Genomic DNA, 72,089 nt, shown 5'->3' on the forward strand with positions numbered 1-72,089 from the left:
TAATTAATTCTAAATAAAATAATCTTTGAAAAAGCGGGAGGATCAAAGAATCAAAATGATCATAATAAAGATACAATGTGCTCTTGGAGATCTTACAACATAGCACTTTATAAAATCTCATGAGAGGGGTAGCTACCTAAAAATAATGAAGTGATGAGATCTTAATAAATTATGTCGTATTGTGAATCAATACTAAATGATGTCGTTGACGATATCTTTGATACCATAGCGCACAATATCATAAAAAGATTATGAGGATATGAAATCTACATCTATTAAACCATGCTTGTGTGCAAATAATTATCAAGTGAAAAGTGAAATGATGCATCTTAGTAAGCGTAAAGCTTATTTGACCTGCAATCTAGTTACTAGAAGATGTCATACATCTAATATTGAATGTTGTCACTTGACAAAATTGATATAAAAATATACAATGGGTTCAAAATCTGAAACATATACAAATTTTTAAAAAACTTGTCTATCATCCTCATAAGGATTAAATAGATTCAAAATGCATAGAGCATATAGAAGTATTATTATGCAAGTTGATAACTATAATTGAAACTCTTGAAGAGTTTTCAAAAGGCAATAGATTATTTGCTTAAAGAAGTTAAAGTAAGGAACTTGGAGAAATCTTTGACCCTGAAGGAAAGATTCATAAAAGCAGATAGAAGAAAGCATATTTCATCAAGTTTTTTCTACACTCATGAGCTCCAAAGAATGGTGATATCAACATGCAACACGTTTGTTCAAGTAATACTACAATTGATTTATCCACCAATTCTTTACCAACTACAACTTTCAAGAATATGATGCTCAAGCTTGGAAAATGAAGATTTTAGTCTCTGAATTGATGTTGTCATTAGGGGGAGTTAATATGCGACGTACTTTTTTTTCCTCACAAGGTTTTGTCCCACTGGATTTTCCTTGTAAGGTTTTTAATGAGGCATCCATAATGCGTATTATTAGATATGTGTACCTTTTTTCCTTTACTAGATTTTTTTCCTACTGGATTTTATCTAGTAAGGTTTTAACGAGGCACATAATCTACCGACATTCAAGGGGGAGTGTTATAAACAATTTGTATTATAGTGAATTTCTAATTATGTGGAGTCCTTGTATGATATGGTTAGGAATCCTACTTGGGGACCAAGTAAAGTTTTCCCTATAAATAAAGGGTTTTCCTTCGTTGTAAATAAGATTTGTGAAAGATCAATGAATTATGAATATACTTCAAGATAAATAAGAAATATTTCTCTTTTCCCTACTTTATTTGTCTTCTAACTTCATATAGTTTCATAACAATAAATTATTTTTATTTTGTTTTTTCAAATAACATTTTTTAGTGTTTACTGTTTTTATTTTTATTTTCATATGTTATATTCATGACTTCTACGTATTAATTTACTAGAAAAATATATGGCCCGTGTCACGGGCCCAACATGAAAATTATTTAAGTTAGATTGATGTGATTCACAATAACAAAAAAAATATATATTAATTATTTGATAATATTTATCAACGGAAGCCAAGTTTAGAAACATAGCTTTGCACTTATTACAGAAGTCTACAAAATAATTTTAGGAACTTGTAATTTGAATTCATCAGATATGACTTAATTGATCTTCTCCTTGTTTTTATGAAGATTATATTTGTGTACATATATATTGTATCTATTTTTATAGGCTTTCGATTGACTTGTTTCTACATTACAATGACGATAGTTATTAAAAAAAATTAGTACAAGAAGAACATGAATAAAAAGAGATTGAGTTTGAGTGATTGTCAAATTTATATATAGTATAATAATTATATTCATAGATACTTATATTCGAAAATTAACACAAGATGAAATGTTGATTTCTAAATACAGTATATTTGGATACATAAGTAATCTATCGAATTCGAAAGGTTAATTAGGCAATACAAGTATAATTGGATATATTAATACTATTTTTTATAAACAAATACACGAGTCAACACCAAGGCTCAAGTATTATAAGAAAAACTTGACCAAAAAGAGATTGACGTTTGTTGATTTTTTTAATTTTTTTTACAACCGAATACTTGCACACTTTTGTTACCTGCACATTCTATTATTATTTTTATTTTTATTTTTATCACAATAACTCATAAAAAATTAAGAAATAACAAAAATAAGGTAATACTAATTAAAGATGTTTCTAGAACTATTGAATTTTCTTGTTATCATTCTTTCTAGATTTTTGTTTGCGTGAATTAACATTTTTACCTTTGATCATCATTCACTTTATATATAGAAAAATGTTTCTAGAATTATTCATTCTTGATAGATTTTTATTAGAATGAAATTACATTTTTATTCATGGTCGTCTTTAATACAAATCTATCATCCTATTCATTTTTATTTGCAAAGTTACTTTTTAGCATTTTTTTCTTTAATTTCAATCTAATATATATTATTAGTTTTATTACATTTATTTATTTTCAAATATATTAAGTAGAACCAAAATAAAGATGTAAATAATTAATTCATGATAAACTTTTACATAAAAAGTAAACATTTTTATGAGCATAATGAATTAAAATAATATTTAAAATTAATTATAGTAATAGTTAAATAGAGTAATAATAAAATAGGTATCACAATAACTCACAAAAGAAAAGAAAGTGAAGTAATAACAATATAAGTTAATGGTTATAATACTAACTTGCGATGTTTGTAGAACTATTTAATTTTCTTGTTATCATTCTTGATAGATTTTTGTTAGTGTGAAATTATATTTTTGTCCTTGATCATTATTCACTTCATATATAAAAAGATGTCTCTAGAATTATTTATTATTTTTTAATAAATTTTTGTTAGCGTGAAATTACATTCATGCCCTTAAACGTCCTCTACTTCACTTTTCTATATAATAGATTAGATATTAGGTGTCCGCGTCAGTACGGGCTTAACAGATGTTAATTATTTGACACAAATGAAAATTGAAAAATGAACTAAATTTGTTATATGTGCTTTTGTTTAAAAAATATTTTAAATTATTAATTTATGTACCTTTTATGTCATTTTCAAATAATATATGTTACTTCATCTGTTTCATTTTATATGATATAAGTGATTTTAGGAAAGTCAACAGAATTTCTTATATGATTTTCACATATTTTTAGTTGTTATTTTACTGTGATTCATATAATTTTTTAGTTCTTATGTCATTTTCAAACATAATATGCAATTTTCTTTGGGAAAAATGACAAATATACCCGCGAACTACCGTAAATATATGCAGATACCTTTTGTCATTCTTTTGGGACATTGGTGTTTCTGTCGTCCATAAATTAGAGCATGTATGCCCTTCACTCTAACGAAGGGGCAGGGGCACCATTGTACCCAAAGTATGACGGCAGGGGCATAAATGTCCCAAAATATGACGACAAGGGCACCAATATCCCAAAAATATGACGACAAGGGCACTAATGTTCCAAAAGTATGACGACAGGGGAACCAATGTCTCAAAAGTATGACGAAGGGTATTTGCATACCATTTACAATAATTCGGGGTATAAATTTAGGGTTTAGCGTTTTAAATATGCAAATTATTTTATTTTAATAAAAAATTGCGAATGTGTGGGAGATTCTTTTTTTTTCTGCGAATTGTGGGAGATTTTTTTTTCTTTCTTTGTAACATTTTTTCTAAAAAATTTCTTCCTATGTATTATTATATAATGCAAAGATAAAATAAAACGTGATAGTAATTCTTGCTTTTAAAAATCTTTTTGTTTTTAATTTTTATTTTTTAAATATAATAATTAAGTACTTTAATAAGTATAAAATTAATTTTTAAAATTGTAAATAGTTTAGAAAATTATAATTAGCTTCAAAATTATTCGCGAGCTTATAATTTTATTTTATATTTGTTAATTTTTGATTTTTTAACTACAATAAATTAAATTATGGAGTTTTTAAGAGGAAGAAGAAAATGCTTAATGAGTTTTTTAAAAAATCAACCGTTTTTGATTTTTTTTTCCATGTATAATTTATAATTTATCATTTTTTTCAAAAAATTCGTTATTTAAATATTTAACTTTTTTTTTTCCTACCGTCTATCATGTATCAATATGGGAGTTATTTTTCTAAAATTTTGTTATTTAAAATATAGAAAAGATTTCTTTTGTTGCTACACAACATTTTTTGATTTTTTTTTCATTTATAATTTTTTAAAATTTTATTATTTAAATATGTAAAAGTTTTATTTGTGTTGCTACACAACTGTTTTTGATTTTCTTTTTCATTTATTATTTATAATTTATTAATTTTCTAATATTTTGTTATGTAAATGTTTTTTAAAAAAATATTGTGTTGCAACCACTTGCCATGGGTTATTTATTTAATATTATTTTATCAATTAAATAACAATTTATTATTTAATCATATTACATATAATTAATTTTAATTATTTAGAAATTTCGTTTTTTGTGTTACTGACACGTGTCTTCTTTATATATATATATATATATATATATATAAACCCGTTTACCCTTGTAATGGGTTAGACCCGATTCTCATAATCTCTGACATTTCAAAATTTCTCTTTCAAATCATTTTTTAGATCATTTGGCATCGTAAACCCCACGAATCGGTATTTATTTTTCTATTCGAATGTTAGTTTCTTATACCTTTTGTTAATATTGTAATTTTTGGAGCAGCTGTATAGAAATTATGTTCATTTGCTTTGTATGTAAGAATAATTTTGCAACTTTATTCTAAGCAATCATTTTAGAGAACATTTTTTTCTGTATTTTGTGATTGTGTAGAAGCTGAAACAAGTTTGAATTGTTGAACCAATTTTAATCAACTTCGGCAATCCCTAGAATGTTTTTTCTTGATTGAAAATGGGATAAATAAATTGTAAGCATTTTGATTCTCTGTATCCATTCTGCATTATTCGAGGTGTAGAAACTTGCTTGTTTTTTTTTTCAGTTACCTTGCGGCAGAGAACTATTTGGTGCGGGAGTAACCATGAGTTGAATGTTTGGTTGAGTATTCTATTGCGCCTAGTAAAATAGGCATCCTATACCTATGTATGCTTATTAGTGCCATTGAGGGGCAGCCGAAGGTTAGGTGTTAGTTTTTTGGTTGGTATTTGGGAAATAAGCGTTAAAATATGCATATACATTAGCCATCATTGTTTCTAGGCACTAGTGTATGTTGTTGTTGAGAAGCAGGAAGAATTTGAACTACAACCAGATACGTGGCCGTTATATTGAGGGAACATTTTCATTAATCAAGAAATGGGGAAAATGGAGTGTGTGCATTTCAATCCATATTTTTTAGTATACAGGTATTATGGCATTAGTTGGAACTGAGTCTCCCAAATCGACAATCCATTAACCTCTTCTAGTTCTTATGCACATACTGTTATCCTTTTCTGTTTTTGCTATATTGTTGTTCATATCTGATCAATGTGAGTATAAGGAGTTAGAGTCGGGTGGATAATTAATTTCTCATATGGTGCTTAATATGGCTATGGCTTGTGAGACCATTATTTTTTATCCTGTCCAGATAAACTAAGTTGGATGCACTGTTTTTTCTTCTCTGGGCACTAATTTGTGTGTTTTTAGAATGTCTACAAGTAGTGGTGAGCACTCTTTTGATGTAAAGGAGCTATTGGAGATTAGGGCAAGATGTAAAGAGGTAATATGTGCTCTTCAATCATATTTAATATTTGTTATAGCATATCCATGGAAGTAATAACCCCACTTGTTTTGATTCATGAACAAGTTAAGTGCGGATTATAATTCATGTGTCATAATTAGGTGAATGACATTCACTGATGTATTTGCATTTTGTTGGATGATTGGTTAATTACGTTAGAATGTAAAATATTTAAAATCTAATACTAAAAATATTTTTGGATTTAGTTAAGTAATAACTAGTAAAAGACGGTTGAACTAACAAGTAATAAAACAACATTCTTTCCTTTCCACGTGCTTTGATCCATGCATTAGTACTACATGTACTGTTAATCTACCTTAAATTCAGCATAATATTATACCAGAATTACGTGCAACTAATGCATGTGTTATGGAGTAACATGGAAACTAAGAGTGACAACCAAATGTTTGTCTAATGATTCGGAATTTAACACTGGAAATAAATGGTTGAAGTGAGAAATCTTATGTGCAGTAATTTTAACTGTACTGGCTTTGCTTGATTCAAAAATTTGGGAGTCATTTTTTTTGTGGACTAGTAGGAATGTTTTTCTAGTAAACCAAGTTGGAGTCGATTTGGGTATCTGACTTCTTATTTTAGTTTGGCCTGCTTTTATGTTCATAGCTGCTGTACAAATTATTTTCTGATAATGACTTGATTTGTGGTAACTTTCTTGCTAGTTAGCTTTCTATACTTCCTTTAACTTCATTCTCTTTTTGGCAGCTTAGGAAAGAAAAGGATACACTGAGGGGTTCACAAGGTCAGAGCGTTGAACTGATCAGAGTAATTTCAAATATCTTTATCTTTGTTTGTGAATCTTTTGGTTTCTATCTTTTGGCCGTTATCAAGTCATCTTCAAATGTTGTAGACTAATAAAGTTGTGTCATGCCCCAAATCCATGTGACTGGTATCTGGAACTCTACCCAACCCATGTAACCATCCTTAAATATGCACTCAAACAATGAATGCAAAACTATTGAAACACTCCAATCCAATCCTTTAACTATTGAAAATCATGCATGAATACAACCGTTAAATCAACAACATTTTTCTTTTAAATGAAATATTCATCAAAATATAAAAGTCTCATGCATGCATTCCATGTGAATAATAGTAAATACAACCCAAAAGAACTGCTATCTTCTATGGAGCCTCTATGACAAGAATTAAGCTTGGAAACCAGAGGCGGAGCCAGAATTTTCAATAAGGGGGCTCAAAATCTGTAGAAATAGATAGCTGAAGGGGGTTCGACATCTACTATATATACATATAAACTTATTTTAACCATGCATAAATAATATAATTTTTTGCCGAAGGGGGTAATGAACCCCCTTGTATGAAGGTAGCTCCGCCCCTGTTGGAAACCGAGACAGGTCTCAGAATATAACAATCTAAGTTTCAAATGCCTAATTTGTATCATACAACCGTTCCCCAAGATGTGACACAAGATTTAAAGAAATCAATTGACATGCATAGACATTGATATAATCAAGAGGCATTTATATAACAATTATCAATTTAGACATTGAAATGAAATATCAAAATAAACACATTTCAAAGTACTCATTTTAGCATTAAAGCCTAATCAAAATCATGTGAGATTTTATCATTTATCATGAGTACTATACCTTCACCATCAAAATATGTAAAGTCAACTAGCTTATGTACCTAACAGTATTGTCAAAGGCGTGCTTAAGCCGTGAGGCAAGTCTCAAAATGGATTGAGTGCTTTCATGTCATCATCATGGTTCTAAGGCATATATATTTTCCTCTCCTGGCGTCTTCTTTTTTTATATTAAAGCTCACTTTTTTTTTTGTGTAGCAATTGAAGTCCCAACGGACTTTAGAGTTTTTTTTTGCACTTTTTGCTTTTGATAAAACTGGTTCGTAGCAGCAAGTATATATATCCTACTTGCTCAGGTTGTGTCATCAAAGTTTTGTATGAATCGACTTAGCCATGGTACTAAAGTAGCACAATAGTACCCACTCATGGGACACTACCATAATCCTAACCATAAGGTAGGTCCTACGCCTACATCGGCATGTTTAGTCTCATGTCATTACGAGGAACATGTTCGAAGCCAATCTCGGTGGATCTTGTAAGTCCCAAATTCTCAACCTTGACCTTCATAGTGAATCCAACCGTTTGAGCAAAAATCAAATAAAATCCCTTCACAATTCATGCTAGAATATTCAACAAATAAGTGCTATTTTTTTTTGGTGAAACAAAATGTTTATTGATACCAAAAAAGTAAGTAATTACAAAACCATACAAATCTAGCTCAAAATCAATAAACCATACAAATCACTGAATCAAGTAAAAAAAAACACAGCTAATTCAGGTCTTTTTAGGAAATGATGCCTTACTTGATCTATCTTCTTCAAAGCTTCCTTCCACTTCTTTAGATCTTTTCCTCGAACATGAATATATAAGCCAATCACCTTGCAAACTCTATCACATTGGTATAGATTCTCCTGGAACCTAATAGTATTCCTTTCTCTCCATATAATATACACCATCATTGCAAAGACACACTACATAAAAAATGATTTTTAGCGGCAATTAACACTTTTTGTATATGTCCCTACAGGCTTTAGCGACATTGGATATATTGACACTTAACTAATGCCGGTAAAAACTTTTAACACTCTTTATTAGTGTGTCTATTTATTGCTGCTAAAAGTTATTTTTGTTGTAGTGACAACTGTTTATTGCACAGTCCCATTACTCTTTCTTGCGCACATATTAGTCCATTCTAGCTCAACCTGCCAGGTTTCTATTTGCCTATTGATTCCCAACCATTTCGGTTCCTGGCCCACAATGCTCTAATTCAGGACACGCAAAAAAAGGTCATTGAAGTTTCTGGGGCAACTATACAGTAGCTACATTCCAGGGGCACTTGTATACCAAACTTCTTAATCTGTTGTAGCCAGTCTCCTCCAAGCTTCTAACCAAGGATAAATTGATGCCTAGGATGGATGTTTGGTTGCAAAGGAATGCTCTTCCAATTCACTTTAGGATGCTTTGGTGTTAGATTGATGTACATGTGATGAATAGAGAACTTACTAGCTACCACCACTGCTTTTAACTTAGTTCCAGGGTCACCTGATCACATGACTGAAGTGCCTTCCTTGTCTCTAGGATCTTTCGTATTTTACCCAAGTGGCATTTGGTGGAATAGTACAGTGTTCCACATCCTCACCCTTTATATAGTATATATGTATCCTTTTGATCCAAAGACAATCTTTCTTTTCATGCATTGCCCATAACAGTTTGAGAAGAGCAGCAATATTCCAAACTTGGAGATTGATTATGTTTTGACCCCTACAACCTTTGGATAGACATAATTTCTCCCATGACACCAATGCTTTCCTAGAGCTCAGAGTTGAACCAGTCCAAAGATAAGTTATACATATTCCTTCAATCAGTTTCAGGATCCTCTTTGGCAGGACAAAGATTTTTTCCCAGTAAGTCTGCATCCCAAAAACTACTGATTTTAATAACACGATATTCCTGCAAAAGAGAGTAGTTTAGCTGTCCAACACCTTATTCTTTTAGTGATCTTTTCCACCAATGGCATGCATTGAGCTATAGTGAGCCTCTTGGAGGATATAGGCACCCGTAGATATTTGAAAGGTATCTCACCTTCCACATCGCCCAATGTAGATAAAATTGTTTGCTTCGTGTCAGGTTTCACACCAGTAATGTAAAGGGAGCTTTTCTCATTATTTGCCTGTAATCCAGAGACCATAGAGAATCTATTAAAAGCACCTTGCAGTAGTTGTATTGAACCTACATCAACCTTACAAAACATTAGTAAGTCATTTGTAAACCAAATATGCATCACACCAAATTTTTTACACCTTGGATGGTACTTGAACCGAGGCTCCTGCAAAACATACAGCTCTCTTTGCAGGTACTCCATTGCTAGCACAAACAGGTATGGGGACATTGGATCTCCTTTCCTGATCCCCCTTTTTCCTTGAAAGAATGGTGTTAACCCTCCATTTATGACCAGAGAGTAGGATACAATGGTTATGCATTCCATTAGCCATGCACAAATTTGAATGGAAATCCCAGCCCTTCAAGTAACTTCCTTATGAAATCCCATTTTATGGAATCATATGCCTTCCTCAAGTCCACTTTTATAGTACATCTAGGTGACAGACCTTTCCTAGTGTACCATTTCAAAAGTTCATGACTGAATAAGATGTTATCAATTATAATTCTTCCTTCTATAAAAAGAGTCTGGGAAGGACTTACTAGTATACCAACCATTGGCTTAATTTTATTTGTGAGGATCTTTGTAATGACTGAATAAGATGTTATCAATTATACTTCTTCCTTCTATAAGAACAGTCTGGGAAGGATATCTAGTGTACCAACCATTGGCTTAATTCTATTTGTGAGGATCTTTATAATGAGTTTATATATGGTGAGCAACATGCAATAGGTCTATAATCCTTTACCTGGTTAGGGGTAGTTACTTTAGGAACTAAAGTATTGACTGTACAACTAACCTCCTTAAACAGCTTATCAGTATTGAAGAATTCTATCGCAGCACCCACTACATCCTCTTTGACCTCCTCCTAGTGTTTCACAAAGAACTCCATAGGAAAACCATCTATTCCATATGTTTTGTCCTTTAGCCATTCCCCTTAGAGCATCAGCTATTTCCTGCTCAGTTATAGGGGCAATTAGACTGCATTTCCGATCATAGGATAAGAATGGATCTTTCCTGATAAGTTCAATATTTAGGCTTGGTATTTCAATATGTAAAAGTTTTCAAAAACGTTACCCTTCACATTTTATGAAAATCATGACAAATAGCACCTAAACTATTTACAAGGCAAGAACTGGTGCAATCCCAATCTGCTCGCCTCCACAAGTTAAGAAATACTTTAAACATGTTCTACATAAATCAGTTCAACAATATGAATTTCAGGAAAAACTTCGAGAGGTAGTGAGTTTCAACATACCTCGAATCACTTCCCAAAATTTACCCAAAGTATCTTTCACAATATACATATACGAGCTTATATTTATGTAAATCAATAATGCATCACAACAATACGAACTAAGTGTCCGACACTTGAATTTAACTTCATTAGTTCAGTAAGAATCACTATTTCTCAATTCGAAAGTCAAATCCTTGAGTTTTAACTCCAATTCGTCCACTACACGTGTTATGGAACCAAGTCACTCCTTTAGAAACTAAAAACGACGCAGTTCATGAGAACACAACAGTATTCATCTTCTTTATCAACAAACTTTTCAATTTCTAAACTAGCTTTCTTGGGTTTCATGAAATCAGTATTAAAAATCCAAATCCTTCAATAGTTCAGTCTACGATGTCCATGGAACATGAGTGAAAGGAACGCCTCTTTGAAGTACCCTAGATTTTTCATGACTTGTGTACTTTAAAGGTTCTTGATATTTTCTTTACAGATCTATTATTTCCATGATGTTGGAGCATGAGGAAATGTATTTAATGAACCAAATGTGCTACGCAATGCATTTAATACTTGCCTATAGCATTTATAAAGTTGGAGCTCTCCCTTCTCTCTAACTCCAACAACTTGTTCCAAACAATGAAATTTTCTCTCCCAAAATACCTTATAAAGGCTATTTAAGTTGGACACAACAAGTGATGGTGTGTTATTGATTTCTTAAATTTTTTCAACACCAAGAGTGGCTTTTCAGCTGGATTTCACTCCCAGTATCTCCTTTGTTCCAAATTAGCATTCCAAGTTTGCCTCCTGTTTCATTGTTTCTTTCTCATTTTTATCACAGGCAGACATAACTTTAATTAATCCCTTCTTTTAATTTTTGCAGCCAATTCATTTCATGACATGTACCCTCTTAGTCCCAATGTCCTTTCTTTTTATCTCATTATGTCTCAAGGTAATCAAGTCCCAGTTTCCTTCCATTTTTTTGTTGCTCATTTTGTCTCTATGTAATCCTATTTCCCCCTTTTAGTCACTGCCAAGTAATCCATCGATTCCAAATTTCCTTTCGTATCTTGCTAGCTGATCATTGATTTAATGATTATCCCCATTACTCATTGCTTATTCATTGATATATAATTATTCCCCGAAAAATCTATGATAACGTTGATTCATTCAATTAATTCAACCACTTATCCCATGGAGTTATAATTTATTACAAGCTATACCAATATTAATGACAAGTGTTCCCATGACTTAGTTACGCTCGCGCGGGCCCCACATAACTCAAATTTGATTAAATTTCAGCCTTTAGCTCTAAATTTGTCCGAATTAATTATAGCAAATGGAAGTGCCCCCCTCCCCACCCCAGACCTCCACCACCCAAAAATAAAAAGAAGACAAGACAAGACTTTAGTTTTGCATTCCAATTAATAGTTACCCTTTACCCATGCCATTTAACTGCTTTTCTTTTCATGTATATTTTGGTACTTGCTCGTTACTTGTGTACAGTCAAGTTTCTAACAATCAAAATTATGAGGAACTGGCACACTTTCATCTGTTACTCTTGTTAATCATGAGGTTTTATATACTAGTGTAACAAGATATATTATTATTTAAAGCTTCTAATAATCTATATGTATGCTATTTGTCTTATGATGATTTTTATAATCCATAAACTAGTGTAAAGAGGATGGTAAAGTTTGTCAGAAATTTGACTACACAGCAATTGGCAATCATATCGTATGTTGGTTCTGGGAATGGAATAAAGTAGGCTCTAAAAACAACTATGAAGTATAAACTATATCTACTATCTTGTAAAGATATAATGTTAACACAACTTACTGTCATCACAAATTAATTTAGAGTAGTTAACCAGTGGACTGAAAATAACCACTAAGAATATAACCAACTTGTGTTGTCAATCATGAACATTCTATTACCTAGTTGAAAATCTTGGAGATTAAGGTGAACATTTTTCTATTTCTATTAAATGTATTTTACAGAAAATAGAACAGCATGTACAGACATTATCTGAGGCCCGAGAAGAAGACAAATATCACACCCAGAAGCTGAAAAGTGAGCTGGAGAACTGTTCCCAAGAGATAGGTATCACTCCAAAATATTCTTGTTACATTATATGTGACGTATTTTTATTTTACTTGGTAAACATTCCTTATTTTTACCTAAAGTATACTCGGAGCCCCAGGCTGTAGAAATATTCAAAAAAGGAAGAAAATTCAAGCGTATGCCACGCCACTGAGAGGAGTAAAATGGTAGTTGACTGTTGATTCTCAAGTTGAAGTCATCTTTTGCCATCATATGAACATTTAGCATTTTCGTTGGAGCAATATCACCTCTTATGAACGCGTATCGTCTATTTCTAGGTGATATCTTTGGCTTTTGTTGCTTGGACTCTTCAAAAATGTTGATGGGGCGTGTATTAGATTCTCCAAAAGCAGTTATTTTTGGAGAGTCGACACAGGTGTGACAATATTTTTTTGAGAGTTCGAGCAACAGTCTTTTGCAAACTATAACCTTTACTTTACTAGAAATTTTCGATAGGTCATAGCCTTTATATTTTGTAGCTTGTCATATAAGATTGGTCCTCTTCTATAGTTAAAATTGTATCTATTTTATTTGTTGTTGACTTCAATTGCCCATTTTAGTTCCAACATTTCCAATATATTCGTTTTAGACTACCTGCAGGATCAGCTGAATTTGAGGAATGAAGAGATGGATTCTCTGAGTAAGTGTGTATGCAGCCTTCAATTGAAACTTGCAAACCTTGAAAACATGGAAGAAGAGGTTACAAGGTTAAGGGAAGAGTTGGAAATGTCAAATGCTGAACGGTTATATTTGTTGCAGCAATTGGAAAACAGAGAGTTAGAGACAGAGGGTTCAGCTTTGTGCATAGAGAGACTAGAGGAGTCAGTAGCATCCATAGGTCTAGAGCATCAATTCGAAATAGAGAGTATAAAGCTTGATTTGATAACCATGGAGCAGAATTATTTCAAAGCTAAGAAATCCCAGGATGAAACTGCTCAAGATAATGCTATGATGAACGAGCTTATTCATGACCTCCAACTTCAAATTTATGATGCAGAAAAAGTTATCGAAAGTTTGGAAAAGGAAAATGTAAATCTTAGGGAACAACTCCAGACGTCTGAAATGAATGCCAGAACATTTTCTGAAAAAGTAGAGGAGCTATTTCGTGGTTTGATACCGAACAATGATGACAGCTCCTCAAGTAAAGAAGATGCCAGTGCTTCTAGGTATGCAGTGAGCATATACTCAGATCTTAGTCTACCATTACCTTATTAGCTTAAGATGATGAATGATTAATATTAAGTAATTCATGTAAGATCAGATGTTGGCGACAAATTGTTGATGTGAAAGCACCATACTATATTCCAGAGTAAATTCTTAAGTATGATTCATCTAATAAAGCAAATTGTCTCATGATTTTCATATTTGGTAGAGGCATTTTGTAGTTTGTTGGAGATAATGATTGTGTATTGTCGTGTATGCTTGTATTAAGAATCTTTCTGTGCTAAATACCTAAAATTATAGTAAAGCTAAGTCATCTTTCCAACAATTTTTACATTGTGTCTCACATTATTCCTTTCATTTAAGCTGCTGTGGTGACATTTTGGGTCCACTCCTTATCAAACTGGCTTCTCTAGGGCCATCAGATGTCGACTTGACTGACAAGAGGAAGATAATGGCAGGTCAAATACAGAATAATGAATCACTTGTAAAGCAGCTTAAGGTATTTTTTGTAGTTGACATCCGTAGAAACATTACATCCGAGTCTTAATGCGATTAATGCTGTTGGTCCATTGATTTGAATGGGTAGGAAGAGCTGATAATGGAAAAGCTAAAAGCCAAAGAAGAATCAGAGGATTTAGCTCAAGAAATGGCTGAGCTGCGGTATCAGATGACTGGGTTGCTGGAAGAAGAACGGAAACGTCGTGCATGTGTTGAACAATTATCATTACAAAGAATAGCCGAGTTAGAAGCACAGGTATCTCCTTTAACATCTGTGACTTAGTATGTCCCGTTAGGAGGATCCTTTAATGAGGTCCCTGATATATTTTCATGTGTTAACAAGGTTGAAAAAGAAAGGATGAAATCCTTCACTGAAGAAGATCAAAGTAAATCTATCACTGTTTTCAGACATGTCAGTGAAGCATAAAGACAGGTCAAATGTTGTAATTGGGAGCATATCTGCTGGTGGAGCGTGTGTTTCAGGTCTGGTGTCTATCTTTACTTGTATTTCTTTCAAAGTGTTTACTGAAGGAAAAATAATTTGATTAACAAAACGAACTGTGCATAAGAATTCTGATGAATAGTTGTATGATCACCTTATCAAATGGTGTTCTGGTTGGAAAGTTCAGTTTGCTTCATTATTTTTGGAACAAGTTTACATGCATAAGAATGCGGTTTCTATTTGCAGATGGAATGAAGACTTCTTATGCTGGATGTATCAGTGTGGGTTTTCATGTTGTAAAGACTTGTTGGTTCCAGATGAAGTGCTAAGTTGGATGTATCAGTGTGGGTTTTCTTGCTGAACCATGGAAGTGTTATTTATTTGAGCTTTAATTATTGGGTGTTCGAGTCCATTGTGGACAGTTTGTAATCAGTGTTGTCTCAGAAGGTGCTTGCGAACTTTACTAAAGGGGTGTGCCGCGTCTGAATTGTATATTTTTTGAGTGGGATTTTGGACTATAGAACCAGGTTACTTTATAAACAAAAATGTTTATCTTTACAATTCATACTAAAACATATGAATATCCTGAGTTCATAAACCATAAAGACCAAATCAAATAGACAATTACATTATCTTAAAACACTAATATGGTACGATCTAGTATGGTTTGATATTCAAAAGGTGGTTCTTTCTAAGAAATATTTTCTAAGTCGGCTCCCAAGACTTTTGTCAAGGGAAACAATAACATCTTTTGATTCCCCGTTGCCTTCTTGATCATCAATTTACATCTATTGTGAGATTGATATTCATGAGGTGAGATTATTTATCATTTTTTTAAAAGAAAAAGTGTCTCTTCATCAATATGCAACATTGAATTTTTTAAGTGGCTGATAAACACCCAATTACACCTCTTTTAAAAATGTGTAGACAATCATTAGCAATATAATAACCTTACTAAAGAGTTGGATCGTTCCCATAGAAAATGGGGTTCTACTTTCGCCCTAGAGTGTAATTGATATTTGGCATATTTTGATCTTTCTTGCATACCACTTGAATGGATTCGTGTTTAGGATTGAGCACTTGACAAACATCATGCTTGTTTAAGGGACTTGATGAGAAATAAATGCTCCACATTTGAGTCTGTTTATCCCCGCTCAACGATGTAGTTAGACAGTCTGCTGAGGTAGGTGCTTATTCTCGCTCAACGGTGTAGTTAGACAGTCTGCTAAGGTCGAGAGACCATGATCATAATAACATCCTTGTAAATCAGTAATTTGATAGCCATAAGAATTCCATGAAAGAGATGTGATAATGAATCCTTAGCATACTGCAACCCTATATACATAAATTGAGTTTAGATTCTATAGTCTGGCTCTTTTACAACCACTATACACTTGTGTGACGACGTACACTTGCGTGTACAACCAAAAGCGACAATAATCAATCACTAGCTATTTGCAAGTAAAATAAATGAAGGATTTAGAAGTAAGTAGCACAATGTGTTAACACGAAACTCAAATTAGACGACTGTCTCATTGTTTTTCAAAAAATGAGATTTGTTTATACATATCAAATAAGTCTTAGACATTTGTTAGCATGAATGATAGTACTGTAATGGGGTAACTAACATTGCTTCAACAAGTTGACGACAATCAGTAAGCTAGGCTATTCGTATTAATGACAATCGTTCAATCTACATGTATTTTCTCAAACCTCATTATGTGTTCAATTCCAAACAACCTATAATCTCAATTTAGCTAATCTATTTCTAGATTCAACAATTAAATGAAAGAACTCAAATAATTATCAACCGATTCTTCCCACCCTTATTCCATCTTTCAAGCAAACCAAGATATTCAAAGATTAATACAGTTTGTAACCTCCAAACATTAATTGACACATGAAGAAATAACTGAACCCATATAATATCAAACGTTATAGAAACAATTAATCAACGCTCAATCACATACTATTCATCCATCACATACCCCTAGGAATTCGGAAATTAGCTAGGCATAGTTTAAGGAACAATAAATTACCATTACCACAGTTAAATCAACCATATTCTCAATATTCCACAATAGAATTAACAATCCAAAAGTAGAAACAAAGTTGTCTTCACCAAAACTTAAATATACTTGATTCACAAGGCACTTTTTTGGTATTTCTTGAAGCAAATTTTTTGCATGTCGTAATTTCTGCCTGAATCGAAATGTATCCTTTTTGGGACACGACTCGGTAAGTTGATCCAGACCTTTTGACAGAGTCATTTTTGAGATTCAAAGTGCGGGCTCCACATTCACGTTTTGACTCAATTTTTGGTCTACCTTCAATTATTTTGTTTTTGATATCAAAACATACATATTGACTTGTGGTTATGTTTTTGATAGTATGGCAACGATTCAAGATCGTTCAAAAGAGAAAACTCGGATATAGTGATTATGGAGCGCGCGTTGTCTACATTGAGGTAGTTATGACTTCTCATTTGTAAATTTATGCTAATTTATTGGAATTGGGGTTGGGTAGTAGTTGATCATGCTTGATTATACAAAATCATGCTTTAGGCCTTATTTTTGGATTTTGGGGGAGCTCTATATGCCTCATTTTGCTTTGTGATCATACCTTACCTTGTGGTTGTCGCTTTGTGAACATTGTTGAATTTTTTATTGGTCTTAGCCTAGGTTTAGGTTACCTTTGCCTTAGACTCGCATTATGGAGCCAATAGGCCTTAGAATTGATCTTACATCTCTTCAGACGACTTAACTCCCTATAGACGGATAAATGACTTGGGTCTGATAATGTGATCATTATCTAGGCGATAATTAAATTCATATGACCTTTAAATCCATAATTCACCCTTGGGGTAGACTTAGACATGTTGGTGGGTTATTTTAATCTTTATTTGGTTGTTTGTGGTCAAGTCGAGGATTTAAAGTTGGAGTGGATGATGGGAACTTTGAAGATAGTTCCGCTCCGCTCTATGACATGGAAAGTTGGAGTAAAAGAGGGTAATTTGGGAATTATGGTAGCTTTTACCCGGGTTTGATGTCCAAATGTAGCCTCTCTTAGCGGGTTTTGAGGCCCTGTCATACTATCTATTTAGTCGAGTTCAAGACCCTGAAAGTTTTCCATAGCTACGGTTCTAGGTCCCGACTCATCTTTGTTGTAACACCCAGTATGCTAGAAGAACAGATTCAAAAAAAAAAATCAGAATTTGCAGGTGCCACCTACATACCGTAGGTGGGGTCCGTTGTTGACCACCTGCAGCTCTCTTCCCAGAACCCCAAAAATTTTCAGCCAAGTCTTGACTTACGCCAGGACCTAGTGATCGTAGGTGGGACCATGATATGAGATTCAGACTCCCCATAACCCAAAGAAAGTTCAGCTAAATCCAGAACCACACTATGATCTTATGTGGGACTAAGATCCGTAGACCAGGCTTGTGGTTCAGATTCCCAAAAACTCCAGGAAAATTCATCTATGTCTAGAACCATGCACGAGGACCTACGAACCGTAAATGGGACCACGGTCCATGGTTTAGACTCTTCAGATCCTAGACTTTGAATCAAGCTGACGACTAACGAGGAAGGACTATACGTGGGACCATGGTCCATGGACGAGGCCCGGCGTTGACTTATTAGCTTTTAAGTTAGGGGTCGTTTGGTTTTTTCCCCTATGCTTAGACACCTAAACTAAGTCGTTTAACCCTTAAAATATGTAGTTTTAGTCAGCATTAGCCTAGTAACTTAATTAGACTTTACCCAATTCAACTAATTCTCCAAATTTATCCAAGTTGAACGAGAAAAAGGAGAAATATTCGACCAACCCTCTCCAAGAACGTAAAAAGGTTTCCTCCGGACCCAACTCTGAAATTAAAATATTTCTACGCCGTTTAACCCTTAAAACTATGTCATTTTAGTCAGCTTTAGCCTAATAACTGAAAGTCAAGAAGGGGGGGGGGGTGAGTAAAAATATTTATCCAGTCGACTGCATGTGTAAGATAGTCGACTAATTTGGCGAGTTAGTTCAACATAGTAAGATAAAATAATTGAACTAAAGTAAATGAACACGGGAAGTTTTATATTGGTTTGGATCACCAATGTGGTGCCTAGTCCAATACCATTGGGGTTCAAGGGTTTCCTTCACAGCTTGATGAACTTGATTGTACAGAATGAGTAGTCTTCCTATCCTGCATGATATGCAAAGATCTTCTAGTTTTGACACTACCTCTACTTGTATAACCTACTCTCAGAATCTTTACTCTCCTTTTTTTTTTGTACAATTGTTCACTCACGTGTACAAAGTTTTATCAAACATGAAAGAAGATTACAAATAAGTTCAAGTGAAGTTGCGTCCTTCACATCTAGGGCTGAGAATGATTTATATATATGTTGAAGGTATTGATCTGTTTCGGAAACCAAAGGGATTTATCAAAGAAGGATTATCCAATTGATTCCTTGATTTATTTGGAATTTATTTGTTGAATCATGTCCATATAAGATACGTGCGCGGTTAAATCAATTCTTTCCTTTCTTGGATGATTTTCTAAGATCTTGGTTGATCCTCAATTCGTTCCTTGAATCTTGGCTTGATCTCTAATTCTGATCTTCAATCTCGTCTTTGATTTTACTCGGATTAATTTAGGGATATCTTCTTGCCTTCTTTATTCGCTGTCCAGTTTGATTCTTGAATCTCTTAACATTCCAGCTTTGCTTCACTAGTCCCTTCTTGTGTATTGTTTTCCGCAGTGTTGTCGCAGCCTTTAGCCAACTTATGTTATTTCCTATTAGTTGGCATTTATTCAAAATACAATGACTTAACAGTAACTTAATTATAGTTTAAATCATTCTACAAATTTGTCCAAGTTGAATGAGAAAACAGAGAAAGATTCGACCAACCCTCTCCAAGAAAGCAACAAGGTTTCCCCAGACCAACTCCGAAATTAAAATATTTCCTCATGAAATTTGTCACCAGGTATGTGAGATTTCATTAGTGCGTTCCTTTCACCTATTAGGTCCGTAGAATTCAATCATATTCTTGATTCTCTGTATCATGTTTAGACCTAGGTTTCTAGAACTTTAGATTTATGTTGTGATTTAGTTGCTAGACTAATCCAAATCAGATTATCATGTTTTCATAGAATTGTTGCTTAATTCTTTCCATGAAACTCAGAATCATAGTTGTGTAAATTCATTTAGTTCATGAATTACACTTGCCGGGTCAGCTTATTCAAATATACCTCAGTTAAGAATGTCTGATTATCAATACATTAATGTTGCATTTTCAGTTAGTACGCCAGTATTTTGAGCTATTTAGTATTACAAAAATTCTGTTATAATGTGTTACTTGGATAATCAATTGGGAGTAGGCTTAATAGCGAGTTGGAGTAAGGGTCAGTCACCCTCATAGTCGCAGAACCACGTGCCTCTGTAGAATATGTCCCATCTATGGTCAACATATTTATTAATTACGCCAGTCATGCATTATACCCTTTGTTTACATCCCCGCTCTTCAAATAGTGCGAAACGTCGTGGTGACTCGAAAAATGATCAATTAACTCAGTTTTAAAAGAATTTAAAGAATAAATGAATTTTAAAGGAGTCGCCAACTAATTCTAGGAAAAAACTAGGAAACCATTAAGTGATCTATGAAACAGAGAAATTCTAGGTAAGGGTTCACGTTATTGCAAAGGGAAGGTGTTAGGCACCCTTAGAAATCCACAAATGTGGGTCCCGACTGAATTCATTTTTTCAAATTGAGGAGGAAATAAAACTATAAACAAGTGTAATAGGCATGCAATATACACAAATAATAAAATAAAACAATAATAAGAAACGGCCTAAGTTTGCCTATCGCTAATAATATACACATTAATAAATAAAATTAGAATACAAATTTTATTCGAATAGCTTCGATGGAAAGCACCTAGGTTACCTGTAAAGACACTTAGTAAAAGAGTTAGTACTAAATAAATATAAATAAATAACTCAAATAATACTTATAAATAAAAACCCGTCTTATTAACACGGGACACCTTGAAAATCGATGGTAGTTTCTTCATCGACCAATTTTAACAAGTAAATAATATAAAATTAACTAATTTTTCGTATTTTAAAATGGGGAGACCTCCAAAATCGATAGAGAGATTTTATCATTGGCCAATTATTAACTACAAAATATAAATTTAAACTAAATTTCATCTTTTAAAATGGAAAAACCTACAAAATCGACGGAGAGATTTTCTCATTGGCCAGTTTTAACAAGCAAATAATTGTTACGGCCCGAAAGTACCCTCTAGAAGTTAGGGTAACCCTTAAGTTGGACAATTGCGTACTTGACCTTTCGGAGGTCTTGTACTAGACATTTGAAATCATTCATTACATAAGACATGAAAAGTAGTGCGGAATTAAAACTTTTCACGACATTTATAATAAAAAGGAAATATCTTTTATAAGTATGAAAGAGTAGTCTCATCGTCACAAGCCATTTTAAAGACACAACTTAAATATCTTAGGGACATGACCCTTTACATTGAATGAAAATATATAATAAGTCTTAATAGTAGAAACTAAAGAAATAGAACTATGCCCTCGACTATATGAGGACATACTTAGTCTTGATAGAGTCGATTCCCAAGCTTGCCTTCTAGTCTTCAACTTGACTCCAACCTATACTTATAGAGTATAGAAAAGTATGGGATTAGTAAAAATGTACTAAGTATGCATATGCAAAAACATGCAAAAAGGGGACATTTTAGTAGAAATAAGCTTTAATACCAATAAGTATAACTTTCATGTATATATTAGTGCAATAACATATAAACCACCATGTAGCACATATGAAAGGATTTCCAAGATTTTAACACAAAAAGTCACTTTACAGTAAACTCAAGAAGAATTACAGTGAACTCATTAAAAAAAAACAAACAATGAACTCATCCCCTAGAAGTTTCCTAACCAAGGTTATCCTAAGATTCACTAAGGTAAGACATGAGGGAACCACCCATACAATTCCTTCAATGCACACCCAAGTGACCCTCAAGACTAACCATTATAGGCTTACATCGTTGAGGTAACAAGTCCACATCTTATAACTAGACATTAGAGGAACATACTTGCATCTAGAACTTCACATAAGTTCCCTTATCCAAGTGGGCTTGCAAGTTACACAAAGTGCAATGTGAGAATAACATCCCATACTACTACTCCCGCTTTGTGCTCCTTGAGGATCCATGAGGTTAGGTACACCACATTCATCATTCATAAACTTCATTATACAAGACATAACTTTGACATGCTTTCTTAACATTAGACATTAAGACATATAACTTCATTTGCATTACATAACAACACATTCATATATTAAAGATAAAGACACACCAAGACTCCCCTTTCAAGTGTCTACTTGTGCAATGGATAAATAGCGTCCCATACCACCACTACCCTAAGTAGTACACTCTTTATGAGACTTAGTATATTACATTATTTTGTGAAGGATAGCTTTAACCGACATAGACCATGACAGATAGACATGGAATCCTGATATTAACCCCTATCGGATGAGGAATCCCCACTTGCCTAAGGTAGGGTCATTCTCTTAGCCTTTACATGGATTTACAATAGCTACATAGTTAAGGGATAAGAAGATTGCTTCTAAGTAACTCACTCTCTACTCACGAGGAGTACTCATCTCAAGAGGTACATTGGGTACAACATCTCTACTCACAACGTGTAACCATCTCTTCTTCATATCCTCTCGGTTCTATGCATAACTCCCCCACAGAGTCTTAAACATTCATTTACTATAGGTTAAGGGATAGCTAATTAGCACCGCGTCTCAACTCACGCAGGGTACTTATCCATAGAGTTAACATTGGAACACCACATCTTAACTCACAACAGGTATCCAACCTCCAACCTATCTTAGAAAACTCTTGGAAATAGTGAGGTTGCTACTAAACACTACATCTCAACTCACAATGAGTGTTCACCCCAAAACTCTCCTTTTCATTCATTAACTTCATTCATTTATTCATTCAAGTGTGCGTGTGTACATGTTAGCACACCATTCATATAATCACCTTTTTCATAACGTTGACTTGTAAACATGCTCACATCTTCATTCATCATATTACACACATTATCATACTTCACATAAACATATAATTCACTTAGACAAAATCTCTAGCATACTTTACATAACAATCTTCATAAAGCACATCAACAAGAGCAACAACATTATCATTTTACTTCACATTATGCCTTTATGGACATACTCACATTACACATGTAAATACACATTTACATACTTCAAGTAAACACCACCACCAAAGGTGGACCACACCACTTAAGAGCATTTCACAATACGAACTAAACAATATATAAACTTATCAATCATCCAAGCTTTCACCACCTATTCACATGTTCTTCAATAATTCATCATAAAGTAGACCTTAGGGAAGTAGCGAAATCACAACACAACTATAAAGGAGACATAACTCTAACATTTACTAATCATGCTCATTAGACCTATTTCATAAGCCAAAAGTTGATAAAAAAAACATAAACATGTCTTTATTGGGGATTTGACATTAAAATCATCATTTAACACTAATAAAAACTCATTTTAATCATTAAAACATTTTCATACAAAGACCCATACTTAGAGTCAAGGAATAAAGAAGTTTGAAGTTTGAAACCCTTTTTGAAATCATTTAGAAGTGGCTCCTTGAATGAAAGGAAGTTAAAGGATGAATAAATACCTCAATGAGAAGAAACCCACAAACTTTTGATGAAGAAAACGTCCACAACCAGCCCTCCTAGCCCTTCCTTGAGTACATGCTTCTACGGGGTTTTGGGTGAGGGAGGTTTTTAAATATTTGAAATGAGGGGTCTTGTCTAGGTCTAGGACTTAAAACTAACTTAATATTCCTAAAGGACCATAAAAATATCAGCCATGGTGCGTAAAATACTTGGGGTGAATTTACAAAACACCCCAAGCCTTGGCAGTTCGTCCAGCAGCTTTGCAGGACCACCATCGACGGACCCAAGCAACGGGGCGTCGATTGAATGACGGCCCGTGCTGCTGGGAATCATTTGGGGATAAGGCTGTGCAACATGGGGGTTAATATACCACCACTAAGGGTGGATCTACGCCCCCAAACGATGGGGCATCGTCCTACCTACTGCCCGTAGGTGATAGGCGTTGATTGCGCAATTTTTGGCAGCTTGATTGTCAAGTCTTGGGTCCTCCTCTAGGATCCTTTGTGGATCCTAGGTGGGATCGTACACATATGTTAAACCCCTATACATAATCATCTAGGTCTTATGAACTTCCACCATCAATTTCAACCAAAACGAACATGTAAAACTCGCTAAAATACACTAAGATACACAAGCACTTTCCAAGGCACATCTTTCGAATGTCATGGACGTTCTCGGACGTTTGACCTCCAGACGTCACCAAACTTTAGAAACTGCCTCAAAACATCATTATTAACCATTTTAACGCAAAAATTAACTCATGAGACACATGCGAAGCTCCAGTTCAACCTAATTCGTTTGAGGGGTGTTACAATAATATAAAACTAACATGAAACAATTTAAAGCAAAATGCAACAACCAAATGATGATGGCATAACAAAATTATAATTATAAGAACAATAACTAATACAGCCGCTGGACATTAGGAATTGCTCTAAGACTAACTAAAATAATTTAATATTGAAGACGAAATTAATAAAATAACTACACATTCAAAGTCCTATTTTTTATTAAGAAAATAGCAAACAAATTATAGCGGCAAATAAGAGATATAGGAACAACCTAATAGAGACAATTATTATAACCTAATAAATAAGTCTTAATGAATTGAACAATAAAATGATGTTAGTGATAAAATATCATCAATACAACTTAGTCTACCTTTGTATATCCAACCCAACACACGACAAATCAACCTAAAATCACAAGTAAGAGAATTCAACAATTCAAATGAAAAGAAACATACATAGATAGAAAATTAGCTAAACAAAATAGCAATAGAAGTCACTTGAGAAGACATCCCCCCCCCACCCCCCCAAATTTTAAAATCAAGCAATATAAACATATAGATATGATCATACCTATTAACAAATACACAATAACAGAGTCAAAATATTTTAAAAAATAAAAATTAAAGAGGAAAGAAGAGAAGAGTGATACATATATGAAGTTTAGAATTCTGATTGAATCTGGTCGTTTTGTTTATTGTGCTTCACCAAAGCATGCTCTTTCTAGTCGTTTTCATTGTTCATGGTGTGGTCCCAGAATTCGGAGCTCAAAGCTCATGGCGTTTTGAAGCTGGACCAGTACAGTTGGGAGTTTGTTTTGGAGGTTGTTCCAGATTGTTTGGTTGCTACTGTTGTTTGTTCACAAGCTTGCTGGTTGTAGTTCACCTGCAAAATAAAATCATATCATATATTTATATAAAAGAAAACTTTAGGCGCGCCTATGTGGCGCAACCACAAACCAAGATTCTCTTTTAACTTATTTATTTCCAAAATTATCCTTCTTTTTCATTTTAAATTATTTTTTTTATGTAAAGTTGTGACTTTTACGAAAAGTTGCGACTTTTATAAAAAGTTGTTACTGTTTATTAAGAGTTGCAATTTTTACGAAGAGTTGCAACTTTAATGAATAGTTGCGACTTTTATGAAGAGCATCAACTTTTATGAAAAATTATGACTTGACCAAAAAGTTGTGACCTTTCTGATAAGACACAATTATTCACATCACCCTTTGTTGTCTATAAATAAAGGAATTTCCTCTCATTTAAAAACAACAAAAATTCTGAACTTCTTCTTCTTCTGCAAAATTATATATTCGTGTGCTTTGCTCATGTTGAATGATTGAATGACACCACTATTTTTATATCAACACACTGGTGAAGAGAATCGCGCTATTCTGAGAGGATCTATTCCTTTAATCTTTGGGGTACTAGAATGAAATAGTTTCCTTAAGGGAACAATGACATTCAGTTGACTTGATTTTTTCTTTATGTTTCATTTATTATTACAGATCCTAACATTTTATTAACATTTATTAATTTATGCTTATTTTATTAATTTTTCTTTTTTGTGTACATGTTTGTAACTTTGTTGTTTATGTTTATGCTTTTGATCATTATGTTGAAGTAAAAATATGTTAATCAAGAGAATGATGTAATCATTAGACTATTGGTGTTCTGCAGATTAGAATTCTTAGACTTATAAAATAAATGACTTTAATCTTTATAGAGTTTTAGTTGCTAAAAGATCAATGGGATGTCCAAGAAAGACTTTGAGTGTTCAAATGTTATGGTAATTCCATACTACATATCATGGAGTTCTATTTATTCAAATTTTTATCTTGTCGAGGTATTCAATCAATTAGGTGACACTCAAAAAATAAAGGATTGTCGTGGGATGGTAAGTATTGTACTCAACCTTAATCAAACATTTGGGGTTCAAATTTTGGGTTGGAGTCAATGCATTACCCTTCAAAGTAGGATGAATCTATATTAATCAAATATTAAAGAAATAATTACCTCTTTATAATTTTTGATTAAAATTCCCAAAAAAGAATAAATTTTAAATCATATTGATCGAAACATAAACAATAAAATATGTCTTTTGGCTATCAAAGTAGTGTCATCGACTGCGTATGATTTTGAATGAGGGAGTTGCCAAGACATCATTTAATCAAAATTATTTGAGCAACATACATTATTTCATTGAACTCCAAAAGATGTGTTTTTATATTTTAATTAACTTATCAAGTACACAACTAATATATAAGATTTATAATATTTAGATTTTGTGTGTAGCGGCCTTGAGTAGAAGAAAAACTGTCGCAATTGATGAATAAAATATTTGTACAACTTTTTGAAAATACAAATATAGACAGTAGAACAATTATATATCTTTTGTAAAGACTTTGGTGATAAACAACTACAGTAAATGAAGAACTAATAACAATATTCGTAAAAACTTAGCATCAAATCTTTTTCATTTTATGATTAAAACAATATTTCATTTTTTTTGGATAAAATATTCTTGACAATTTATCGTAGGGCTGTACCCTCTCAGAAACACATGTATCATCATATGTTCAAAAGTATATTATTGACGTAGTTAATCAGCGCGCGAAGAGCAGGCAATTTACCTAGTAAATAATAATATAAAATTGTTAAGGGGAGAGGGGAAGGGACTGGGTGGTCTGATTTCTCTGTTAGCGGAAGGTGTTTGGGTTTGGGTCGGATTATTTGGTGGTGGGGAGGTGGTCTTTGGTGGATTCGAGAGTGTTTTGGTGGCTGTTTGGTGGCTGCCGGAAAATGGGTTGGAAGGGTGGAGGAGACGGACTTGTTTGTTGACAGTTTTGGTGGTGAAGCTTTGTTGGTGGTGGTGAGACCTTGGCAGCTCAAAATAAAAATAAAAATACTCTTACTCAATCTGAATCTGAAAATTACACATCAACTCTAATTTTCTTTTACCACCCTTAGATTTTGACCTAATTGTTTCTTAAATAGTGAATTGTTATTCAATGGGCTGAAATTATGGGCTCGGAAATGTGGCCCAAAATTATTGGTCAATCTGCATATACAAAATTTACCCTTAATATTTAAATAATTTTTTAGATTGTGTAAAATATAAAAATGAATATTAACAAATATAAAGAATAAAATGAATATAAATTTATATATATAATAAACGTGATGACATGAATTTAGCAAAAATATCGATTTGATTAAAATAAAAAAAACATTTGAATGTATTCAATCGGCTGGGAAAAAAATGTAATTGAGATTAAGTGATAAAAAATCCTAAATTTTGACAAATAAGGATAGCTATCGATAAACTTGTTTAAAATTATAAAAGAATATATTTTGAACTATTAAATAAGTAAACTTAAAAAATTACGAATTTTGGAAAATGTTAGGCCAAAATTGGGTGTCAACAATTGTTTCTTTTGTTGGATATGATTGATGAAAGAAATCGTGGACAATGAAAATTGACAAACCCAATATTGGCAGAACACATGACCTTTGTATAAAAGTGTGGATGAAATGTAGTGGAAGTTGATCTCGAACTTGCATCTAAAAGGTTCCACGCTGTGTTGCGTCCTTATTGTAGTAGCCCTCACATGTGGTGGCTCCACTGAGAGTGTATCCTCTGGGATGTTCTAAAATAAAGAAAGATAAAACTCATTAGTATAGACAAAACAAAAACAAAAAGGGTAGCATCTCTTAGGATACGATGAATGGAGATAATCCATTGGTAGGATATAAATACATGTCCATTGGTAGGACGAATAAAGATGATCCATCGGAAGGATTTTTCATATAGTCTATGGGTAGGACGAATGAAAAAAGATGATCCATCGGTAGGATTTTAAATGTATGTCCATTGGTAGGACTTATGCAAAAGATTATCCATCGGTAGGATTTTGAATGTATGTTCATCGGCAAGACGAATGAAATGATTATCCATCGATAGAATTTTAAATGTATGTCCATTGGTAGGAAGAATGAAATTCTTTTGACTCAAGTATCCTCTGACTTGAACATTGAATAGATAGGGTGCACATCTTTCACCACCAAATATATGCGACTTAAATGCAAATATCTTTCAACGCAAGTTTTTACCGACTTGAACATTGAAAAGATAGGGTGCACATCCTTAACCTCCGAATAGATGCGAATTAAATGCAAATATCTTTCAACACAAGTTTCCACCGACTTGAATGTTGAAAAGATATGGTGCACATCTTTCACCTCCGAATAGATGCGATTTAAATGCAAATATCTTTCAACGCAAGTTTCCACTGACTTGAATGTTGAATAGATAGGGTGTACATCCTTCACCTTTAACCTCCTAATATATGAGACTTAAATGCAAATATCTTTCAATGCAAGTTTTCACCGTCTTAAATGTAATGGTGCGCATCATTCACCTCCGAATAAATGATACTTAAATGCAAATATCTTTAAGCGCAAGTTTCCACCAATTTGAACGTTGAAAAGATATGGTGCACATCCTTCACCTCTGAATATATGCGAATTAAATGCAAATATCTTTCAACGCAATTTTCCACCGACTTGAACGTTGAATATATAGGGTGCACATCCTTCACCTCCGAATAGATGCGACTTAAATGCAAATATCTTTCAATGCAAGTTTCCACCAACTTGAACGTTGAAAAGATATGATACACATCCTTCAACTCCGAATAGATGCGACTTAAATGCAAATATATTTCGATGTAAGTTTCCACCAACTTGAACATTGAAAAGATATGGTGCACATCCTTCACCTCCGAATAGATGCGACTTAAATGCAAATATCTTTCAACGCAAGTTTCCACCGACTTGAACATTTAAAAGATATGGTACACATACTTCACCTCCGAATAGAGGTGACTTAAATGCAAATATCTTTCAACGCAAGTTTCCAGCGACTTGAATGCTTAAAAGATATGGTGCGCATTATTCACCTCCGAATAGATGCGACTTAAATGCAAATATCTTTTAACGCAAGTTTCCACCTACTTGAACGTTGAAAATATATGGTGCATATCCTTCACCTCCGAATAGATGTGACTTAAATGTAATGGCCTTCTTGGCGAATGAAAAATGCAATGACCCTTTTGGTAAATTAAAAATGCATGACCCTTTTGGTAAATAAAAAATGTAATGATGTACTTGTCAAATAAAAATGCAATGACCTTTTTGTTAAATGAATAATGCATGATCTTTTTTAAATAAAATGCAATGTGCCTCTTGGCAAATAAAATTCAATGACCTTCTCGTTAAAAAATGCAATGGTCCTCTCGGCAAATAAAAAATGCAATGACCCTTTTGGTAAATGAAAGATTCATGACCTTTATGGTAAATGAAAAATGCATCACCTTTTTGATAAAAAAAATGCAATGACCCTCTTGGCAATGAAAAATGCAATCATCCTTTGAAAAAATAAAATACAATGACCTTTTCGGGAGATAAAAAATGCAATGACCCTCTTGGAAAATAAAATGCAATCGCCCTCTTGGGAAATGAGAAAAAACAATTATCCTTTGTGAAAATGAAAAATGCATTGACCTTCTCTGCAAATAAAAAATGTAATACAAATGCAACTGATGGATGACCCAATTATTTTTCACTGTTACGAGGTGGATGACTCGTGTGTCTTGAAAATGTCATCATCTCAATGCTTTCATGTGTCCATATATTAAAAAGAAACAGTTAGAAGACATAATGTCGCTTTAGCTAGTAACACGATTAAGAAACTTTAAGGAAAGATTCACAAGACAATATATACAAAGTGCCTTTCACTTTGGCACAATCATCATTTTGCTCTTGAACGCTTTATGTTCTTTGAAACTCATGTTTTATTGAGAATTTGTATGCGGATCTTCTGACTCACCATAAAAATTTTGGAGATTCGCAAGTTCACTTTGAACTTCAAGAGATAATGGATCGTTTGAAATCGACTATCAAGCTTCTCATTGTTGAAATTTTTGAGGTCTTCCTCAAAATTTCTGTCTGAGTTAAAACTTTTGGCAAATCTAAAAAATGATCTTCCATCTTGACTCGCTGGAGATAGAATCTTTATTGTTAATTTTGGAGATATTCTCAAAAGTTTCGTCCCAGTGTCAATTACAAGAAGAAGGAAAAATCACACTGGGTATATGATCGAGCCATCGTGGCGCCTACATATCCTGTTGAGCCTAGATTCAGGTCAAATATAGTTCCAGTTATGCAGATGATGATGATGTGAAGAATCTGAAACAAGATCATCAGTAGAAAATGCACTATATGAACATGATGAAATATGAAAATGATATTCCCTGCTATATTCAAATCCTAAAGACAAGATATATCACATTTTTTTGATGGACAACCCAATGAAGTAAAGTAGGACTCTCACATATACAATATTAACCTAATGACACTTTTTACAATGAACAACGCAAAAATAAAAGACAAGTTCTTCTTTTTTAAAAAAAAATAAAAAAAAATAAATAAATAAAAAATGGAAAGACTCTTAAAAAAATATATTAAAGAGTGGGTGCTTGCTCACTTTTTTTGTTTTTCTTTTCAAATCGAAAAATAAAGATGTGATGAGACAATCCAATCTTGACTGCAATTGGTACCAACAGTTAGGATTGCAGGTAGATCTCTCATTCTCTTTTTTTTTTTATAATTAAGATTGAATTCAAAGTAATTCCTACAGCTTCAAGTGGTATCTCAAAGATACTTAAGGATCGACAAGATTCTTTCATTTTACTTCAAACACAGATTTTTTGAATTGCACCAACCTTGATGTTTCAAGTGCTCTCACAACAAAGACTGATCCTATTTTACACATATTTGAAACATTTGATTTAAGACATTTGTGAAAGTGCACTTACACTCACAAGAATGTTCAATGCATACAACTGTGATACCATATGCTTGGCCCTTACGTAAATCTCCACTAATGTGAGAATATTTGGAATGAGATCATGTAGTGCTTGTCTATTGGTTTGTAACGTAGGCTTAGGGATAGGTAGAATATTTATTTGGGATAAAACTGACTTAATTCCTCCTTGAGTGTCACACTAAATTTGTGCCCCTAATGATTAATAAGACTTTGACGTCAGATCCTCTTCATTGTCCTCTCCTTTTTCGACTTCTTTTGAATTCTCATTTTTTGGAGCTTTTCCCTTCCCCCCTTTTTTTCAACTTCTTTTGGGTCCTTAATTCTTGGAGTTCGTTTATTTCATATCTTTCTTTCAACTTCTTTTGAGTCTTCATTTCTTGGATCTTTCTTTTATTTCACTCCTTTTTTTTTGAATTTTTCTCCGCTTTTATTGGAGTATTTTTTTTCTTGTTTTTCACTGATCTTGTAAGGTTATTTTTTGTCTTTTTTTATTTCTTTCAACTTTTTTTCTTTCTTTTCTTTCTCTAGAAGTCTTTTTTGCTTACTTGACTTTGGGAGACGCGATATCTTTGGTTTTGGAAATTTCAAACATGAATCTTCTCTTATAATTTGCACATTCTTGGTGCACTCAAGAAGGTTGGTCCAAGAGAGGGATAGTGCATGTAAGCACTTAAAAGGGTAATGGCTAAATTATGATTGTTCAAAGAAAGGTTTCATGCTCAAAGTGGAAAACTAGGGATTAATGTCATTTGATAGACTTTGAAAGGGACAATCGATTAAAAAAGAACTTCAATCCTTTCTCAAACCAAACATTAATCAGGATTTCGTCTCGATGACATTCATGTCAAGTTCTAGATCAACATTGCGATACAGTTGAATTTTGATATAAAAGCTCACCACACAATGCACATGAAACGTAAGGTTGGTTTTATTCTTATCTTGAATTCATGCAAGAGAATTTTCAAGCAACAAAAAGTTATAAATGAGAGGTACCAAAAGAATCTATGGTTTACCACAAATTCAATCCTCTCCATCATATCAAATATTTTTACACGCTCTTAACTTCATCAGTCACAATTGAGTTGATGACATGACTTTTGTGATGTACACAAAATACTTTTTTATGTTCTTTTTAAATTTTAAGAATGAATACCGAACTCAAGAAGGGATGCTTACGTATCTCATCAAGGTGAGAATTAGGTGTGTGTAGTTCATGCAGTTATGCCTTTGAAAATATGCACAAACTATTTTATTTTTTTTGGAATTCAAAAGAATGAATACCGAACCCAGAAGGATTGCGTGCGTATCTCACCGAGATGAGAATCAAGTTCTCAGAGTTCATTCAAATGTCTTTGAAAATATTCACAAACTTTTTGTTATTTATTTTTTGAATAAAAAGAATGAATACTGAATCGAAGAGGGTCTCTGCCTACGTATCTCACCGATATAAGAATCAGGTTTGTGTAGTTCGTGTGGATATGACTTTGAAAATAAATATAAATTATTTTTTATTATTATTATTATTATTTTACTTTTGAAAAAAATAATACCGAACCCAAGAAGGGCTATCTACGTATCTCACCGAAATGAGAATCAGGTTCGCATAGTTCGTTCAGATTTTGCATAAAATAATTTTTAAATTTAGACAAACTCGGAGCAATCCTTTTAACTCTCAACCTTTGTACTGTCTGTTGAATGTGGTCTATCTTTTTTTTTATACAGTTACTACTTGTTGTATTCGTTTTTCGATGTCTCTTGGAATTGTGTCTTCTCTCGATTATCCACAATAATCAGACATTATTATAACCATCACTGACTTTTTCTTAAAAATATATGAGAATTGTGTGAAAGTGGGGCCGACATGCAAAACTATAAAAAATAGATGAGTGTGGCCATATAGTCGGAGACTCCCCTGATTTATCTTTTAAACTTGATACTTATGTCTTATGAAATACAAAGACTCATACTTTGCGATTTCTCTTGTCCCTTGTCGCTCTAGACGGGCAATAATCTTCAAGCTTTCAAAAAAATAAAACTCAAAAGGTAAAAGTGACTTTACAATGACTTGCTATTTATGTCTATGAAACTAAAAAAACTTTGAAGTAATTGACTATCAAATAACATATTCACATAAAACATGTATATCAAAAAACATACAAACAATGAATGCATGCCTTTTACAAATGTGCCTTGGTGTTGACTCATCTCAAGTAATGCGCTAAATTCAAGGTTTTAGATTATCTCTACACTAGCTAACTAAGAGTGGTTTAGACAAGACCTGGTTATCCGAGTTTGACAAACTACGGGGTGAAATATAATAAACAACGTTGGATGACCACCAGCCAACTATTTGTTCACCACTTCAAAAGAATTCAAGGATGTTTCTGAAGGACAGTAAAGCCATGTAGCCGCCTTTGTCCTAATGCATTCTATTTGCCATTTGACAGAAATTATGCCATTAATTGCAATTACAATGTACATACCATAAAAATGAATTATGAATAAACAACAAGTAGAATATAAAAATAATAAAAAAAAAATATACAATATACAAGGTATAATACAATAAAAGAAAATGTTCCTCTATTTGAAAAAATGAATTTTTATTGGTTAGAACCTTTATATCCAACCAGAGTTGTCATTTTGTTTACATCCCTACTCTATTCAAATAGGGCGAAATGTCGTGGTGACTCGAAAAATGATCAATCAACTAAGTTTTAAAAGAGTTTAAAAAATAAACGAATTATAAATGAGTCACCACCTAATTTTAGGAAAAAGCGAGAAAACCATTAGGTGATCTACGAAACTGAGAAATTCTAGGTAAGGGTTCAGGTTATTCCGAAGGAAGGTGTTTGGCACCCTTCGAAATTCAGAAATATGGGTTCCGACTGAATTTATTTTTTTCAAAATCGAGGAGGAAATAAAATTATAAATAGGTGTAATAGGAATGCAATATACACAAATTATAAAATAAAACAATAATAAGAAACCGCCTAAATTTTCCCTATTGCAATAATATATACAATAATAAATAAAAGTAAAATTTGAATTTTATTCGAATAGTTTTGATGAAAAGCAACTGGGTGACCTGTAAAGACACTTAGTAAAAGAGTTAGTACTAAATAAATATAAATAAAAATGAGTAACTCATATAATACTTAAAAATGAAACCCGTCATATCAACATGGAGGCCTTGGAGATCGACTGTAATTTCTTCATCAGTCAATTTTAACAAGTAAATAATATAAATTAACTAAATTTCTGTCTTTTAAATGGGGAAACCTCCAATACCAACGGAATTTTTTTTTCATTGGCCGATTTTTAACTACAAAATATGTAAAATTAAACTAAATTTTGTCATTTAAAATGGAAAGGCTTCCAAAACCGACGGATAAATTTTCTCATTGGTCAATTTTAACAAGTAAATGATATAAAACTAACATAAAACAATTTAAAGCAAAATGCAACAACCAAATGATAATGACATAACAAATAATTATGAGAATAATTACTAACACAGCCGCTGGACATTAGGAATTGCTCTAAGACTTACTAAAATAATTTAATAATAATGTTGAAATTAATAAAATAACTACACATTCAAAGTCCTAATTTTCCTCAAGAAAATAACAAACCAATTAGCGAAAAAAAAAAGAGATATAGGAACAACCTAATAGAGAGAATTTATTTATAACAAAATAAACCTAGTAAATTAGTCTTTATCAATTGAACGGTAAAATGATGTTAGTGATAAAATATCATCAATACAACTTAGTCTACCTTTTTATATCCAACCCAACACACAAAAAATCAACCTAAAATCACAAGTAAGAGTATTCAACAATTTATTTGAAAGAAACATACATAGATAGAAAATTAGCTAAACAAAATAGCAAAAGAAGTCAATGGAGAAGACATCCCCCCCCCCCCCAAATTTTAAAATCAACCAATATAAACATATAGATATGATCAGACCCATCAACAAATGCACAATAACAGACTCAAAATATTTAAAAAATAAAAAATAAAGAGTAAAAGAGGAGTAGAGTGATACATATATGAAGTTTAGAATTCTGACTGAATCTGGTCGTTTTTTATTGTGCTTCACCAAAGCTTGTTGTTTCTAGTCGTCTTCATTGTTCACGGTGTGGTTTCGGAGTTTAGAGCTCGAAGCTTATGGTGTTTTGAAGCTGGACCAGTATGGTTAAGAGTTTGTTTTGGAGGTTGTTCCAGATCTTTAGGTTGTTGTTGTTGTTTGTTCACAAGCTTGCTAGTTGTAGTTCACCTGCAAAATAATAAAATAAATAATAATATAATATCGTTAAAGGGAATAGGGGAAGGGACTGGTGGTGGTCTGAGTTCTCTGTTGGGGGAAGGTGTTTGGATTTTGGTCTGATTTTCTAATTTATTTGGTGGTGGAGAGGTGGTGTTTGGTGGATTGGAGAGTGTTTTGGTGGCTGTTTGGTCGCTGCCGTAAAATGGGTTGGAAGGGTTGAGGAGATGGAGTTATTTGTTGGCAGCTTTGGTGGTGAAGTTTTGTTGTTGTTGGTGAGACCTTGGCGGCTCAAAAAGAGAAAAATATACTCTTACTCAATCTCAAGCTAAAAATTACACATCAACTCTAATTTTCTTTTACCACCCTTAGCTTTTGACCTAATAGTGAATTGTTATTCAATGGGCTGAAATTACGAGCTCGTAATTGTGGCCCAAAATTATTGATCAATCTGCGTATGCAAAATTCACCCTTAATATATAAATGATATTTTAGATTGTGTAAAATATAAAAATGAATATAACAAAAATAACGTATAAAATGAATATAAATTTATATATATGATAAACGTAACTAGTGACATGAATTAGCAATAATAATGATTTAATAAAAATAAAAATAAAAAATAAAAAAAAATATTTGAATGTATTCAATCGGCTGTGAAAAATGTAATTAAGATTAACTGATAAAAAATCATAATTTTTTTGACAAATAAGGATATTTATCGATAAAATTATTTAAAATTATAAAAAATATATATTTTGAACTATTAAATAAATAAAGTTAATAATTATGAAATTTGGAAATTGTTAGGCCAAAATTGGGTGTCAACACCCTTGGCAAGGTATAGTGGGTCCTTTAGATGGGGCGATACATCAAACTCCACGGATAACTCTCGTGGTCTTGTGTCGGTTAATACTACCTCCCACATTTAGATTCTAGTGTATTGATCAGGTTATCAATTATAGTTTTGTACTCAATCTCATCATGTTTATACTTGGTAATTGTATTCAGTTAGCTCAGTATCAATATATTTCAGTATTTACATTTAGTTCAGATTATATCATTGTTCTTATTACTTTGTTCAATTATGTATATATTATTTAGCCTTATCCTATCATGCATGCTCAGTACCTTTCAAGTACTGACACATACTTTGCGCTACATCTTCTCGTGATGTAGGTTTAGGTCCTCAGCATTCAGATCACGCATAGATAGGTTCACGACTTCCAGCTCAACACTATCAATGGTGAATCTTCATTCTTCGAGGATGATGTTATCTTTATACTTCTAGTCTTTCAATTTCAGTTTTGCTAGAGTTAGATGGGGCAAATTTCACCATCTCTAGTCATTTAGAGGCTTTTATTAGACATAGTTTAGATTTAATTTTTTGTTTGAGTTTGATTTTTCAATTATCATTAAACTCAATTTTATATATTCAGACTTAGAATGTGTATTCCCATAATTTCATTTTATGTCATGTTTTAAGCTTCCACACAAAATTATCTTATTTCAGTTATCTTAGTATGCTTATGATATTTTAGCAGGGTTAGCTTGGGGCCACTAGTGATCCTAAGTCCCGTGTTAACGTCCTGGGTGTACCCTCATGGTGTGATATTTATTTATCGTTGTTTCAAGTCTGAACACACACCTATTTTGTTAGGTTTGAGCCTAATAAGGAGATAATATTGGGTTCTTGGGTTGCCTTTCTTGCGGTTCTAGTCGGTGGAAGGCCATGACAGTTCTGAAAGTGTTCTAAAGTTTCTCTAGTAGTAGCTTAGCTCTTTTATGTACCCATCAATTTTATGGGGGTCTATTTAGGTTGTTTATTTTAAATTGTGAATGGTTGTACCTTATGAGCTTATAGTGGTCCAATTAGGTTTTAGTAACTACTTACTCTAGTGTTCCTTCTTTCCTTAGCTCGTGCTCTCCTTAGTTAGGAATCCATCATTATCTGCATTTCGTGGTTTTTGATTGTTTCCTTTACGCTTTTCATTATTGCTTTTACTTTTCAAGTTCAGTCAAAATATGATGCCTACTAGGTATCTGTTATTTTCATACTCATATTACACTCAACCTTTGTTTTCGTGATGGAGGCGAAGGCATCAGTCACCAGCACTGATATCTAGCCGGATTCAGGAGGATTTGGGGACGAGGATAATCTTATGGCATTCATGATCATACATGTCTGCCTTTGTTTAGTTTTGTCTAGTCTTTTGCTTTTGACATAATAAAATTTATATATTTTGGTCCACTTTTGAGACTTGTACTTTTTTGTAGCAGCTCTGTACATGTGACTACAAGGTTATAGGATTGGTTGAAAGTGAGAAGCAACATAGTTGAAAGCTGATTTACATAAATATACCTAATCATATTAAAAACAACCATTTTGTCCTAATTACTTAATTAGCAATATTCTTCTAATAACTTTTATTTTTAGAAACTAAATTGTTTATCTTCTATCAATTGAATATTAGTTTCATAACACCAAGGGTATTTCTATCTGCAAAAATTAATGTAGAATATTAGTGTCCAAACCTTTTAAAATTACCAGGTACAATATCAAACTTTTCATATAAAAATATTTATATATTTGGTCTTTTGAACTTCAATCAGTTAAATACGCTATACTGTTTTTATATTCTTTGCACTTAATAAAAGTCACCACACTGTAAAATTTCTTTATCATTTTATTCTTACACCTCTTCTTTTAGACTACACAAAAAGCTATAACTATCTTATTTGTTGAGTTTTGCCCAATATAAGATAATACTGTTTTTCCCTTTGAACAAGTTTAGTTTATGCTCATTGCTTGAATATGACTTGTATTTACGAAATAATGTATACAAATAATATACTTTATTTTAATTATTTGACACATTTTATTTTTTTAGTTTGCTCCAAAAGAATATCACTTTGGCAGTAATAACTGATTCCAAATATGTGTTGTATTTGAATCTATTTTTATACACAGTTAAATAGAATAATTATATACTCCAATAGGTAAATTATCCGTGGCTCACTATAGATTGAACTATTTTACTAAGATCACATACGATCATTCGGTAATATTTGTATTTTCAATACATACACTACATTGTCAAGAACATTTTATCTTAATAAAAAGTGTTCCTCTGAAATCTTAAAGTGATATATTTTTTTATTCGTTTTGTTGCACTAAACTTACGAGTTATGGGTATAAGAAAGATGTCTAAGAAAATCTACATAGAAATAGTTGGTCAGAAGTAAAAAAAATTTCTAAATTCGACAAAGTTATAAGGAACAACATCTCCATCAATCTCTCTTGTTTATTATAGTATGTTTTGTCATGCATATGTCAGCAGTGACCCTAAAATTTTTACATAATAAAAATTAATTTCCTCATGATCTATGAACAATCATTGTTATTGCTTAAGTGTCATATCACCTGCCCCAACTTAATTGGAATTGAACCATATTGATTGTTATGGTTATAATATACAATTACAAAGAACTAATACAACGATCAACCAATATGTAGCATCTAACTGGGACTGTTCACAACTGAATACTCTAAATTAAAATTTTGATACATAACATATCAATATCTCACAACATAATTTTGGGAGCACTTGTAATCACAAATATCCAAAATAATAATGAAGACGACATTACTTTCCTAAAAATCAAGAAGAAAAAGATAAGTTGCATAACATTATTTTCAAAAATATAGTCTGACGGGCTGAATCTAAGTCTGTAGTTCACAAATTTAATTGAAATAAGTCAAAGAAAGAGTTATCACTATACAAAAATAATCTTTAACGGTAATTAATAGATTAATTGCAACTACTTATATATTTTAAGAGAAAAATAATACTCTATTGTCACGCCCCGAGCCTACACCCTGAACGTGGACGGCACCCAAAGACCATTGTTGGCCTTGAGCAAACCCTTGGCCTGAATCACTTAACTCAGCGAAAGACTTAAATCAATATAATTCAAGAAATATTCCCACAAACATAACTTAAATAAATGTCTTGGCCAAAATGACACTTAAGTGTCAGAATAAAATATCTGAAATGCATATAAAGAGAGACTCAAAACTGAACTATCTGACTGACTATCTGTCTATGGAGCCTATATAATACTAAGGTGATTGTTGGGACAAACCCCACAATATTCTATAAATGAAAAGACTGAAAACAGTAAATATGTGTCCTCTAGAATGAAAGGAGGCTCATCAATGACTTCGAGTGCTTTGCTAGATCAACGAGGTGTTGGATGATGCTGATCCAGGCTACCTGCGTTTGCATCATGATACGATGCAGGATAACTGACATCAGTACATTGAATGTACGAGTATGCTAGTTGGATTGCTAACAAAAATAAACATGAAAAGAGCAAGAAGAAACACTTACCTTGGCTCTGATCATGAACTTAACTCAATTAAAGCAAGTAGACATATGCAATATGCATATATAAGCTTGTAAAAACAATGTAAACACTTAGTTCCCTAAAGAAAAAGCAATAAAAAATTCAGCTTTACTTATATATGAAATTAATATATTTTCTAAGGGAGATTCTTTAATTGACAATGTACCACCTTGTATCCAAAATAGACCTAAAATCAGCTTTTCAGAAAATCCGCAGGTGGAGTCGACGATTTCTATCGATGACCGTAGCTTGACCCACGGTCCATCCTGCATATTCGTCCATGGAGTCAGAAACCCCTAAAATCTCAGCCAAGGAAAATTTTACTAAGTGTCAAACGACGGACGGACCTATGATCCGTAGGTCAGATTACGGTTCGTAATTTGTGTCCATCGATCGACACCCCATTCACTCACTTTTTGAAAAGAACCACGATTGACCAACACGGTCCGTAGATCGACCCTACGGAATGTAGGTGGAAATTAACAGAGAGTTGGGGGGGGGAATGTTGTTGGGTCAACTTCAATTGATCATAACTATTAGCACAAAATGAATTAGGTGACCTATGACATACCCACAGATAGATAATTGAATTAGCTTTCCATAACCACCGATTTTGCTAAAATCAGCCCTTCGAGTAAAAAGTTATGTTTAGTAAAGGCTTATCAAACATGCCCAACCTACGGACCTAAACGACGAACCATCGGTTGAACGATGGATCATCAGTTTAGGTCGTCATTTGGTCTGACAGCAACTAACTTAGGGGTCTTTTGGTCTTTTCCCACTTCGTTTAAACCTTAAGATAAGTCATTTTGAACCTAAATCATCAGATTTTAGTTAGTTTAATGCCTAGAAACATAACTAAAACTTACCTAAGTCAAATCATTAATCAAAACTTAGAAAATTAGAAGAAAGGAAGGAATAAAAATTCAAGAACCCTAGTTCAAGAACACAACAAGCTTCTAGCAGTTTCAGTCTCAAAATCTAAGTGTTTCTCCATGAATTTCATCACCAGGTATGTAAGATTTCAGTAGTGTGTTCCTTTCACCCATTGGGCCGTAGTGTCAGTCAGATTCTTGATTCCCATATCATGATTAGACCTAGGATTTCTAGAACTTCAACAGAATTTAATGAATTAATTAGTTATATTTTGCAAATTAGATTTCCATGTTATTACTCAAAATATTGCATGAATTTTAGAACTCCAGTTATGTATTTCTTTAGTTATTGAATTACACATGCTAGATCAGATATTTCATATCAGATATACATGCCTCAGATATACTCAGTATTCAGTTTCAGCATGTATAAATTTGTCATTGCGTTCAGTTAGCTCAGAGATTTAGTATATCCTATTCATATTATTATACTTGATTTTGTTCTTGTTTAGTTATGTTTTATTTCAGCCTTATTCTGTCCTACATGCTCATTACCTTTCAAGTACTGGCGCATACGTGCTCTACATCTTCTCATGATATAGGTTCAGGTTCTCAACATCCAAATCACGCATAGTTCAATTTTCGATCTCCAGTTTAGTAGATTTAGTGGTGAGTCCTCATTCTCTGAGGACACTAGTCATGAGTTTCCTTTAAGTATTTATTCCTTTAGTTTCAATTTTATTCCCAGTATTTCTAGTCCAGTTTAGAGGCTATTTTCAGACATAGTTAGTTTCAGTGTAGTATTGAGTTAATAACTTCTTTGTATTAAACTAATCAGTATTTTATTTATATCAGTTATAGTATATGGGTATTCCCCATCTTTTAAGTTTAAGTTATGATTTAGCTTCTGCATTCAGTTTATTATCTTTAGTATGCTCATGACTATGCTAGTAGGGTTAGCTTGGGATCACTTGTGGTCCTAGGTTCCATGTCCGCGTCTCAGGTGTAGATCAGGGCGTGACAGAAAACCACCACTATGAGCTTAAGTGGTGATACAAAGTCTTTCCCACGCGGATAGAACTGTCCTACTTTGACGTTGCATAGAACTCCTTAAGTTAGTGGATCCACTAGCTTAACTTACGTGATCATCTAAACAGTGTGACCCATTAATACCCATGAAAGCTACGTGGTTTACATGGAGACTTGAGTTAATATGAACTCTCATACCTACATCGGTGGTCAACTTCCTTTAGGTCACGCTTTTCAAAACAATTTCCTTTCTTCGGGTTGAGATAATTTCCTCGACACTTAAGCTTCGAAAAGCTATCTTGGAATCAATGTTCCATTTTCTTGTTTAAAACTCTTATGGAAATCATTGTTTCCTCTTAGATTAAATGTGAAAATATTTATAAACTTTTAGGGAATACTTAGTTCCCTTATAACTTTTTAGAAATGAAATCAACTCATTACTCTTTTCTTAACTTGAAAACTTGAGTCTTAATCAACTCTTAGGGGATACTTAGTTCCCTCATATCTTTTTGAAGAAAAGACTTAGACTTTTACTCTTCACTTTAACTTGAAACATGAGCCTTAAAACGAAGTTAAAAACATTTAAGAAGGACTCATTGAAAATCTTTAAGAACTTTGCTTTGACTTAATTCTTATCTCTAGACTTGACTCTTAACTTCTTGACTTTGACCTTAACTTCCCTTAAATATGATTATGGATTCAAGGTTATGATTTGTGTTCTTTAGTGATTTCTAGGTGTTTAGAAATCATTTAAAGTAACTAGAATCATTGTGAGGTGTTAAGGTACCTTAGAAGGGATTAAAAGGATGAAACTACGAAAACGGTGCAAAAGATGTCGATACGGGCATGTTCGGGGCATACTGCACCAGACAAGTTGGTTTGAGGCACATTTCTGGCGCACTGTTGGTGCACGACCGCTGGCCTTCTAGCATAGATAGGGCGTACCGTGCCAGGTGCTACCCAGAACCGCCTAAACGTCTTTGTTCTCTTGATTTATGATCGTAAATTGCCTCAAGCTCCATTCTATCCCCAAACCCTTACGATCATCAATACCTTCAATACCCAACAGATCTAACGTGAAAACAACATAGGAAACTAGGAATGATTATCAATGGGCATTCAAACAACTCAACCAAATATGGATTAAATAAGATTTAACAAGAATTCACTTCTAATCATGTAAATAATTCTATAACTATAGAACTGAAATAAGATTGGTGTATGGACGAATTAACCCAACACTAAAGATATCACATAACTTTATAAGGATCACCCCCGATAAAATCCACTCGAATTTCTTGATGTTCTTGGTTCTTATTTTCTCTCTTTTTCGAGCCCTAAGCGTGAATTGATTTTCCAAAAATGACTTGAGGCTTATTTTTATTCCTAATAAACCCTTAAATTGAAATAGGAAAATATGTCCTGAAAAGACTTGTGCGCCCTTCCTGAAATCTGAAATTGGACTTTCCCCACTTTAATAACATCAACTTCCGATAGATATATTTCCCTCATACGATAAAAAATGCAAAAATACGCCGGCGTTGGAAAGATATCTACAAGGGATTTCCAACCATATGAAGAATTACCTCTAACTCATCCTCAACTAGAAGTTATGACCATATTAAAATGACCAAAACTCACTTTCTTAAACTTAAGAAAAATTTCCAGATTTCTTCTTTTCTTTCCAAAACAAATATATTTAGTTTCTTAGTTATTTCGAGTTACGAGATGTTACAATATCTCCTCTTGGAAACATTCGTCCTCGAATGAGATTTCTTTCACTATGCTAAGAATAGTAACCTCAAGTTTAACACTCAATAATCAAAATCAAGTAATAACATGCTTACTCATAGTTTATAAAGTACAAAGAAGAGAATTAGTAGCTTGATTTGCATTCTTTCCAGATTCAAAGAGATGTGGATTTCTCTTCTTCATATCCTCTGAAGATTCTCAAGTCGCTACTTCAACAATTTGGTTCTTCTAAAGGACCTTGACCGGTGGTACCTCCTTTGTTCTCAACTTGCGAACTTGACGATATAAAATATGAACTAGAATCTCTTCATAGGACAAGCTATCCTTAATCCCAACATTTTATGTTGGCACAATCAATAAATCATCCCCATGAACTTTTTCAACACGGAGACATGAAATACCGGATGAACCACTGCTAACTCTTGTGATAGATCAAACATATAATCCACATTGCCAATTCTCTTGGATATCCTATATGGACCAATATACCAGGGACTAAGTTTCCCCTTTTTACCAAACCTCATAACATCCTTCATGGGTGAAACTTTCAGATATACCCAATCATTAACTTCAAACTCTGTGCTATTTTCAACCTCTTTTCGATCACCTTCACATTCTCCATGGCTTGGTGAACTAGATCTTGTCCTATCAACCTGCTTCGCCAACCTCGAACTACCCAATAGGAGATTTGCATCTTCTCCCATAAATAGCTTCATATGAAGCCATTTGAATTATCAATTGTAAATGTTGTTGTCAGCGAACTCAATTAGAGGCAGGTGATCATCCTAATTACCCTTGAAATCAATCACACATGAACTCAATATATCTTCTAAGGTCAGGATAGTACGCTCTGCTTGCCCATCCGTCTGAGGATGAAAAGTAATGCTTAAGTTCACCTTAAAACCCAAAACTTTCTGGAAACTTCCAAAAATGAGCAGTAAATTATGCACCTCTATCTGAAATGATTAAAACTAGGACTCCATGAAGTCTTAACACCTCCTGAATGTATAAGTTTTCATAATCCTCTGCCAAATGGGTGGTCTTTACCAGCAAGAAGTGGGATAACTTTGTCATTTTATCAACAATCACCAAAAATGAATTATGTTGTCTGCGAGACCTTGAAAAGCAGGTGATGAAGTCCATATTAATCATATCCCACTTATATTTTGGAAGTTATATATTTTGGGCCAAACCTCCAAGCCTTTGGTGTTCTACTTTCACTTGCTGGCAATTCGGGCACTTGGCAATAAACTCAGCCATGTCCTTATTCATACCTTCCCACCAATATACCTCTCTCAAATCGCAGTACATCTTTGTGGAACTCGGATGAATGGAATATCTGGAACTATGAGCCTCCTCCATGATCCTCTCTTGGAGTCCATCCACCCTAGGTACACAAACCTACCTTGATACTTCTGTACACCATCTCCCCTTGTTCAAAATATAATACCCTTTACTTATGAACCTTTGACTTTAAATCAAGCAAAATAGGGTCTTGGTCTTGCTTTTCTTTCACCTCTGACGCTAGTGATGATTCAGCCCTATTGGTCTCCACTATTTCTCCTTTTGTGGAATCCACAAGTTTGACTCCCAGATGTGCAAGTCTGTGCACATCTTTGAATAACTCCCTCTTTATTCCTCAACATGGGAGGTACTCCCCATGGTTAACCTGCTTAAAGAATCAACAACCATATTAGCCTTACCTAGGTGGTAAAGAGTACTCATGTCATAATCCTTGAGTAATTTTAACCATATTCTCTGTATGAGATTTAACTCTTTCAGGGTGAACACATATTGTAGGCTCTTGTGATCAACGAATATATCAACATGAACGCCATATAAGTAGTGACGCCATATCTTCAAGGCAAAAACTACAACACCCTACTTTAAGTCATGGGTTGGGTAATTCCTCTCATGAACCTTCAACTGTCTGGAGGCATAATTTATAACCTTACCATTCTGCATTAGCACACAATCCAAACCAACTCTTGATGCATCACAATACACTACAAAACTTTGAGTACCTTCAGGTAAGGTCAAAATTGGGGCAGCAGTCAACCTCTTTTTCAATTCCTGAAAGATTCTCTTACAAGCTTCAGACTATTGAAATTTAACTGTCGTCTAAGTCAACTTGGTCAAAGGAGATGAGATAGAAGAAAACCCCTCAACAAACCTTCTATAGTAGCCATCCAAACGCAAGAAACTCTTTATGTCTAGTCCAACTCTAAACTTCTTATATCCTTTTGGTATCAACTCTAATCCCATCATCGAAAACTATGTGGCCCAAGAATTCCACAAACTTAAGCCAAAACTCACACTCATAGAACTTGACATACAACTCCTTATCTTTTGAAGTCGGAAGGACTATTCTGAGATGACTAGCATGATCTTCTTCATTCCTTTAATAGATTAGTATGTCATCTATAAAGAAGATAACAAACATGTATAAATAAGGCTTGAAGAGTCGACGGTGCATTTATCAATCCAAAGACAAGACCAAAAAATCATAATGCTCATAGTTCTGAAATTTGTCTCTGGAATGTTGCATTCCCAAACCTTTAATTGATGGTACCCAGATCTGAGGTCAATTTTTGAGAAATAGGTGACACCCTAAAGTTGATCTAAAAGATCATCTATCATTGGAAGATGATACTTATTCTTAATGCTAACCTTATTCAACTGACGGTAGTCTATACACATTCTAAGGGAACCATCTCTTATGGTGCCATTGTATATGGAAGAATAGAGATAGGACGAATATCTGGAATGATGTCTATGCCGAAGTCTATTTCTATCTCAGGAGAAACTCCGGGTAGATTATTAGGAAATATATCTGAGAACTCCTTTACTATAGAAACTAACTTAAGAGACAGTACCTCAACGTTTGAGTCATTTACTCGTACTAAGTGATAGATACATCCCTTTGATACTAACTTTCTCACCTTAAGGTATGAAATGGAACGACCCTTAGGCACTGCTGAACTACTACCCCACTCTATGACTGGCTCATTAGGAATCTAAAACTTGACAACTCGAGTTCTACAATCTATTGATGCATAACATGGTGTTCTTGTGATTGATAGAAATAAGAGAATCACTATAGACTCTTTCCGCTAGAATAGAATCTCCAATAGGGGTAGAAACAAAGAAAGGTCCACAAATATTGGGAGAATCTCAAAATGATTTGAAATAATAGAAGTTACAAAATATAAACTTTCTCCTACGTCTATCAAAGCATAAACATCAAAAGTAAAGACTTTGATCATACCAGTGAAAAAATTTGGAGATTTCTCTTATTCTTAGAGGCTAGTGATTACATAGAGGCGGTTTGCCCCTCCACTAATACTAGAAATGGCTCCTCTAGGTTCAACCCTATGTGGTAGAGCAACTGATGAGGATTGGGCATGTTTCCCGGATATCCACTACCCTGTCTGTTCTTAGAGCATTCTCTTATGAAGTGACCCTCTTGACCTTACTTGAAGCAACCTGTCTGACCATCACGACACTTACCTAGGTGAGTTCTACCACACTTAGCACATGATTTAGCCCAACTTATTCCATGTGTCACACTTCTTTGAGACTTTGTTGTTCTATCTCTGGAGTTCTGCGAATTTTAGCCATGATGCTCACCTTTGTTTCTGGGTGTAGAAGAACTAGCAGGTGATGGTGTAGGCCCCTTTTCTTTCTAAAACTCTGGCCGATTCGAACCACCCTTCTGTTGCCTAGACTCATTCCTAGTCTTAGCTTTATTATTCCTATACTCTTCTATGTCCCTCAGCTTCTCCTCTTCAACCTGTTGTATATAAACCATTAACCTTGAAATGTCCATGTCCCAAATAAGCATAGCTTCCCGACCCTCAATTCTTGAAAACGACCAAAGACAGTGAAAAATAAGCTCATTATTCTTCTCATATCCTTAACCATCTCAGGATCATAGGGGGACAATTAGGTAAACTTCAACCAATATTCATGCACAATTAAAGTGTCCTGTTTCAGTGTATGGAACTCCCGTACCTTTGCCTCTTTCAGTTCTCGAGAAAAAAATGTCCCAAGAAAGTTTCTTCAAAGCAAGCCCAACTCGGACGTGGTGCATCCTCATCTATTCCCTCCTTCCACTGATTAAACCAAGTACTATCCAAATTCTACAGTTGGTATACAGCTAAATCGACTCTTTCAACATCAACAAGATGCATCAGATTAATTATATTTTTTAACTCTTCCACAAAGTTTTCTGGATCCTCAGTAGTGCTTGAACCAGTGAAACTAGGAGGATTCATTCTCAAGAATTCATGAATCCTCGAGGTTCAGCCTTTTCTTTTCAAGATCCACTCTGTTGCCCGAATTGGTTAGTAAGCCTTGGCTTAACATCCGGATAGTCTCATAGAACTCAGCATTTGGGACTTATCCTTGAGGTTGCACATTTGGTGCATTAGGCACCTCTGGCATTAGGTACTGCTGGCATTAGGTACTGCTCTTAGTGGATGCATGATGATCTGAAGCACACGCAAGCACGAATTAGAGAGAAACTTTTTCAGCATAAACTCTAACACACGAAAAGAAATATGAAGGAAGTGAGAAATTCCTAAATGTTGCAGCATCCTAAACATAGATGTGGTGCGCTTCACACCTATTACTAGGACTCTACAGACACGACTTCATAGACTCCCTAGGACTCTTGAACGCTGTGTTTTGATACCAAGTTTGTCACACCCCGAGCCTATACCTTGGACGTGGCTGACACCCAATGACCATTGCTGTCTTGAGTGAACCCTTCGCCTAACTTACTTAACTCAGCGGAAGACTTAACTCAATATAACACAAGAAACATTCTCACAAAGATAAATTAAAAAAATGTCTTGGAAAAAATGACACTTAATTCCAATAATAAAATATCTGAAATGCAAATAAAGAGAGACTCAAAACTGAACTATCTGATTGACTATCTGTCTATGAAGCCTATATAATATTAAGATGAATGTTAGGAGAAACTCCACAACATTCTATAAATGTAAAGATCAAAAACTGTAAATATGTTTCTTATAGAATACAAGGAGGCTCATTACTAACTTCGAGTGCTCTGCTGGATCAACGACGATTGGATGATGCTGATCCTAGTTACATGCGTCTACATCATGATCTTAAACTTAAACTGGAAAAGAATAAGAAGAAACACTTACCTTGTCTCTTCTCACTCATGAACTTAACTCAATATAAATCAAGTAGACATATGCAATATATATATATATATATACAAATGTAAACACTTTGCTCGACAAAGAAAATGCAATAACAAACTAAAGTTTACTTATGTATGAAAGTAATATAGTTTTTGTGGGCTATTCTCTAATCGACAACCACCACTATGAGCCTAAGTGATGATACAACATCTTTCCCATGCTGCCAAAACTGTCCTATACTTTGCCGTTGCATAGAACTCCTTAAGTTGGTGGATCCACTAGCTTAACTTACGTGATCATCTTAAAAGTATGATCCATTAATACCCATGATGACTACATGGTTTAAATGGAGACTTGAGTTAATATGAACTCTCATCACCACATTGGGGCTCAATACTACTCCCAAAATATACTTTAGCTCATGCTTTTGAAAACAACTTCCTTTAATTTGGTTGAGATAATTTGCTCAACACTTTAGCTTTACAAAACTCTCTTGGAATCAATGTTTCATTTTCTTGTTCAAAACTCTTTTGGAAATCTTTTTTTCCTCTTAGCTCAAATGTGAAAACATTTATAAACATTTAGGGAATACTTAGTTCCCTTATAGATTTTGGAAATGAACTCAACTCATTAATCTTTGCTTAACTTGAAAACTTGAGTCTTAATCAACTCTTAGGGAATACTTAGTTCCCTTATATTTCTTTGAAGAAAAGACTTCAACTTTTACTCTTCCCTTTAACTTGAAACTTGAGCCTTAAAATGAAGTTAAAAACGTTTAATAAGGACTCTTGAAAATCTTTAGTAACTTTGCTTTGACTTACTTTTTAACTCTAGACTTGACTCTTAACTTCTTGACTTTGACCTTAACTTCCCATAAATTAGATTGTGGATTCAAGATTATGATTTTTTGTTCTTTAGTAATTTCTAGGTGTTTAGATATCATTTGAAGTAATTAGAATCATTGGGAGGTGTTAAGGTACTTTAGAAGGTCTTAAAAGGATGAAATTAAGAAAACTGGGCAAAATGTTCTGGGCCATTCGGGGGGCGCCGCGTCAGACTAGTTTGTCTGAGGAACCTTTTTGGCGCACTGCCCCACCCCAGTCCTTCTGGCGCAGATGGGGGTCACTGCCTCAGATGCTACCCTGAAACGCCTCAACTTCTTTCATCTCTCAATTTCTGATCCTAAATCGCTTAAACCTCCATAGTTCTATGTCCTAACCCTTTGGATCATTAATACCTTCAATACCCAACAGATCTAACTCAGAAACAACATCGAAAACTATGAATCATAATCAATGGGCATTCAAACAACTCAACCAAATAAGGATTCGACAAGATTCATCAAGTATTCAGTTATAATCATATAAAAATTCTAAAACCACTTAACTGAAACAAGATTGGTGTGTGTATAAATTAACCCAACACGAAAGATCTCACATACCTTGATAGGGATCACTCCTGATGAAATCCACTCGAAGTTCTTGACGTTCTTGGCGAATTCTTGACTTCCTCCATTCTCTTTTTCTTTTGTCTCTTCTCCAAGCCCTAAGCATGAACTGATTTTCCAAAACTAACTCAAGTCATATTTTTATCCCTAATAATCCCTTAAAATGAGAAAATAAGTGATGAAAAGACTAGTTTGCCCTTGCTTAAATTTGGAATTGGACTTTTCTAGCTTCAACAATCCAACTTCTGATAGGCATATCTCTCTCATACAATATCGAAAATGCACAAACTCAACGGTGTTGGGAAGATCTCTCCAAGGCTTTTCCAAACATATAAAGAACTACCTCTAACTCATCATGAGGTATAATCTTTGGTCATTTGAAAATGACCAAAACTCACTTTCTTAAACTTGGAAAAATTTCTAAATTTCTCCTTTTCTTTCCAAAATGAATATTTTTAGTTTCTTAGCTTATTCTTAGCTATTTCAAGTTATGAGATTTTACATCTATAAATGTCCCTAAAACCTACAGCGACATTCAATCTAATGACAATTAATTAAAAATGATAAAGGCTCTAGCACTCTTCATTAATGTGCATATTTATTGTTGATATTATTTTTGTTATAGTGCATTTTGGGCATTTGATAGTTTCAAGAAATTTTGATATCTAATTATGCCTAAAAAAAATAGAGGAAGAAATAAGATAAATTAGTCAACTTCCGATAAAAAAAAGTGAATTAATTGTCTCTATACTAATATTTTAGGATGATCATGCAATGACATACAAAATGTTTGTACCTAAAATAAAATAATTAGAAAATATATTAACTATGGCATGTGACGAGTAAGAGAACAATCTGTTTGGTTCTTTTAATTAACTTCACCATTGATTCCGTATTAGTTATAACATATTGGTTGTTGTAAACAAAGATAAACCCACAATAAATTTTTCCATAAAGCATATGAAGAAGCCTGCAAAAAGGGACAAAAGAAAAGATCAATTTCAATCATCTTTGCTAGGATTTTTGACAGAGTTCAAAAAAGTCACCTAAATAGCAAAAAGAAGTTGCAATAGTTACATGCATCAATTATGACTTGCGGTAAAAAATTAAGTTTCATGAAATAGGAGGAAAAAATATTCGAGAAATAAAATACACTTCATAAGAAATTTAACGTATTTGAATTTGACTCACCTATAGCGGAAAAAACCTACAAATTATAGTGGAAAAATAGAAGTTTTGTTTTACTAAAGAAAAACATGTTATGAATTCAACCATTTCAGCAGAGATATGAGTTGTGGATTGGGAGACACAAGAGTATTAATGTCGCACCGCATTTGAAATCAATTTTATTTTTTATTCTTTCTTCTTTTGGTGTCTTGAAATAAAGTGTTGGGTTTTAAAATGCGTGAATGAAAAATGTAGAGTGGTGACTTTGGTAAAAAGTTGTGAATTGTGTGATTTTTATGAAATGTTCGAATTTTTCTATAGAATTGTGACTTTTATTTAAAAAATTTAAACTTTTCCGTAAAATTTTGATGTCTAAGAAGAGTTAAATAAAAATCCTAATCTCTGAGGGCGGCCTCATAGCTAGGCAGATTAATGATTTAAGATGCTCTTATATATATGCTTCAATTCCCATCTTCCATTGTTTTCTTCAATGTTTATCATGTATCTGTTGAAATTAATGCATCAATGTTTAGTCTTCCAAAATTGTCTCTTAGTTTTTCAAGAAGTCTCTTTAGAATTTCATAGTACATGTATCTAGTAAATTGTAATACATTTATTTAGTTATTTGTGAAAGACTTTTTGTTTTCTATTTTGAGTAGTATAAATAGTGATGTGGTTGATGATTGTAATCATGTCAAGTGGCCTTAAGTAGCTTATAATAAACTTGAGCATTCTCTAAAGATACTATTTTCCTTCCATGTTTCCTACAAATTGGTATCAAGAGCAGGTTTTAGTTCTTAATATGGGGTTAGGTTAAGAAAAAAAAATATGGCATCAAAAACAAATGAAGGTGTTGATTCATCAATTGTTCTTACTCCATTTTTTTATGGAACTGATTTTGAATACTAGATGATATGAATGAGAATACATTTGAAAGCTGAAGGTTTGTGGACTATTGTTGCGAATGGCTTAGAAGAGAAGACAACGATGGTGATCTTACATCAGCAGAGATGAAAAATCGTGAGGCTAAGTATCGTCAAGATGCAAAGGCCTTGAGCAAAATCCAAATGGGAGTCTCAAGAGCATATTTTACAAAAATTGCTACTTGTGAGACTGCAAAGGAAGCTTGGCTTGAAACTGAGGTGTATGGTGATGAAAAGGTACGCACTATAAATCTTCAAACTCTTAGAAGAGATTTGCAAGATTTAAAGATGATAGAATCTGAAAAAATTGATGAATATTGCACAAGAGTAATGAATATTGTTAATGAAATGAGAAATCATGGTGATACAATTTCTGACCAATAAGTAGTGGAAAAGATTCTAATTAGTGGCACAGAAAAGTATAAGTACATTGTTGCTATCACTGAGGAGATGAAAGATCTTTCTAAGCTTTCCATCAAAGAGCTCGTTGGATCATTTCGTTCACACGAGAAGCGAAGATTTTTTCGTGAAGATCAATCCAAAGAGACGACTTTCCAATCTAAAACAAATGAGATTTCTCAAAATTTCTCAAAAAATTAACATAAGAAGAATTACAAGCCAAAAAAGAAGCAGGATCATGATGGTTCTTCCAAGAAGGTTGAAGAAAAAAGGTGAGAAAAACTTTAGTCTTTTTTGTAAAGTTTGCAAAAAGACTAATCACAATGCAGAAAAATGTTGGCACAAAGGCAAGCCCCAGTGTAACTTTTTGGCCACGTCGAAAAGGATTGCTAGCATAAGAAATGGGAGCAAGCAAATATTTGTGAAAAACAGGAGGAAGAAAGGGAAGAAAACCTTTTCTTTCCTTCTAAATCTGATGCTTCAACAAAAAGCAATGAATGGTATGTTGATAGTGGTGTAGTAATCACATGACTGGAGATGAAAAGGTTTTCCTCTCAATTAATAATAGCATCACCTCTAAAGTGAGAATGGGGAATGGAGCCTTAGTTGATGCGAAAGGTAAAGGTACTATTTCGATCTCGATCAACATGAAAGGAAGAGGTAAGCAAATTCATGATGTTCTTTATGTTCCTGACTTGGAAGAAAATTTGTTTAGTGTTGGTCGAATCATGCAAAATTGTTATTCTCCTGTGTTTAGAGATAATAATTGCAGGATTTATGATAAAATTGAGCTAAATCAAGTCATTGTTGAAGTAAAGATGATAAAAAGAAACTTTCCTTTGAAATTTCATTACAATGCATTAAAAATAAAATTGTAGATGATTCATGGCTTTGGCACAAAATATTTTGTCACTTGAATATTCACGGTTTGAAGCTTCTCAAGCAAAAGGACATGGTGCAAGGCATTCATGAGATACATACTGAGGTGGATCCATGTGAAAGATGTATAATGGAAAAGCAACATAGGAAGTCTTTTCCAAAAGGGGTGTCTTGGAGAGCAACTTTACTTTTGGAGCTAACTCATACCGACAATTGTGGACCAATGAAGACTCTATCTCTTGGAAATGAAAGGTATTTTCTAATCTTTAATGATGATTTACAAAGAATGACTTGGGTTTATTTCTTGAGAGAAATGTCAGAAGCATTTACTACATTCAAGAAATTTAAAGCCCTTATTGTGAAGCAAAAACGTTGCAGCATCAAAACCATTCGCACTGATAGAAAAGGTGAATTCACAAGTCGATAATTCGAAGAATATTGCAAAAATAAAGGCATTCAGAAGCAACTTACAACAGGGTATACTCCTCAACAAAATGATGTATCTGAAAGAAGAAATAGAACAATTGTTGAAATGGCCAGAACTATGATGAATGAGAAAAGGCTGCCAAAATATTTTTGGGCAGAAGCAGTGCATACAGCAGTTCACATCCTTAACAGGTGTCCAACAAAGGCACTAAAGGACAAGCAACAGTTGAAGCTTGGAGTGGAATTAAACCTTCTGTAAGTCATTTTAAAATTTTTGAGTGTATTTGTTATGCTCATGTATCCGCTAAGAAAAAAACAAAATTGTATGAAAAAAGTCAAAAATGTATCTTTCTTGGTTATAGTGATGTGACAAAAGGATATATGCTTTTCTATGTCAAAACTAACAAACTTGTTGTTAGTAGAGATGTCATTTTTGATGAAAAATAACATGGAATTGAGAGGATAAAAAATAGAGAATAGAGCTATCATATCTTCGAATCAAGAAGAGGATGAGAAAGATAAAGATGTCTCTCAAGGGGGAGAAATCCCAGATTCTGATGATGAAGAACCGCCTCCAAGAGGAACAAAAATGTTGAGTGAAATTTATCAAAGATGTAACTTTGCCGGTGTTGAGACAAAAAATAATGAAGAAGCAATAAAATGATGTTTGGAAGAAATCAATGGAAGAAGAAATTCGGATGATTGAAAAAATAAATACTTGGGATCTTGTGGCTATACCCAAAGAAAAAGAAGTTGTAAGTATAAAATGGATTTACAAAATCAAACTCAATCAACAAGAAGATATTCAAAAGAACAAAGCAAGGTTGGTTGCTAGAGGCTTCACATAAAAAGTAGGTATTGATTTTTTATGAAACTTTCTCTCCAGTTGCTCGTCTTGAGACAATTAGAACTGTAATTGTTGTTGCTGCAGAAAAGAAATGGAAGATATTATAACTTGATGTTAAATCTGCATTTCTTAATGGAAAACTTGATGAAGAGATTTATGTTTAGCAACCTCAAGGATTTTTTGTTCAAGGGGGAAAAGATAAGATGTACAGGCTAAAAAAAGATCTTTACGGGCTGAACCAAACTACAAGAGCATGGTACAATGAAATTGATACATACTTTATAAAAAATAATTTTCAGAGAAGTAAGAGTGAAGACACTTTATATGTGAAGAAAGAACATGGCAATATTATCATTGTTTGTCTCTATGTGGATGATCTGTTCTTTATAGAAAATGATGTAAAGATGATGCAAAATTCAAACAATATATGATGCAAGCTTATGAAATGAGAGATCTTGGGTTGCTAAATTATTTCTTGGACACTGAAGTTTCTCAAGTGAAAGAAGGAATGTTCATTTTTAAAAGAAGTATACTAAAAGTATTTTTTAAAAATTCAAAATGATAGATTACAGGCCCGTGACCATACCATTAGCAGCAAATGAGAAGTTTAGAAAAGATGATAGAGAAAAGAAAGATAATATCTCACTTTAAAGGAGCTTGATTGGAAGTTTTCTATATCTTACTTCAACAAGGCCAGATATTATGTTTGCTGCTAGTTTATTCTCCAAATTCATGAAAGAACCAAGCCAAGTGCATTTTGGAGATGCAAAGCGTGTTCGACGCTACTTGCAAGGAACAATTGATTATGTGATGATGAACAAATTTGGTGGAGAGTTGAATTTAATGGGTTATTATGATAGTGATTGGGCTGGAAGTATAGATGACATGAGGAGTACTTCTAGTTATGCTTTCTTATTTGGATCAAGTATTTGTTCTTGGTTATCAAAAAATTTAAAGTATTGTTGCTCAATCCACTGCCGAAGCAGAATATGTTTCAGCATCCAAGGCTACTTCTCAAGCTATTCGGCTTAGGAGAATATTTGAAGACATTGGTGAAATACAAAAAAGAGGGACTGTTTTGTATTGTGATAACAAATAAACAATTGCAATTTCGAAAATCCAGTCAACTATGAAAGATCAAAGCATATTTCCATCAAGTATCATTTTATCCGAGAAGCACAAGAGAAAGGCGAAATTCAGTTGCATTATTGTTAGAATGGAGAACAACTTGCTGACATCTTCACCAAAGCACGTCCTAGAGAAAAATTTTGCTATCTTCGAGAACGCATTGGAGTTATCAGGCAAATGCATTAAGGGGAAGTGTTGTAATTAATGCATCAATGTTTAGTCTTCCGAAATTGTCTCTTAGTTTTTCAAGAAGTATCTTTAGAATTTCGTAGTACATGTATCTAGTATATTGTGATACATGTATTTACTTATTTGTGAAAGAGTTTTTATTTTTCTATTTTGAGTAGTATAAATAGTGATGTAGTTGACGATTGTAATCATCTCAAGTGGCCTTAAGTAGCCTATAATAAACTTGAGCATTCTCTAAAGATACTATTTTCCTTCCATATTTCTTACAGTATCTGTTATGAATGGTTGTGTCTACCTTGTATGGCTGTTACATGTCATTCGAGTTACAAATAGCTTACTTACTGATAGGTTATAGTATGTGTCATTATAACTTGAGTACATGTCATGACAATATCACTGTAACAAGATCTTTTACATAGTATAGTTAGAGGTAGAATACTCAAAATGACTACCATACACTTAACAGAAAGAATTTCTTTTTTATTTCTCATCTCACAAAAATATCACTTACACTTTATTTTCTTACACAATGTATAAAATAGATCACTACTATTTTGGTATTTATTTTTCTTCTTTGTGGTACATTTTAGAATTTGTCTATTTGATGCCACAGATGACATCAATAAAATACAACAATTTGAAGTGGCAGATTTATCAAATCAAGGCTTTTTTGTAAGACCTTTGTTACATGGATGCATCCCACAAATTTTAGCTTCTTGGGTTCTTAAATTATAATTATAGTGTTCCATGAGTTATCTTGTTTTTCAATCTAAACCTTTAAATATTTAATATAATAAAGCAAAATATCTAAAACTTAAACCGTAAAGATAAATGGTCTAACCAACTGGTGGATAACATAGTTACTCGTACACATACATAAGAAAAATGTTAAACCACTTGCAAGTCAATTGAGGTGCATTTAAACCTTGCAATTTAACAAGGGTAAAATATCTTTCTATTTTTTTTCTTCCTTTGCGGTTTGTATATTTCACTTGCTCATTTATATATTTCGCTGGCAAATATACAAATAAGGTAAGTATATACAATTTTTGTATCTTTACATTTATAAATTGTTTTTTTCAAAAATCTCTCTGTATATTTTACTTGTCAATATATGAAGTAGTAATTTATTATGAATATTTCATAAGTTGAATACAAATAGTTAGAGTAAGCATATACGAATTCTGAATTAATACATTTATGAACCAAATATATAAATTATGAAATCATACAGCCAGGAGTCAAATTATACAAATTCTAGATTTATATAATTAGAAACCAATTAGCAAAATTTCACGAAACTATAGCCACGAGTAAAAATTAATTGGAACTATAACTATATTGCACAATATACTGTAGATTTTTTTATTTCACGTAACTTTTCTTTTTGATATATTATGTGAGCGACTTTTTACATGGGTAATACATGAGTTTATACCCATAATTTAACCCATAGAAATATGGATATTTATGGATAAAATATGGGTAAAATGATTTCAAAATAAACTTATTTTCCTCAAATAGGAGAAAAATGAGGTATGGAAAATATTTTCCAAATCTAGTTTCAAATCAAGAGTCAAGGTCAAGTCCATATTAGGTGTTAGGTCCGGGTCCTGAATTGGTCGTTGAGATTCAGTGTAGGGTCCCGATTCAGAAGTTGGTTCCCAAGTTGGGTCTTGATTCAAAAATTGAGTCCCAAAATGGGTGTCAAGTTCGATTCTGGAATCCGTTATTGAGGTTAAGTGTCGGGGTCAATACCAGTTTAAAATTTTGAACCTAGATGGAATATCGGGGTTAGATCTTTGATTTAGAAGTAGGGTCTCAAATTGGGATTTAGAATAAGATGTTGGTTTAAAAGTCGGGTCCCAATTTAGATCTCAGGTCGGGGTCGAATCTTGGATCAAGAGTTTTGTTTCAGATCAAGTGTTGAGGTCGTGTCTCAAATAAGATATCAGGTTTAGATCCCAAATCAATCATTGAGATAGGGTGTTGGGGTTGAATCTTGGTTTGGAAATCAGGTCCCAAATCGGGTCTCAAGGTCGAATCCCAATTCATAAGTCAAGTCTCGATTTAAGAGTTAGGATCAAATTCTGGTTCAGAAGTTGGGTCTCAATAAGATGTTGGGTTTTGGTTTGGAATTCGGGTCTCAGTTGAGGTGTTAGGTCCCGATTCAAATATCATATCAAAATCGAATCCCGAGTTAAAAGGTGAGATTGAGTCTCAGTTGAGGTGTCATTTTTAGATCTTAGATTCGTCGTTGTTGTCCTGGTCAAATGCTGGGGTCGAATCCCAATTTGAAGTTGACTCCAAGATTATGTGTTGGGGTTGGTTCTACTCAAGCATTGTGGTTGAATCTAGATTAAGATGTTGGATTTCAATTTGGATGGCAGGGTTAGATTTTAGGTCGAAAGGTAGGTCCCAAGTCGAGAGTCTGGGTTGAGTCGTGATTTGAAAGATAATAGTTGTTTTGCGTTTTAGGGTTATTGGATGTCGAGTCCCACGTTGCATGTCGGGTTAGTTTTATGATACAATAAAACTAAATAAAGTATTTTCAACATTTTCTTATCAAAACAAGACTTCACTATTTTCTTCATATTGAATTATAAGGTAGAATACTATACTCGTGAAAATACGAGTAAATATGAGTCAACGTGTATTTTACCCAACCATTTATTACCCAACCCACATAAAATATGGGTGAATATTATCCATTTTATGTTGATCCATTTTCAACCCGTCCACAGATGACCCATCCCACACATTTTCGTTCAGTAATCAACATACATGAATTCTCATGATTCATGTTTCTCCCATTTTATGCAAATACAAGAAAAGCTAACTTGTTTATACTGGAATATGGATCTACATATTAGATCCTCCATGATCTCAATTTTAAGATTTGTGGATTAGAATTAAGTATAGATATGAGTGCAACAATTGAGCTAAAAATAATTCAACATCATAAAAGAGTTCTAAAACCAAAATCATGAGATATTATGTATAATTTGATAACAAGTATGGATACAAAGGAGAATAGAAGGATATGAAAGGAAAATGAGCGACAATTTTTTTTTATATACAAGGCATTTCAATTTCTTCGATTTCACCTTGATATTTGTTTTGTTTACAAAATCATCCAATCTCTCCTAAATTTCTCCTTTGATTTTGGTAAAAATAGCCAAAATGTTTTAGCTAGATCAAGAATGGATCCCACACCCATATCATATCGACATGGATGAGACACCGGAACTTAAAAGTCCAAGCAACTTTGGCAACGAACTATAAGTTCTCTATATATATTTATTTTCTAAGAAGTGAGCATTTTATAAACAACTCCTGATACATGTTTTCAAACCCATCTTTCGTTGAAAAATCAAACCATTCAGCTAGGGCTATAATAGAGAACTATGCAAGGATACTAAGAAATTTTATTTCTAAAAAAACAATATCTATTTACATCTATAACCCTTTCCATTGTCCCAATTCACCATTAGAGAGGTACTAGTTCAATATTGATTAGCGTCAAAGGTAGATAATTTTTCCTTAACATATTGGTTTATTTTGTTAGGTTAAAACTATTTTAAAGTAAAAGCTACAATCCAATGGAGTAGACCACGATATTCTTGTGTGACAACAATAACTACAACATACCCACTATATTTCCACAAGTGGCGTCTGATAAGGATAAGATGTAACCGGTACTTATCTCTAACTTTATTAGTGTACGTAGGTTGTTTTCAGTACTCTTGTATAACAGAAGAATGAAGAAGTTATTGAAACCTGTATAATAAGAGTCCAGAGAGTTAGAGAAAAAGAGAATACATATTGATGACTTGATAATTGGATCAATATATGACACATGTAATTTGTAGTTTCCAAATGCATGCAATCTAATATTTGTCATCTGACGTGGACAACATCTAACTAAAAACCTTAAAAATTTTAATAGTCTAAACTGTAAGTTTTGGATCGTGATCACCCATGAGGACCGATTTGATTCGATCCAATTTAAGAGTTTGTCTGTAAAACTAACTATCTCCGAGGGGGAACCATTATCATGTTGGTAAAAGGTGTGAAGCACAAATATACATTTAGTTTATGAATCAAACTTTATTTCCTAGTGATTCAAAGAGAGACTTTGGAGCAATCCTGTTAAAGTAGCAAAATAAATAACTTGCGCAGCAAATCAACTCGTCAATTTTGCTCTATGTATCTAACATTATTTGTATGAGATCCATGACTTATCGCTCTTCATATAAATATTGTTTCTTGACTTTTATCATTATAAATACTTGTTAACAATTATATAACAAACTCAGTGTAAAATAATTATTAAAGAAAATAATAGAAAATCTTTTGCTCAACTATTATAAAGATATACAGATCTAGTTATAGATTTGAAATATCTTTTGATTTCTCATCACATTTTCTTTTGGAGAAACTGATTTGTATTTTTTCTTTGTTCTTGGTCCTTGATTTATTCTTTTTATCGGAGAATAATAAGCAGTTCTTCTTAATAATTATATATTTATTTTTCTAAAAGAGAAATAATATATATTTGGATGAATTTATATTATAAAATAAAGGAAAAGAATGATTTCTTTATTTTTTTTTTCCATTTCAATCTTTCTTATGAAGAAGTGTGATTGTGTGGAACTTTATGGAGCAAGTGTATGTTTGGGTGGAACTTTATGGAGCATTTTTTTGTTAGATAGTAGTACTTTTTATGGGAAAGAGTAAATATAAAGGAGAGTTCCTATCACCAAAATTAATACGTGAACTTGTGAAAATTGTCTTGCTAAAAAGATTACATGTAAATCATTTGGGAAGGCTAAAAGAGTCGAGTTTCGCTTTAAGTGATTAATTTTGATACTTATGGTCCAATGAATGTAAGGCAAAGTTTGGTGCTACATATTTCATCATATGTAATGAAAATTTAATGCGATTTGGTTCTGTCTATTTGATTTCTCATAAAGTTGAAGAACTTGAGTACTTTAACAGATATATGAATGAAGTTAAAAATCAATTAGATAAAAATATTAAAGCTTTAAGAATCACGGATGACGTGAATATTTATCAAAACAATTTGAATAATCATGTTCTGAGAAAGGGTATTATCAGTTAGCTACTACTTATACACCTTAAAATATGATGTAGCTAAAAAAAGGAATACAACATTATTAGACATGACAAGATTAATGATGGCTCAACCAAATTTGCCTATCGCTTTTGGGGGAGCTGCATTATTGACTGCAACCTATACATTGAACAAGGTGTCTTTAATATTAGTATTTTCCACTCCTTATGAATTTTGGACTTGCCGTAAGACAAACCTAAATGATCTACGACTTTGGAGTTGTGTTACAAATATTAAAGTTCATTTTGATTAGTTTGATAAATAAGTACAAAAAGGAAAGAAATGTATCGTTATAAGAAATTCAGAACACTCCAAAGAATATGTGTTTATTGAAGAATTTCAAGATGGACTTATTACTGAAATTATATCACGAGATGTCAATTTGTTAGGAAAGGCAAGCACAAAAATAAATGTGCACGACAGGCGATAAAAGAAGAAAACTTAAGTCAAACCTTTCCCTTCTATTTAAACCAAGAGAAGACAAAATAATTCCACAATTAAATAGTTTGGGAAACAAGCTAATCAACCAAGCAAAAAATAAATTAACACACGAGACACCAAAGTTTAACGTGGTAAACCTCTTCGGTGTGAAGAGTAAAAACCTCAAGGATAAAGATCCAATATAATCACCAAGAGTTACAAAAGTTTTCTCCAAAAAGTCCACCAACAAAGTTCTAAACAATGACCAACACAAGTACAAGATAACATCAAAAACTAGAGAAATAAGAGAAGCAAAAACACCAAACTAAAGCTACTGCTCATGAGAAAAAATCTAGAGCTAGAGGACTCCAAATTACCCTCTCTTAGTTCCCAATCAAAGAATAAGTTGAAAGGAACAAGCCATTTAAGAATCATCTCAACTGGACAAGAAACGAAGGGGCACTCACGATTTGAATTTGGCTTCTAGGGCTTATGCGAAAATCTGCACTTCCTCACTTTTCTCTCTATATTGTTTCTCCCAAACTCTTGTGATTCTTTTTAAATAAGACCTAAAAGAAAGTCTTACGTATGCAACATATTATTGGGCTTATGGGCAAAGTTGGCTAGTCAGATTTGGGCTAAATTTATCCATAAAGAAAAAAATGGAAGACCCAAAACCTTGGACTTTTATTTATCCACATAGGAGAAGAAAAAGGCCCAAAACCCAACAATCCCCCCCCTACAAACTATGTGTAGGAAACCGTCATTCCTGCATCATGCAACGTATTTCAAACTCCCTCTTGGCAAAACTTTAGTCATCGTGTCAGAACCATTATCATCGGTATGGGTCTTTTCAAATTCAAGCAACTTAGAATCCAATACATCTCGAATCCAATGATACCTCACATCAATGTGTTTGGACCGACCATGAAATGTAGAATTCTTGCCAAGATGAATAGCCCTTTGATTGTGCAATTAAGAACATACCTCTCTTGAGCACATCCAAGTTCCCCCAAAAAATCTTCTCATACAGATCAATTCTTTGCAAGCTTCAACAGCTGCTAGATAAAACAACACATTTCTCAACCTAGATTGCCAAGATACAACTCTCCCTGCAAAAGTAACCAAGTATCCTGAAGTAGGCTTATGAGTATCAACATCACCGGCCATGTGTGTATGAGTATAACAACAAAGAATAGGTTTCCCCATCCCAAAAAAATAAACTCAGACTAGAATTGAGACAAAAATATCTAATAATCCACTTTACAACATTCCGATGCTCTCTTCCCATGTTAGAAAGAAAATGGATAACAATACCAATAGAATGAGAAATATATGTTCTTGTACACACCATTGCATACATTAAACTACAAACAACTGAAGCATACGGAACTTGTTTCATATCTTCCTTCTCACCATCACTGAAAGGACAATGTCTAGTACTCAATTTGAAGTTCATAGTTAAAGGTGTATTGACAACCTTAGCTTTTGTCCGTGTTAGATCTACGAAGTACTTTTTGAATTTACTTCTCATGTGACAACCACAATTTCTTGGCATCTCTATCACGGACAATCTGCATGCCAAGAATTTGCTTTGCTGGTTCCAAGTATTTCATAGAAAAAGTCTTATTAATTCTTTCTTCAACTTTTTAATTATGCAAGTATTATAACCAACAACAAGCATGACATCAACATAAACCAAAACGATAATAAAGTCATCACTAGAGATTTTTTGCACAAAAACACAATGGTCTGAAGAAGTCTTCTTGAAGCTCATGTAGACTCATAACAGAACTAAACTTCCGTAGCATTGTCTGGGAGCTTGTTTTAAGACATACAAGCTCTTCTTCAACTTGCAAACATAATTATCTTTTCCCTTGACTTCAAATCCTTCCGAATGCTCCATATAAATTTCATCATCTAAGTCATTATGGAGAAAAGCAGTTTTAACATCCATTTGTTCAACCTCCAAGTAGAGACTTGCAGCCTAGCCGAAACCAACACGGATGGATGACATCTTTATAACTGGAAAGGATATCTCATTAAAATCAATTCCTTTTTTTTGTTAAATCCCTTCACAACTAATCTAGACTTTGCGGTGGAACAGGGTTACCATCTTTATGTTTCACCCTAAAAAGCCACCTATTTTTCAAAGCTTTTCTACCTTCAGGTTTCATAACCAAATTAAAGCTATTATTATCATGTAGAGACTTCCTTTCATCCTCCATATCATCAAATCACATTTCTTTTTCTTCAAATTTTGTGGCCTCATCAAGACTCTATGGTTATCCCCCGTCAATCAAGAGTACATACTCATTGGGAGAATAACGAGATTAAGATATTTTTCTCTAGTAGATCTTCTGAGAGAACTCTGGAGAATTTATAACAGTTGTTTGATGACCTACTACATCATCTTGCACTGGAGCATCAATGATATACTGGTCATTCTAAGTATGATCACCATCTTCAATATCAACTTAATTTTTATCATTTTGAAGATTTTCACCTGGTGGAATAGTCATATGAACATGATCAACTTCAACTAGGCTCTCACTGGTATGAGAATCAACTTTCTCAGCTTTGTCAAGATCTTCAAGTGTCTGGTATTCAAAGAATACAACATTACAACTTCTAACAAGTTTTTTCTCAATTGGATAAAAAAATTATAGCTGAATTCATCTTGACCATATTCAACAAAGATACGTTGCCTAGTTTTAACACCCAACTTTTACCTCTCATCCTTAGGAAAATGCAGGAACGCTTTACAAACAAAAACTTTAAGATGATAATATGAAACATTCTTACCAGACCAAACTCATTAGGAACATTACTATTCAAAAGCAACATTAGAAGATAAATTGATGACATAGACACCTGTATTAAGTTCTTTTGCTAAAATAAAATCAGGCAACTTAGCACCTAAGCGTACATCTAACCTTCTCAGCAAGAGTTATGTTCATCCTGTCCACTAAACCATTTAGCTGAGGAGTCTTTGGAGGAATTTTCTGATGTCGAATACCCTGCTCTCTGAAATACCTATCAAAAGTACCAATATACCTACCACCATTATCAGAACAGATGCATATCAATTTATTGCATGTCTGTCTCTCAACTAAGGCCTGAAATTCTTGAACACATCAAGTACTTGATCCTTGGACTTCAAAGAGAATACTCAGAGTTTGTGAGAATGATCATCAATAAAAACCATAAAGTAAAGTGAACCACTATGAGACATTACCTTAAAAGGACCTCAAAAATTAGAATATACCAACTCCAGGAAATCAAATTTTCTTGAAGGCGGATGAATCTGAAAAGAAACTCTTTTCTCTTTGCCAGCTAAGAAATGAACATACTTGTTCAACTTTGCTTGTTTCACTCAAGAAAGAAAAATTTTCTCAGCCAAATTATCCATCCCCTTCTCATCATATGACATAGTCTTCTATGTTAAATTATCAATCCCCTGAAAAATATACAAGTTAGACAACTTGTCACCACGGGCTACCACCATAAAACCTCTTGTAATCTTCCACTGGCCAGAACCAAGGGCATTGACATAACCCTCATCATTAAGGTATCCCACCAAAATCAAACACAAACGAACATTTGGGGCATGCGTGAAATTGTTTAGAACTAGTTTGGAACCATTATTATTTTCCAAACAAACAGTTCCAATACCAAGAACTGCAACCTCATGATTATGCCCATTTTCAACATCCCAAAATTACCTGGAGTATAAGAAGAAAATAATTCCTTCGTGGGCGTGACATGAGAAGTATTACCAGAAACCACAAACCAACTAAACTTATCACAAACAACATTGACGACATTTTCATCACAAGAAACAAGAAGGTCATAAATAGCAACAACCACAACACAATTTTCATTATTACCTTCTTTCTTTGTTGTTTCATATCACTCTTGTTCTTGAAACAATTTTTTTATATGCCCATTCTTGTTGCAATAGTCACATTTAACATTATTGAATCTAGAAGTTGACTTCCTCTACTTGTATCTCTGTCATTCTGACCTCTAAACTTTCTTTTCCCCCTGTCTTCTGTAAAAATAAAACATTGGAGTGTGAAGTAGAAGAAGATGAATCTTGTGATCTTCTTCTCACCTCTCTTCATTGAAGACACCACTCTTAGAATATTTCATGGTCACATCAACATTGTAAGAAAAATTAGTCAAAGAAACTCGGAGAGTTTCAAAAGAATCTATTAAAGTAGTAAGAATCCATAGTCTCTGTATTTCTTCATCAAATTTTACAGCCATTCCAGACAGTTGGTCAAGAACACCATGAAAATAATTAACGGAAAAGGGTCTAAAATACCCTTGAAATATTGAAAATGGTAAAAAATTACCCTTCATCCACCTATTGACTCCAAAATGCCCTTTTCATCCACCTATTGGCTCCAAAATACCCTTGTCATCCACCTTTGAGTTCAGAATTGACCACTTATTTAATGATTTTAAATTTAAACTATGTAAATATTTTTAAAATACTTGATGTTCAACTATTGGTTATAATTTAATTTATTTGTATTATTTATAAACCAGCCCACTACCCACTCATTACTAACTAAACCCTACACAATTAATAATCCAACTATAATATCAAAATCGTCATAAACACTTCTAAAACACAATAAAATTATAGATTAATGAAAATGACATCCAAAATTATTCGAGTCCGAATCGAAGCCCCAATTAAATTTATGTTGAGCCGCTTATTTAGGAGGACACTTTCAATTTGATTCTTTTTCAAGATTTAATTAGAAATTTATGATTAAAGGTAAAGAAGTAATACATCCCGAATTAAAATTCATGCACTTTTTTAAAATATAATTTTATAAATATTTATGATTTGTTTTAAAACTTTTAATATATTATTTTAAAAAAAAGTTACCTATGAAGTAACATCACATAATTGAGACGTAAGAATAATTAAGATGAACAAAGTCAGACTTTTAAGTTTATCGGTAATTTTTATTTAGACACTTGAATGTATGATAATTTACTTCTATAGATATTTTCGTCTCAAATTTTTTAAAACACTCAATTGGCAGTAACTTTTCTATTGTTGCATTAATAATGTGAGTGATTTATTAATTTGGAGGGTTTAATTAGTAATGGATGGGTAGTGGATTGATTTATAAATTGTACTAATAAGTTAAATTATAACAAATAGTTGAGCGCCACGCATTTAAGAAAATATTTAAATAGTTTAAATATAAAGTCGTTAAATAAGTTGTCAGTTTTGAACCAAAAGGTGGATGACAAGGGTATTTGGACCCAATAGGTGGGTGGGAAGGGTATTTTGGAGCCAATAGGTGGATGGAGGGTAATTTTGTACCATTTCCAATACTTTGAAGGTAATTTAGACCCTTTTCCGAATAATTAATAAGTAAAAAATAGTTACTTGGTTGCGAGTGAAGGACTGGTTATTGAGAGTCTCACTATGATAAGAGAAAAATCCAGACTAGAGAAATGTGAAAATCCCCTGAATAACGACATCAGAGAAACCCAACCTGTTTTTGATAAAACTCCAGATTTTGGGAGATATCCTTCCTCCGACTCTTCTGACACAAAGGGTGATAATCGTCCTATTCAGTGGTTGTTGCAGAAGAGAGATGAGAATGTCATTAAAAGGGAAAGAAAAAGGTAGTTGAAGGTTATTATATACGAAAATCGTTTACTATATCCGACTCGAAGAAAATGTTGGCTGATGCTATGAAATCCAGTGAAAAATCCACAGCTAGAAATAGAAGTGCAAGAACCTTTAGTGTAAAAATTCCAAATGCCTTCGCCTGCTGTTGTGGAAGTCTCTGGAGGAGAGTCTGATGGGGGATCTGGTAAGAAAAATTTAGGAAAAATTAAACAAAGTGTATAAAAGAAGTCTGAAAATACGAAACCCACAAAGGTGGCAGTAAAAGGGAAAAGGAAGATAAAGACATCTGCAACATAAACTAAGAAGTCTGAACAGGGACCTGGTCCTCAGGTGCATGTGGATGAAGGGTTTGCCAACAAGCAAGAAATTGTTGATAATTTGAGTAAGCAAACTGTCTTGGCTGGAGGGGTGTTTGACATTAACATTGTTAATAAACCTGGAACGGACTCTCTTCATAATATTGTAAAGATTCAATCATGGATGCATTTATTTGACTTTAAGTCTCTCGTTCTTCATGAGGAAGAGGTCCGTGAATTCTATTACAATATTCATTTCAGGATGATGGTAGTATACATACTAGAGTGAAAAACATTGTTGTTCATCTTGATGAAGACCTACTAGGAACAATTTTTGGAGTACCTCGAGGAGGTATCAGGTCCATTGATAGAAAGGCTTGTTCGATGGATTTTGTAAAGATTTGTTCTAAGCTTCCTACTACCCGTTGTGCTGGACTGTTCAAAAAATTGATGAAAAGTGAATACCGGTTGGTATTTGAGTTTGTCAACAAAATCCTCCCTCCAAGAACTGAAAAGAGGACTTCAGCAATTTCTGCTCATTTGTTTATCATGGAGTCGGTGTGCAAATTTGAGTCTCTTGATCTACTAAAGTATTCAAACACTTTAACATTCCGCTTGGTGTTGGAAAAATTGGTACTGTGAAGCAATCTTTCTCTGAGTCTCTTTGGTTGAATGTGCATGCGTATAAGGGCAAGGAAATCCTAAGAGCAAAGTGGCTCAACTTGTTGAAGACCAGTATCAACTGAAGCATGATGTAGAAGAGATGATTATGAGGTTGAGTAGTATGGATGCATAAATTGCTTTCTTAAGACCGAGCTACTCAAGGCAGAGTATATCTACTTAGGCTCATCAAGCAATAGAGCTATTGCTTGATAGTGAGATTAAAAACTTTTTCTCACATTTTGTGTAACCTATTTCCTTTTGCTTGTGAAGATTAGTGAAACGATTTTGAAAATCTTGTGAGACAGGTCGTGGTTTTACTCTCTTGATCAAGGAGGTTTCCACGTAAAACTTCTTGTGTCATTAAACAGCATTTACTTACAGCTATTACATTTTTGTGTGTCAAGCGACCTGGTCTATTGACTTGTTGTGGATGCACAGATTCTAACAATTATTCTTCTTCTCTTCATCGTCAACTCCAGTAGAGCTGAGGATACTACGCCATTTGGTTTTTGTCCATCATATTCTTCTCGTTGTCTCTCTCTATATGTGTATTCATATTCAGTTGACTGAGTGTCAAAAATTTCGTTCATTCATCACTTCCCTATCATCCAAACAATTTGATATTCTTTTCATCCTATTGGAGGATACTAGTCAATTCAATGATAATGTGACTTTATGATGTCCTCTCATTCACCAATATTCAAACTCAATTTGTCTTCTTTTGACAACTTTGTCAAACTCTCTACTCCCTCCGTTTCAAAAATGATGGTCTAGTTTGACTTGAAACGGAGTTTGACTTTTTAATCTTGTGATTCTAAATTAAAGTTATGTCAAATACACCAAAGTGTCCTTTAATCTTGTGGTCTTAAACATGTCACGTGGAAATTTAAAGATAAATTGTTGCCAAAAAAGGAAAGGAGGATCGGATGGTGGAGTACTATTCTACCACAACGAGACAGGTATCATCGAATCGAAGGCCGAATAGAAAGCATTCCCCCCAGTTAAGAGTGCTTCTGCCCCGCCAATGAAAGTTGTAAGCTGTAGAAAGGAGATTTTTCATGTTCATAGACACTTCATTCTTTTTTGAACAAACTAAAAAGGAAATAGGAACATTCTTTTTGAAAGGGAGGGAATATTATTTAATCAGACCAAAACTCATGCAGAACTTTAAACTTCTCCCTAAATTTCTTTGATTGTTTTGGCACGTAAAAATACAGACAAACCCTCAGAAAAAGTTGTTATTTAAACAAAAATCAATTAGCATACGTCGATTTTAAATATTTTTACGATAATTAACGGACAAATACTGATTTTTAAAATGCAATTGCAGTTGAACATATATAAAAATAAATAAATCATAAAATAGTATTTGTGTTTAAGTGGTACATAAAAAATACAGTTGAAGGTTTGATGTTGTCGAACTTAAAACGATGGAAAGCTCAGAATTAACAAGACAAATAACAGGGAAAGAAAGGAAGAGAAAAGAAACTGAAAATCGCGTGCAGAGAAGTTTCAGGGTACATTATTCAATACATTAAGTAGCTTAATATAGACTGACTCAATTTTGTTGAATACTAACCCCACTAAACAACTACTTAGTTTTAGTGAACCAATTTATTTAAACTCGAGAAAAATAAATCTACAATACTACAAACTAGGAAAAGCATCATGTGCTAACTAAATAACAGAGTAACAACTAACTAGAAAATAGCTATTGCCAAGACTTAGTAAGACTAAAAAATAAGCTTATCTTGCACGACTTTAACACCTCCTCCCAACATCAGCTATAGTCTTAGCCATGCCTATAGCTAGTTGCTGACAGAAACTTTCAAACTTAATAACAATTAAACTTTTTGTGAACAAATCTGCGATTTGTTTCTCTGTGTTAAATGTTCCATGTCAATCTCTCCCTGTAACACATTTTTCCTGATGAAATGGTAATGTATTTCAATATGCTTCGTCCTTGCATGAAAAATAGGATTTTTTGCTAAACTTATAGCTGACTGATTGTCATAGTAAAAGGGAACTACATAATCGACTAGTAGTTGTAAATCCTTCATCAACCGCATGAGTCATACACTTTATTAAGTTGCGACCGTTGTTGCCCAATACTCTGCTTCTGTTGTTGACAACGACATTGTTGGTTGCCTTTTGCTGCACCAAGAAATTGCTCCAGCTCCAATCTCAAACACAAAGCCAGTAGTTTAACAACGAGTACCCTGGTTTCCTGCATAGTTTGAGTCACAGTAACCAACCAACTTGCATTCTTCACCTTTTTTATTCAATAGGCCATAATCAATTGTATTTTTCACATATCTTAGAATTCACCGAACAACCTCCATATGGTGTTTCTTTGGCTTGTGCATGTGGAGAATCATCACACCAACTGCAAAAAAAAATATCACGCCGAGTTCGAGTTAGATAAATCAGACTACCTACCAATTATCTATACATCGTCACATCCACTAAATCTTCTCCTTGATGTACACAAATCTTGGTATTTGGTTCAATTGGACTTGCAACTATCTTGCCCTCTAGCATTCCAAATTTCTTCAACAAGTCTCTAAAATACTTTTGTTGATGAAGAAAAGTTCCTTATTAACCTCCAGACCAAGAAAATGATTAAGTTGTTCAAGTTCTTTCATATGAAATCGGACAGATCAATTTTCCTTCGTTCAAAATATTTCTTCTTCATTATCACCAGTTATAATCAAATCATCGACATATAGTAGTACTATGGATAGCTTCCCTCCATAGACCTTCACAAACAAGCTTGAATCAGATGTAATAAAATAGCCACTTTAAGTTTCAGCAATTTTACCGTACCAGGCCCTTGGCAATTGCTTCAATCCATAGAGTTATTTCCGCAATTTACAAACATACCCAGGGTGCTTTTGATTATGGAAACCATTGGTTGACCCATGTAAATCTCCTGATCCAGCTCCCTATGTAAAAATGCATTTTTGAGATCCATCTGCCACAGATTCCAATCTTTGCTTGAGGCAAGTGCAAGTTAGACTCGCACAGTTGTAAACTTTGTCACTGGACTGAAAGTTTCATCATAATCCAAAACATATTCTTGAGCAAATCCCCAAGCTACCAAATGAGCTAATGTTTGTTGATCAATTCATCTGTGCAGCGTTTTATTTTACTAACCCATCTTCATGATATAGGTTTCACATCTTTTGGGTTCGGTACAAGTTTCTTCCAAGTTTGATTTTGTTCTAATGCGACAATCTTTTACTCCATTGCTCTAGTCCATTCTAGTTTTGAGCAGCTTCTTCAAAACTTTTGGGTTCTTTTCCAGATTCGTCTTCTATTATTATTGCATTGGCATATTTGAAGTTTTGCCTCCAAATTCATTTTGACATTCTCGTCTCAGAATATGGAACAACTGGTACTTCCCCTTAAGGCTGATTAGAGTGGGTCTTACTTTCCACATTAGTACTATAGGGTTGTGAATTCCCTGTTTAATGATGTCATTTTTAACTTTTTTGATAGAAAAATATGATTTGATTCATGAATTTTCCCCATTCTTTAACCGAATGTTTGATTGGATATAAAACACGAATTTGATTAAATGTATTTTTGATGGGTAAAAAAAAGCTTATTTATTGTAGAAACAAAACTTTAGTGACATGCTAACTAGAAAACAATGAAGCTTATCAAGTTTAGTGTTTCTAAAAGAAAA

At 33.4% G+C, this 72,089-nt stretch overlaps 1 protein-coding gene and 1 long non-coding RNA gene across 11 annotated transcripts; one reads left to right on the top strand and one right to left on the bottom strand.

Moving 5' to 3' along the window:
• Positions 1-4,521: 4,521 nt before the first annotated feature.
• On the top strand, positions 4,522-15,425 carry LOC101255967 (uncharacterized). Of its 10 annotated transcripts, XM_069292432.1 has the most exons (11): positions 4,559-4,619; positions 5,602-5,674; positions 6,416-6,452; positions 8,284-8,324; positions 12,646-12,748; positions 13,027-13,124; positions 13,349-13,914; positions 14,276-14,411; positions 14,499-14,666; positions 14,754-14,893; positions 15,099-15,425. In XM_069292432.1, exons 4-10 carry the CDS (start codon positions 8,319-8,321, stop codon positions 14,835-14,837), a joined length of 1,161 nt encoding a protein of 386 aa, XP_069148533.1. In that variant the 5' UTR covers positions 4,559-4,619; positions 5,602-5,674; positions 6,416-6,452; positions 8,284-8,318; the 3' UTR covers positions 14,838-14,893; positions 15,099-15,425. The 10 variants fall into 10 exon arrangements, with proteins under 10 accessions (XP_010314188.1, XP_010314192.1, XP_010314189.1 ...); XM_010315886.4 differs by lacking the exon at positions 8,284-8,324 and having other exon boundaries at positions 4,522-4,641; positions 6,416-6,475; XM_010315887.4 differs by lacking the exon at positions 8,284-8,324 and having other exon boundaries at positions 4,525-4,619; positions 6,416-6,475.
• A 5,851-nt stretch (positions 15,426-21,276) lies between these two features.
• LOC138340568 (uncharacterized) lies at positions 21,277-25,280 on the bottom strand. The gene is made up of 2 exons (XR_011213222.1): positions 25,055-25,280; positions 21,277-21,520 (listed from the first exon to the last, which is right to left on the bottom strand). It is a non-coding gene; the product is annotated as an uncharacterized lncRNA (long non-coding RNA).
• Positions 25,281-72,089: the final 46,809 nt, after the last annotated feature.

The sequence above is a fragment of the Solanum lycopersicum genome, chromosome 12 (assembly GCF_036512215.1).
Source record: "Solanum lycopersicum chromosome 12, SLM_r2.1".
Taxonomy (NCBI): Eukaryota; Viridiplantae; Streptophyta; class Magnoliopsida; order Solanales; family Solanaceae; genus Solanum; species Solanum lycopersicum.

Coding starts and splice junctions, on each gene's coding strand:
- LOC101255967 (XM_010315886.4), top strand. CDS start 5,603: ATGTCTACAAGTAGTGGTGAGCACTCTTTTGATGTAAAGGAGCTATTG. Junction 5,675..6,415: donor TTAGGGCAAGATGTAAAGAG/GTAATATGTGCT, acceptor TCTTTTTGGCAG/CTTAGGAAAGAAAAGGATAC. Junction 14,667..14,753: donor TAGCCGAGTTAGAAGCACAG/GTATCTCCTTTA, acceptor TGTGTTAACAAG/GTTGAAAAAGAAAGGATGAA.